The sequence below is a fragment of the Trichechus manatus genome, unplaced genomic scaffold, assembly GCF_000243295.1.
Source record: "Trichechus manatus latirostris isolate Lorelei unplaced genomic scaffold, TriManLat1.0 scaffold00088, whole genome shotgun sequence".
Taxonomy (NCBI): Eukaryota; Metazoa; Chordata; class Mammalia; order Sirenia; family Trichechidae; genus Trichechus; species Trichechus manatus.
In genome coordinates this window covers 2825790-2896227 of record NW_004444024.1, presented here as the reverse complement: position 1 = coordinate 2896227, position 70438 = coordinate 2825790, and the positions used below count along the sequence as shown (strand labels likewise).

Genomic DNA, 70438 nt, shown 5'->3' with positions numbered 1-70438 from the left:
TCATATAGTCCAGCTTCTTGGATTATTTGCTCAGCATACAGATTGAATAAGTATGGTGAAAGGATACAACCCTGACACACACCTTTCCTGATTTTAAACCATGCAGTATTCCCTTGTTCTGTTCAAATGACTGTCTGTTTGTCTACGTACAGGTTCTGCACGAGCACGATTAAGTGTTCTGAAATATCCATTCTCTGTAATGTTATCCATAACTTGTTATGATCTACACAGTTGAATGTCTTTGCAGAGCCAATAAAACACAGGTAAATATCTGTCTGGTAGATTCATCTGATATCAGCAATGTACTGATGGAAAGATCTTCAAGAAATCTTCAAAAGAAAGCTAGGTATAGAAATATGTGTATAGCATGCTGTCTTTTATGTATAAAGGAAATAAAAAAGAACACATAGCCTTTAGGGCTTGTTTATGCATACAATTATCTGTAAAGAGAAAGAAGAAACCACTAACAATGATTACTGTTATGGTCAATGGTTGGGCGACTCTTCATTGTTTATCTTTTAATATTTTTTTGTTTGAACTATGTGAGTGCATTATTTACTTGAAAATTAAATAAGAAGCACATTACTTCCTTAAATCAAGATGTCACATTTAATAAACTTAACCCCAATGCTGGGGGTTGATCCTGTCCCATTACCATTGACACAGGTGCTGGTACAAGAGACTTAGAGGACCAGCAGGCTGTCATACAGATAGTGGTTGATGACACTGGCATTGCAAAAGGCCAGCCTAAGCATGCACTCTGTGTAGGCAGTGGCTTCAGCAAATTCCATCATACACACACTCACACAGACACACACACACCAAACTTCGACACCAAACACACTGATGAGACACGGACTCAGTGGCCTTATACATTGATGGCTCACAGATAGCCATAAAGCAATCAGGGGCTGTCTCAGGCTGGGTTCTCTAGAGAAGCAAAACCAGTAAAGGGTATAAATATATATATATATAGAGAGACTTATATCAAGGAAGCAGCTCATGCATTGTAGAGGCTAGAATGTACCAAGTCCATGGATCAAGGTAGAGGCCTCTCCCAAGTCACGCAGCAGCAGGAGCTGGTGAGCCCAAGATCGGCAGGTCAGAAAGCAGGGCTTCTGCTCGTTGGCTCTGAAGGTTGACAAATTACAAGATCGGCAGGCAAGACCACAAGGTTTCTCCTGATTCATGTAGCTGCAGGGGCTGGCAAACCCAAGATCAGCAGGTCAGAGAGCAGGGCTCCGCTCACAGGCTGTGAAGATCAACAAATCCCAAGTTCGGCAGATAAGCTGACAGCTCAAGTCCCAAGAACTGGAGATGAGATGACAGGAGGCAGCTGCAGGATCCAGATCCAGAGAGAGCAAAAAACCAGAACATCTGCTTATATTCAGACGCAGGCCATACCCCCAAGGAAGCTCCCTTTCATCTGATTCGCTACTCACAGTATATTCAGTCATGGGAGTGATCACATTTAAACACTGAGAATCATGGCCCAGCCAAGCTGACACAGAATCTTAACCATCACAGGGGCCATTAATGTTAATTGACAGTAAAGAGAGAAAAACAGCTGAATCATGTATCAGACATTGGAGAGGATGTTCGTTGGTACAAAGGTTCTCAACATTTTGTGCATGAAAACAGAAGAGCAATAGAGATCCATGAAGGACTAGTTGAAAAGGTGTGAAGGTGAGAATTTAGGTCAATTAGAGTGATCAAGGCCAGGTTCCCCACTATGGTGACAACTTATTAACCCATCAAAGATAAATTCAGGCCCTGAGAGGACATTTCCACCAGGCCTTCTCATCTGGGGAGATGTGAACAAAGAAATGGAGTTTCCTTATCATCTATAGATCTGATGATTCTGCTGAGTGCCTGCTCCAGTGAGTGGCAGAAAAAACTAAGTGTGGCCCCGCCTCTTCTAACTCTGCTTCAGATTTCCTTCTTCTGCTTCCCTTCAAGATGACTTCTGAGTATTTTGGGAGTTGGGACCTTGTGCTTTGTAGCTGTGAGGAGAGATAGGGCCTTGGCTTCAACTTTAGTAGTGTCTATTCTCCCATCCCCCTTTTCTCCATTTATTTATTGAAAAAAACCAGGTCTTTTGTCCCATAAAAGTTCTCAAACTCTGAATCTGGCTAGTTGTGGCCACACGTTGTCATTTAACATGTTCCTCTGTACCTTGATTTCCTGAAAGCTGGAAATTAGATTGAGAGGTTTGATCAGATTCGGGTTCAATTTCTGGCAAGAATTCTTCATAAGGTGTGTTGTGTACTTCCTTTTCCATCACGTTGGCAAGACATAATATCTAGTTCTCTTTTTTGTGATGTTAATATTGGTCAGTGGGCACAGATGTTTTCAGCTCGATACACCCAGTAGCAGCCATTGATGATCACTGCCTAGACCAACACTGAGCAATAGAAATATAAAGCAAGACACATGTATAAGTTAAAATTTTCAAGTAATTGCATTAAAAAAGTAATAAGAAATGAATGAAATTAATTTTAACAATATGTTTTATTTAATACATTATTTCCAAAATTTTGGAGTCCTGGTGGCACAGTGGTTGAGAGCTTGGCTGATAACCAAAAGGTCAGCAGTTTGAATCTACCAGCTGCTCTTTGGAAACCCTATGGGGCCGTGCTACTCTGTCCTGTGGGGTTGCTGAGTCAGAATCGACTTGACAGCAATCGGTTTGTTGTTTTTGGTATCCAAAATATTATCATTTCAACATATAATCAATTAAAAAAAATCAATGAGATATTTTAAAATCTTTTTTTTTTTTTTACTAAGTCTTCAAAATCCAGTGTGTATTTCATACTTGCAGCACATCCCTGTTTGGACTAGCTGTATGTCAAGTGCTCAATAGCCACTTGTGGGTACCATATTGGCTAGCTCAGGCCTAGATGCATTACTTCATGAGGGCATAGGAAATGGTAATATTTCATTCTACCATTTCTTCTTCATGTATTGGCTAGGATTCTTCTATAAATAAGAACTTTTCTTATTAACTATTTGGTTACCTTGAAATACAGTTTGTACAGGAAAGACAGGATAAATGCTGGATTCTTTCCCTTTTAAATGAATTTTCAGAATAATACATTGATAAGCTAAAAAACCAAACCCATTGCTGTCAAGTCAATTTTAACTCATAGTGACCCTATAGGACAGAGTAGAACTTCCTCACAGGGTTTCTAAGGCTGTAAATCTTTATGGAAGCAGACTGCCACATCTTTCTCCCACGGAGTGGCTGGTGGGTTTGAACTGCCAGCCTTTCAGTTAGCTGCCGAGTGCTTAACTAACACTGCGCCACCAGGGATCCTACTGGTAAGCTACTGACCTATAAAAATGACTCGTGAGTTTGCCTTTAGTATCATTATAAACTCGTGGATTGAAACATGAGATTCAGATTTGTGTCTGTTTTAATTCATTGCAGGTATTATTCTTTTTGATAATCAAAGTACTCCTTGGGTCAGTTTTGCCCTTTCAGGTTGGTTCCTATACCCCATAGACACTACCTTAGTAGCATTAACAACCTGCTTTCCAGTATGAAAAATGTCCTGGACCCATCTTGTACATTTCCTGCCTTAGACCTGGAATCAGTCATTTTTCTGGGAAATGTATTTAGAGAACCTGAGTACTAGGGGTTCTCATCGCTACTGGGTTGTTTAGAGGTTAGAATAGAAAATACATTAAAAAAATTAATTTTGTTGTTGTTGTTGAGAATATACACAGCAAAACATACATCACTTCTACCATTTCTACATGTACGATTCAGTGACATTGATTACATTCTTCGAGTTGTGCAACAATTCTTACCCTCCGTTTCTGAGTCGTTCCACCCCCATTAGCATAAACTCAATGTCCACTAAGGTTCCTGTCTAATCTTTCAAGTTGCTGTTGTCAGTTTGAACCCATGTAGATAGTTCTTAAAAAAGCATAATGCTCAAGGCAGATATTTTTTTACCAGTTGAACTAGACTTATTGTTTGGTTTTAAGATGATGTCAGTGTATATTTTTGGTTTAAGATTTAAAGATTATCTCAGGGCAATAGTTTCAGGCGTTCATACAGTCTTAATGTCTCCAGAAAATCTGGACTCCTTGAGAATATGAAATCCTGTTCTGCATTTTTTCCCTTTAGATCAGGATTCTTCTATAGAATCTTTGATCAAAATGTTCAGTAATGATAGCCGGGCACCATCCAGTTCTTGTGGTCTCATGGCAAAGGAGGCAGTTGTTCATGGAGGCAATTAGCCACACACTCCATATCCTCCTCCTATTCTTGATTCTCCTTCTTCCTTTGTTGCTCCAGGCAAATAGAGACCAATCTTCGCGTCTTGGATGGCTGCTTGCAAGCTTTTAAGACCGCAGGCACTGTGCAACAAACTAGGAGGTAGAACAGAAGCACTAAACACTTTATTAGGCCAATTAACTGGGATGTCTCATGAAACCATGACCCTAAACTTCCAAACCAATGTTCACTGCAGCACTATTCATAATAACCCAGAGGTGGAAACAACTTAAATGCCCATCAACCGATGAATGGATAAACAAAATCTGGTGTATACATAGAATGAAATACTACTCAGCCAGTAGAAGAAACGAAGTCTTGATATGTGCTACAATTTGAATGGAGCTTGAAGACATTATGCTGAGTGAAATAAGTCAATCATAAAAGGACAAATATTGTATGACCTCACATATAAAAAGACAAGAAAAGACAAAGTTTTGGATAGAGACCAAAGTTTATTAGTGGTTACCAGGGGCAGGAAGGAGGGGGAAAAGGGGAGCTAATGGCAATGGAAAAAATCACATTGATTAAGGGTAGAGTTGCATAGTCAATTATCGTAATTGCTATCTGTCATGGATTGAATTGTGAACCCCTAAAAATATGTGTCAACTTGGCTAGACCATGATTCTCAGTGGTTTGGCAGTTATGTAATGATGTAATCATCCCGCATGATCTGATGTGATCAGCCAATCATTGTAAGGGGATTAGGGTGGGATGCAACACTTACTCAGGTCACAGCCCTGATCTGATGTAAAGTGAGTTTCCCTAGGGTGTGGCCTATATCACCTTTTATCTTACAAGAGATAAAAGGAGAGAGAAGCCAGCAGAGAGAGAGGGACCTACTGCCACCAAGAAAGAAGAGCCCAGAGTAGAGCATGTCTTTAGGGCCCAGGGTCTCTGCACTAAGAACTTCCTAGACCTAAGGGAAGACTGATACCAAGACACATGGAAATTTCTAAGGAAACCTGGACCCATAGATGTTGAAAGGAGACAAGGACCTTCCCCCAGAGCTGACAGAGAGAGAAAGCCTTGCCGTAGAGCTAGTGTCCTGAATTTGAACTTCTAGCCTCCTAGATCGTGAGAGAATAAATTTCTGTTTGTTAAAGATATCCATTTGTGGTATTTCTGTTATGGCAGCGCTAGGTAACTAAGACAAAATTGTCAATAAGTTGTATACCTGTAAAAAGTTGAATTGGCAAAAGTTGTGTGATAGATATATTTACAATGACAAAAAATAAAAAAAGAGTAGTGGCTGAGGCTGCTTATGTACAACCAAAAACCTCATAGGATTTGGTTCTTTAGTTTGGAGGTTTAGGGAAATACATTTTCTTTAAAGGAAAAAATGCATCATGAGTTCACACTGATGTTTCCTGTTCAAATTTAAGACCATAGTAGTTTTCCCTTAACTTCTTTGATTTTATATTTGTATCTTTTTTCTCTTACGCTGAAGATCTTGGTTTCCAATGACACTTACATAATTACAGTTTTGTTTTATCGTACTATATGTATAGTTTCAAACCACCAATACTCATATTATTGCTCACAGTATGAGTACAAACACTGCTTAAGATTTTTTTGCAATTCTCTTTAGCCGTATAATGTGTCCTTCTCAAGAATGTACATTGAGACAATGATTAATTCCAGCAAAAGCAAAGGGTTATGCAAGAAAGAAAATGTAACCATGGAATGCTATAAGATGTTGTTTTGAACAATACTTTCAACATCATAAAAAACATAAGCACCGAATATTGATTTAGCTGAAAGTTACAACGGGAGGATGAGGGAAGAGAACTGAAACCTCCTCATTTTTCATAGTAGGAATTCAGTAGATAATGTCTAAAATTTTTAATTTAAAATGTTAATGTCCAGTTTTTTTTAACAGTCTGAATTTGATATTGCCATGAAACAATTTTATTTTTCGCCAGTCTAGTTTAAGTTTCTGTTATATCAATTTAATTCTTATCCCTCTGCTCCTACCTCTGCCTTCCCCCTAACCCCTACTACCTGCCCTTCTGACTTCAGCTCCTCTGTGAGGAGGAACTGGGGGAAATCAAAAAGTCTTTTTTACTTAAGTGTGCTTGTGATTTAAATCACCTTGGGTGTCCCTCTTCCCTGGGTAACCCTGGCTTGGGCAATGTTGTCTTTGACAGGCCCTCCAACAGGGCCTCTTTCACGGGTGCATAGGTGTGTTCCCTATAGAGGGAGATCAACCAGGCCTAGGGCAGTGGTGGTGACCAGCAAGGCTTCACAAAGAAGGGAGGTTTTGAAGTAAGACTTGGAGGAGGAGGAGAAATGTAGTAGGTGAGCAAGGAATGGGAAGGGCACGCAGGCCAATGGGCATCCTGGGCAAAGCAAGGTGCCTGAGATGGCTTCTGCAATGCACTGAAGCTTGTGGTAAGTCCCCAGAGACACTGTTCAGCTGTTCGAACTTTTCCGGCAGCCCATGAGCATAGGGCCATTTCCTATTTTACTTAATGACTGGCAAATACTCTGGTGGCTGCTCAGCTCAGCCTATAGTCTTGGAACAAATGGACCAATTAAAAGCCATCATTAGGGAATTCAAGGGAAGAGGAAAAAGCCATTGATCAAATCAACGCCTAGCTGCCTTGGGGCTGGTTTGGGACCTGCTGCAGAAGAATTCATTCCTGACTCTGCCCTCTCCTCCCCCAGACACTGCTCTAGATCTGGGGACCGTCCCACCACTCCATCCTCTACCCGTACTCACTGACCGCTGTGCAACACCTCACTAGACTTTCTCTGGATCTCAGCTTCATTGTCTGCAACACCTTGCAGGCATCCCTCCACTCCTCCTTTTCTCTTATTCCCCGGCACCCCCACATACCATCAGGAATCCTGTTGGCTCTTCCTTCAAAATACTTCTGCCCTACAAGTAGATGGTGCCTGGCTACCACCACCGACTGCTCTGACAGGGATCACAATAGAGGGTCCCAGACAGAGCTGGAGAAAAATGTAGAACAAAATTCTAACTCACAAAAAAAGACCAAGCTTACTGGCCTGACAGAGACTGGAGAAACCTCTAGACTATGGCCCCTGGACATACTTTTAGCTCAGTAATGAAGTCACTCCTGAGATTCACCCTTCAGCCAAAGATTAGACAGGCCCATAAAACAAAACGCGACTACAGGGACACACCAGCCCAGGGGCAAGGACTAGAACGTAGGATGGGATAGGAAAGCTGGTAATAGGGAACCCAAGGTCGAGAAGGGAGAGTGTTGACATGTTGTGGGTTTGTTAACCAACATCATAAAATAATATGCGTAGTGTTTAATGAGAAGCTAGCTTGTTCTGTAAACCTTCATCCAAAGTACAATTAAAAAAAAAAGAAGGAAGAAAAAAAAGAACAACTTCTGCCTTCAGTCCATGTCTTACCACCTCCGTTGTCACCACCTGGTTCCAGCCCCCACAGTCTCTCTTCTGGATTCCTGCAGTAGCTCCTCCCTTGTCTCCCTGCCTCAGTCCTTGCCCCACTATGGTCTTTTCTCAACATAGCAGCCAGACTGAACCTTCTAAGTCAGATTGTATCTCCTGCTCAGAACCCCACTATGGCTTCCCAGTTCACTCAGTGTCCTACCAAATCTCCTTTCTCCTCTGACTGCACTCCTGGCCACTCCACCCCAGCAACAAGCCTTCTTCCATTAGGAGCTTTCATTCTAGTGGGAGGAGACAGGCAGCACAAATAAAGTATGAAATGAGTATAGTTATTATTTTTTTTTATGATGAGGAAACTGGGGTGCAGGGAGGCAGAAGACTTGCCCAAGGGCACCTGATTAATGAGTGGCAGAGCTGGGGTTCTCATGTAAGTCTGTCTGGACCAAGTTTTCTATGCTTCATGAATGAGGGCATCTGGGCTTAGGTGGAAGTAAAAGCTTGGATGAGAGGTGTGGATGACAGAGCATGTGAGGGGGTTGTAAAGGTGAGGTCTGGAGAGCCTGCTGAGACTTCCCCTCTCTCGCTTTGTGCTCCCCACTCCACCTCAGGGGTCCAGCTCTTGAGCCTCCGCATCCACTTGACCAGGAGTCAGACACATTTAACTACTGGTGTGCTGGTGGGATCCAAATTCCAGGCATCTTGTGGGTGGTGAGTGAAGCCTAACTTCTGCCCAGATGCCAGTGGCAGGGGGCACTGGGAGGACCAGCTGTGCTGGTCATGCCTCCCAGGGGAAGGAGTCCAGTTTTGGAGGCTGCCCTGTGAGGAAGCAAGGACTTCTAGGGGTATGCAGAGGGCAAGGGCCCTGGAGTGGGGTAGAGGGAGTCCAGGCTGAAGAAGAGCCAATCCAGGTCATGGCTGTCCTGGGCTGAGGGGCAGATATGCTCCGTGTCCCTAAGGCTTCTGTGAGGAGCTCTCTGCCACAAGGAAGAGGGTGCTCAGGAAAGCGTGCTCTCTCCATCCCTGGCAGGGTGGAGGAGGGGGCAAAAGATGTTGGGGTGGGCTATCAGGAAGGTACAGAGAGGTCTCTTCCCTGGGGTGGGGAGGCTAGCTAGACCTTTTCTGAGGCCCTATACTCTCTGATGGGTGAAGATTCTGGCTTCCCTTCAGAAGAGCTCCCAGACCTCAGGGCCACGAATCCAGCCCCAGATCTGCATGCCTTTGAGATGGCCTCTCCCCATCACTCAGCATCCATAGACCCGGGGCTTGGATGTCTACTGGGCAGCCAGTGAAAGTGGGGGTACCCCATGTGAGGCCTCTTGAAGGCAAGCAGGAGGTCAAAGGGACATTGGTCCCATTCAGTGCCTCCAAAACCCCAAGCTGGGGAGACTAGAATTTGTTTGCTTCTCCGTCTTGCCTTTAAAAGCCAGCAGCTGGACAGGAGGTGTGTTCCTCTATGGGAATCATAGACCACACAGTGCAGAGCTTTGTCTTGGTGACAGAGTGCACCATAACGGGTCAGCCAGGGGCTGTCTGGCTCTGGGCGCCAGTGGGGGCAACTAGGCTGCATGCTCCTTCTCCAGATGGCTGGGATGGACAGTTGAAGTGTCACACGCTGTTACTCTTTTAACCAGCAAGAGGCAGCAAGCCTGTCAATGCCGTCAGCCGGCACCACCAGGATCACACCGGTAGTCATCAAAGCCAGGCTTATTACTTGCTGCAGCAAACACTTCACTTTTCGGGATCTATGGGTGTCTCCAAATAGGGGAATTAGGGAAGGGTTTTGGGGGGCTGGTGTTAGTCAAAGGGCCGTCTTTGGAAGGGATTGTAAACCAGGAAGTTGCTGAAACAGTCAGGGATCCTATCTTGAGAATACAAGTGTCCTTCCGAAGCATTATTCTTAGATCATTTTGTCTGTGTGGTCTTCGCTTGGAATAAGTGGGTCTAAACACATGGATGTTTCTGAGTGTGAGTTTAGATAGTCTGAGATGAACATCATGGCTTGGTCCGGCATTGTTGACCTGTTTTGCAAGTCAGGGTGTGTTTTAAAAATTGTGGTCCCTGATTCAATTCGCGGTCACCCCTGCTCCCCAACAGCTTAACAGCCAGCAGGACCATTTTCATCTTATCCCTCCACAGGTGTAGTCCCCGATCCCACTTCTGCAGCTGGCTCTGGCCACCAGGGGACAGCAGTGCATCATCAACGAACCTGGGACAGTAGACTAAGGGTAGACAGAAGGGCACTGAGCCAGAACTCAAGAAGGAAGGAATGGGGCTGAAGCGTCTTAACGGCCCCATGTCTGCCTCTATTTGCTCCCAGGAATTCTGGGGTCAGGGAGAAAAGAGGGAGGGGAGGGAAGAGTAGAGAAGGGGAAAACAGAAAAGGAGTAGGGTGGGAGGAGGGAGGGGTGGGAGAAGGAGGAGAGGGAAGCGGGAGAGAGGGAAGGAGAGGGGGCGTCGCAGAGCTGGGATTGTGATCCTCTCTCCAACTCCCCATCTCTTCCTGCCATCCCCAAGCCCATCCATGTCCATCTCCTGGTTTTGGTCTGACCTCCTGGCAACCTCTTCTTGTCCCTCATTGATCTCCCACAGGCTGGCCGCCCATCTGTGGCCTTTCTCTCTCCAGGCACCCACCTGGTATCACCAGTCTCCCTCATACACAGATGTGATTACACACACACACACACAGACACAGACACAGACACAGACACAGACACACACTAGTGCAGACTGAATCTGCAGAAAACTTTTAAACCGTCCCCCTTCCCCCCCACACCTTGTGCAGTTGCTTTGGGCACAAAGGCTGGTCTAACAGCTTAGTCTCACAATGAGGTAGAACTTTTCATGTGGTTGCTGATTTGGAATTTGGCTCCAAGACTTAAATCTGGGGACACACAAGGCTAAAATGCCCTACTTTGTAAAGAAACCTGAAGACAATTAGGGTCAGATGCCTTCTCAGAGTTTATGACTCTAAATCTCTACAACCATGCACCCTGACTCTACAAGCTGAACACTGGATTCACACTAAGCTTGGGGGACTTTTTGCAGTTGTGAGTTCTCAGCCTTGTGTGTGTGTGTGTGTGTGTGTGTGTGTGTGCGTTGGGGAGGGGGAGTGAAAGCTTTACCACTCCCAAGCCAGGTGAGGGGGTACTCTAGGAAAACTACTCTGGGAGTCTGGGGGTATATCAGTTAGAGCCCCAGCAGGAAAGACCTGGCACACTCAAATGGAGTAACATGGGATAGTTTAATGAAGAGACTTTTTTTTTTTTTTTTTTTTTAATTACAAAGCTTTGGGCAGAGTGGAGAAAAACCACAAGAGTGCAATGCTCTGAGATTACGGGGCCCTGTTACCCACTCTAAGCCTGAAGGGGTGAAGACAGAGAGTGCTCTGGAAGCCAGAGGAAAAGAATCATACAAAGAGGGATCCTTACCTCCCCCCACCAAAGTTCAGTCAAGGGGTGAAGCCAGACAGTGGCAACCCCACAGGAGGGAACCCTGATCTCACTCTCCTTTCTCTCTCCCATCTTCAGACAGGGCTTCTGTTGGCTGAACCCACCCAGAAGCCAGAGGGCCCCGGAGTAATTTGATGCAGTCCATATAGTTCAGTCTCCTGGGCAGAGAGCAAGGTGGGGAAGGTGAAGAGCAAATAAGGAGGGGCCAACAGAAGACAGGCCACCAAGTCTTCACATCGAGGGATCTGTGGATGTCTCCAAAAGGGGGACAGCTGCTCAGGACTTACCGAGGTTTATCCCATCAGTCTTAGATACAGCAGGGCTGGACAGGGGGCAGTGGGGAGCCTGCGGTGGCAAGAAAAAAAGGATGAGTTCTTGTTGGGCTACAGGGATGCTGCAGATAGAGCTGGGCTTGAGCTAGAGATGAAAAGCCTTGGGATGGACCCCAGGTGTGGCAGCTAAAGAGGCATCATATAAGATGTCCACCTGCCCCAAAAGAATTGAAAACAGGTGTTCAAACAAAAGTTTGTATGTGAATGCTCCTAGCAGCACTGTTCACAATAGCCAAACGGTGGAAACAACCCACATGTCCATCAACTGATGAGTGGATAAACAAAATGTGGTATATACATACAATAAGATATTGTTGAGTCATAAAAAAGGAGTGGAGTACTGATGCATGCTACAACATGAATGTACCTTGAGAACATTATGCTTAGTGAAAGAGGCCAAACACAAAAGGACAAATATTCCACTTACATGAAATATCCAGAATAGGTCAATCATACAGGCAGAAAGTAGATTAGTGGTTGCCGGGGAGGGGAGAGGAGGGAATGGTGACTGCTTAGTGGTTATGGGATCTCCTTTGGGGGTGATGAAAATGTTTTGGAACTAGAGCGAGGTGATGGTCACACACCGTGAATGTACTAAGCAGCACTAAAGTGTGCACTTTAAAATGGTTAATTTTAATATTGTGTGAATTTCACTTCAAAAAAAAAAAAAAGGAAGTACCGCCAGAGTGACTCTTCTAGTCCCTGAAAAATCCACACAAGGGCCCCTGGGTAGAGGGCTGGAGTTTGGAAGGCTCTGCACAGAGGGGACCCGATGGCCAGGTTGTTGTGACCAGAGAAGCAGGCACAGCAGAGGGGCTAGAGCAGCACCAGGGTAGAGGCAGAGTCTCCTTTCTCTCCACTGGCCCCAACACCCAGACTAGAAAGGGATCCAGAAGAGGAGTGGAAGGGTGCTCCTGGCACTGGGGAGAGAGAAGGAACGAGCATTATATTAAGTAGGGGATTGAAACTTTAAAGTGGACTGACTTTATTTTTTACCCAAAAGTGACCCGAAGTTTTGGAATTTGCCAGATAGTTTGTTTATAGATGGGAAAAGGAAATTAGCCATCACCAAGCAGGGAGCGGTGATGGGAGAAAAATAAAGGCGGTGCATGTTTGTAGCTTACTGCAGTCTCACCGTTCAGTAAACTGGGAAAAACAGGTATTATCAGTTCCATTTTACAGATGAGGAAATGAATTTGCAGTCACAGAGCTGGTGATGGCTGAAGGCAGGCAGGTGGTTTCCGATCACACAGCAAAAACTGTCCACTCATTCCCTGCTCCTGCCTCAGCTTCTTTGTCTCCCCTCTCCCCCACCCTCCCGCCCCCAAAAAGCTTCTACTTGGCAACCCTGAATTCAGTGTAAGTTCAACCCGCACTTGGTAAAAACAGGACTGAATGGGGAGAATAGGCTTTACAGGCCAGTGTATTGAGCTTGGAGCCCTGGTACCACAGCGGTTAAGAGCTCGGCTGCTAACTAAAAAGTCAGCAGTTCAAATCCACCAGTTGCTCCTTGGAAACCCTATGAGGCAATTCTACTCTGTCCTATTAGAGTGTCACTATGAGTTGGAATTGACTTGAAGGTGATGGGCTTTTTTTTTTCTGGTTTGCACTGAGCTCAGGAGCGCTTGTAGCGCAGTGGTTAAGTGCTCGGCTGCTGACAGTTTGAACCCACCAGCCGCTCCACAGGAGAAAGATGCGGTAGTCTGTTTCTGTAAAGCTTTACAGCCTTGGAAACTCTATGGAGCAGTTCTACTCTGTTCTATAGGGTTGCTATGAGTTGGAATTAACTCGATGGCAACGGGTTTGGTCTGGTTTTGGCACTGAGTTCACTGCTCTGAGGCTAAAATTCAGAGATGCATCCCCTCTCTCCCGCACCACTCAGGCTTCTTTCTTCCAGGCCTTCCAAGTGAAGCTCTCACTCCCAGGAGGCACTGACTAGCACTAAGGAGGGCAGCCAAGGCAGCAGGAGCAGCCAGAGAGCCCCGGGCCCACATCTGGGCTCCATCCTGACCACTGTCTGACCTTGGGCAAGGCACAGCCCTCTCTGGGCCTCCAGTCCCACTGAGCAGCCACACAATCCCTGGGGCCCCTACCAGGAGGAAAAACTCTGGATCCCACTCTGGGTGTGTCTCCCAGTGGCTCATGTGCTCCCTTACAGAGGCCTTCAGGAGTTGACAGCCCCAGGAAGTTATGTCAGTGGCGAGGAGCAGGGCAGGGAGGCCCGAGGGTAGGACAGGGGAGTTATTTGGGTGCAGACAGATCCCACCCATCACTGCCAGACAATGGCCCAGGGCAGCTATTGTGCTGGGAGTGGAAAATCCTTTTCTGACTCCATCTCCAGGGGCTTAAAATAGTCCAGGGTAGAGGGTGGAGCCCCTGAGGACAGGATTTAGGGCTAAGGAATGACTGTGGCCCAATCTGGCTCTTTGTTCCTGGCTGGGACGGGAATGAGTCTGGACACCGGGCTGAGCTGGAGCTAAGACAGAAGCAACTCCAGGAAACCCCTGCTGGAGGAAGAATGACTGGGCAGAGCCGAGCCCCATCACTGAGGGGGAAACTGAGGCCCAGAGAGGGGAAGGGGCTTACCCATAGTCACACAATGCATCAGGGCAGAAGAAGGTGAGAATTTGACTTTTGGGGCTCAATTCTCCTCTCCCCCTCCCCTCCACACCGGAGAACATATGTATTGGGAAGGCAAGTTCACCCCTCACTCTGCAGCCTGGTCACCCCTGGCCGAGCTCCACCCTCCATGCCACAGGAGGCGGGAGCATCAGGTGTTGGACTGGCTGCACTCCAAAGCACTGGGTGGTGGCAGTGAAGTCGCTTCACCTCAATAGTCACTTGATGCTAGAGGAGACCCACTGCCCCTACACCAGTCCTCAGAGCAGATTGCCCAGAGGGGTTTGGGAATGCCTGGGGGATCAGCTGTAGTACCTTTGAGGAAAGTCTAGGCAGCTGATGTCCTCACTGAGGTATACAGAAGCAGAAAGTAGGAGGCAGGCTCTAGAGGGTGGCCCAGAGAGGGCAAGCAGGTGGCCTCAGGTCACACAACAAAGGTTGCCCATTCTTTCCTTGCTCTGGCCCAGCTCCAAGCCAGTCCCACCAGCCCAGGTCTCCAGGTTGAACCAAGGAGCAGGCGCAGTACACCACAGCAGGCACCACCAGTCAAGGAAAAATGGCTAAGCCTGCTGCCACGAGTGGGTGGGAGCTCTCTAGCCCCTAGGGACTGGTTCCTGAAGCTTGATATTAGGAGTCCCCTCCTCTTTCTCCTTCCACTCTCCCTGCTGCCCTTCCATAGCCAGGCACCTGGGTAAGTTTCTGTGAAAACACACGGAACTGTGTGCCTGAAAGCTACCCAGTGGCAGTCAGGGCAGAAGGTGGACCTTCTTCCCTCCTCCCACACCTTGGGGAAGCCTCAGCCACAGAGGGTCCCTGGGCACATCAGGCCCCCTGCTGCTCACTGACGAGCACACTAACCTCTCCTTCAAGGCACCTATCCCAGTGTGGTTACATATAAAATGATGTCAGCTCCGTGAGGGCAGGGCCCGGCTGGTTTGCCTAGGCAGCCTTCCAGCACAGGGTCTGGCATGTAAATGCTTACTATTTCCCAGCCACTGTTTTAAGTGCTTTGTGTTTATTATTGACTCAGTTAAGCCTCCCAGTGCCCTACGAGGGAGATAGTATGATTATCCCATTTTAGAAATGAGAAAACTGCGGCGCTGCAAGGTGAAGTAACATACCCAATGTTCCACAGCTGAAAGAAGTGGAGACAACATTCAAACCCAGGTGGTCTGTGTGTAGAACCTGTGCTCTTAACCCCAACCTCGAAACACTGCCTCTCTTTCTTGAATCAAGGGTTACTTATGGACTCTCCTGCCTCTGGGGGTTGTGAGTGGGGTAGGATACCAAAAAGGGAACTAATCTGGCATCAGCTGGAGCTGGACTCCATGATGACTAGCCCACTTACTGCCTGTATAACCCAGAGCAAGTCACTGCCTTCTCAGAGCCAAACAAGCTCCCCCATCTGCTAAATGGGCATAACCTTCATAGGTTGTAGTGAAGAATAAGTAATATAATGGTTGTGAGAGGGTCTTGCATGGTGTCTGTAAGATTGCGTGTCATCTTGGCTGGGCCATGATTCTCAGTGTTTATATGTGATCAGTCCCATGATGGGATCTGCTGTGAGTAGCTAATCAGTTGAAAGGGAGTTTCCTTGGGTGTGTGGCCTGCATCTGAATATAAGCGGACGTTCTGGCTTTTGCTCGCTCTGGATCCTGCAGCTGGCTCTTGTTCATCTGACCACTGGTTCTTGGGACTTGAGCTAGCAGTTTACCTGCTGAACTTGGGATTCATTGATCTTCACAGCCTGTGAGCAAGAGCCCTGCTCTCTGACCTGCTGATCTTGGGTTCGCCAGCCCCTGTGGCTACGTGAATCGGGAGAAGCCTCTGTCCTAATCCACAGACTTGGGACGTTCCAGCCTCTACAATCACGTGAGTTGTTTCCTTGATATAAATCTCTTTCTCTCTGTACATCTGTATGTGTTTCTGGTGTTGCTTCTCTAGATAACCCAGCCTAAGACACTCCCCATGTGCGTGACTTTAAACAGTGGTCAGCTCAGATCTGCCATGACAAGGGTGGTAGCAGAAGGATAGCCTTGGTGGCCCGACACAGGCCAAGACTGGAGCAACTGCTCCAGGCAGCATGTTGTCCAGAGTCCTCCCTGGCCTTCGAGGGTAAGGGTGGGAATGTCTTCAAGGATTCCCCCCTCCCTGGGCCCTGAGATACCTGCCACCCAGGGCAGAGACCCCTATATGTCAGGGCCCTGCCCTGGTGGCACAGAGCTTATTGAGAACAGCCGCTGCAGGCGAGTCAGCAGGCATTGACTCCCCTCTGCCCGTGCTCCCCCACCTGCCTTGTGTCTCTGGCCTTGGCTCCATGGTTCTGTCCACCCTGGTTGGGAAGAGCAGGGTTGTGCAGGGGACGGCAGGATTCGTACAAAGGCACCAACCTGCACTAATGAGGGTGGGCAGCAGAGCAGCAGGAGCAGCCTGAGGGCCCCTGGCTTACATCCTGGCGCCACGCTGAGCCGCTGAGTGACCTTGGGCAAGGCCCCACTGCCTTTGGCCATGAGCCTGCAGCTGGACTGGATAATCCCTGGGGTTCCTATTCGCAGCTGTGCCATCTGGGAGACTCATGTGCCCTTTCACAAAGGCCTTCAGGAGTCAACAGCCCCAGGAAGTGACATCAGGGTTGGGAGGTGAGGAGAAGGCAGGGAGGCCCAGAGAGTAAGAGGCGATATTTTGAGGGCAGGCAACTCCCCCCACCCACACACACACACACCCATCACTGCTAGACAATGGTCTGGGGCCCAGAGTGGAAAATCCTGCTCTTATTTAAGCTGAAAATAGCCCAAGGCAGCAGGGTCAGGAACCTCACCCACCAGGTGGGTAGCCCAGGCACTCAGCAGCAAGGTTAGATGTCCACACAGAGGGTCTGTCCACACAGGTGCAGTCTGACTGGGGTCCAGAGGTGGGACCCTGGGCCTGTCCCTGGTTCACTTAGTGCTTCCATTCCTCACCCCCACCAGTGTCTGTCACAGGATTAGATGGTAAGTGAGCTCCCCCTGTCACCCAGGGCCCATGTCCTTAGAAATCTGTAGGCCGTCAGTTCTTAGAAGATTCCTGGGGCTGGGGCTAAGTGCAGTCTCCATCCATCGTGGGGCCCTGGGTTCTTGGGTCTCCAAGGCAGCTGCTGGAGGAATAGGTGGGCAGGACATGAGGGCAATGGGGACTGGGGGAGCTTGAGCCTGTGGTGGCCACAGAGCCACCCTCAACTACAGATGCACATTCAGGGGCTCCAAAGTCAGAGTATAGCCCCTGTCTCTCAGTCCTGATGGGGGCAGAGCTCAGCATTCACACCTCAGGCCAGCAGAGCATTCTACCTGGGTAGGGACTCCCTATAAACTGGGATGGGGTTCAGCCTGAGCAGAAGCTGATAGGAAAGAGATTATTAGTCTCAGGCCTGCAGGAAAGGCTCAAGGACAGCTTGTGAGAGGTTGCCACCCAAGGGTGGATTAATCAGTAAGCAAGGTACACACAGGCTTACTTGTATTTACTTACTGATCTGTACTGAACAATTTTACCTGTTTTTCACCACATTTTTGATGTGGTGAAACCCATGTGAAATTGTTCACTACAGATGAGTAAGTATGCACAAGTAAGCCCACATGTACTTTGCTTATTGGGCCATCTGGCTCTGTGTTAACAGAAAGCTTAGAGGGATTCTGGTTATGTTAACAGAAGTATAGAACCCAGAATGTGGGAGGTGAATATCTCACAGTACTTTGGGTAGGTTACCCACATTGCACAATTGAGAGTAATCATTTGAGCCTAGGCCAGTGATGGATCTAAAAACCCCATCACATGAAGGAGCTGGGAAGCTAGGCTCTGAGTAGAGAAATCATAGGAGGCAGGTCTCGGGGGAAGAGGGACCTTCACTCAGGCAAAGTGGGTCCACAGGGAAAAGGCTTTCCCAGAGGGAGAGGGAGTGAGTCAACATCCTTGAGGTCAAGAGTAAGGCCTATCCACTTTGCCCTGTCCCTTCAGGCGGGGCCCTGTCCAGCTGAGCTCCCCAAATTGGGGAATTTTGCCAGGAGTTGACATCACGTTGGTAGCCTGAAATGGATCATGGTGGGAATATTTACACTATGGCAATTGGCAATGCTACAAATAAGAGGTACCCTGCACTAACTCCGCAGAGCCAATTAAATGGTTTAACATTTACCAGCACATGACTAGTCATCCCACTGAGTCCTAGACTGGGGGATCCCCAAGGCCTGGGACCTCACCTGATTCCTGTTTGTGCCAGGCAAAGAAGCCAGTTGACTTTAAAGTAGAGGATAACTTTGGGGCTGAAGAGGGGGGTCCCTTAAGTAAGCCTACTCCTGAGGCAGTTACTGGGAAGGCAGGTGGCAGAAGAGAACAGGTTAGAAAATGGACCTGGTGGGGGTGGTGAGAGCTTCCCAGGCTACATCCCCATTCCCAGGCCACTCACTGGCCACAGCTCAGCTCAGCAAGCAACAAAATCTTTAGTATAAGTTACAGCTTCAAACTGGCTCCCATCCAGGGGAGCCTATAGATGGGTTTATGGTACCAGTCCCCAGATGTTCATCTCTTGTGCTGGGGGATCTCCTCAGAGCTGAGTCCACTATGGTACCCAGCCTTCCCCTCGACTCCTGTAAGTGGCTCAGCTCTGGTCACTTACCAGGGTCCTCTGGTCACCTTGTGACTCTACCCCAGCCCAGGTACCTATGGCTCAGACTCTGCTACGTGACCTTGGTAAGTCACCTTCCTCTCCAAATGGGTCTCAGTTTCTCCATTTGATTTGATTAGGCTGGACTCTAGCCTAGGTACCTGGCAGGCATGGATGGCTGTTTATGTTGGAGTCAGGCCAGGAGTGGCATTGGCCCTGAACCCTTGCCTTTTTTGAAACCTTATTCCCCAACTCACACATACAAATGATGACTGGGGACTGTGTGGACTGCTGAACAATCTAGACCACAGAGACTGTATCCTGAGTCCCTGCCAAATGACAGAGTGTGGGCTCATGGCTCCCTTGGTCATCCAGCATGAGTCCATATCTGGGGAGACTGTTCCATTTGAACAAGTCTTGGTCCCCTTCAGCCACCCATACAGACTTGCACGTGCCCAGAGTGTACAGGTCCTACAGCTGGACATCCTTAGTGTTCTCGTCACCAGCTGGCATAGATGCTGTCTGTCTAGAGCCTTCCCTGCTGGCTGACAGGTTCTCTATCCTCTTAGCGTCACTTATGTCTGACCTGCGCATGCCCAGCCTGCGGCGAGCCTGGATGGTAGGAATGGGGTTTATGGCTGGTTTGTCATCACGGGCAAAGCGCACGAGCCTCTGCCCAGCCAGGAAGTAGAGCACAGGGTCAAGGCAACTGTTGGCACTGGCCAGTGGTCTGGTGATCTTGTAAGCCATGTTGATGGCATTGAGGGTGTGGCAGCTGAGGTCAAGCGAGCGAAAGGAGTAGTAGAGGGTGCGGGTGATGTGGAAAGGCAGGAAGCAGAGGGTGAAGACAGCCAGCACCACGGCAATGGTGCGCACCGACTTGCGCTTGGCCCGCGGCAGGTTTCCTGTGGCCCCGTAGGTTGGCTTTAGCAGCCTCTGCGCCATGAGCACATAACAGACCAGGATGATGGCAAAGGGTATGGCGAAGAGCAGGCCCAGGATGACGGAGCTGAAGGCCATGAAGTGGCTGAAGAGCTCGGGTGCCGAGGTGTCGTGGCAGGTAATGCGGGTGCCATGTGTGCTGGTGGTGACGAAGTAGAGAATGGGTGCCTGGCAGGCCAGCACCAGCACCCACACGGCAGCTGCCACCCGGCGGGCATAGTGGGCCTGGCCCCAGTGCAGTGAGCGCAGGGGGCGCAAGACACCCAGGCATCGGTGCACGCTGATGCAGGTGAGGAAAAGGATGCTGCAGTAAAGGTTGGTGTAGAAGAGGAAGCGCACCAGCTTGCAGAGCACCGTGCTGAAGGGCCAGTGGTCGCCGCGAGCATAGTAGTAGACCAGCAGCGGCAGGGAGGCCGCGTACAGTGCATCCGACACAGCCAGGTGGAACATGTACGTGGTGGAGGCGTTCCAGGTCTTGAGGCGGCACAGGAAGGCGTAGAGGGCCACAGTGTTCAGACACAGCCCGAGCACGCACACCACACCATAGGATACAGGCAGCAGCACATACTTGAAGTCCTCGTTGAAGCGGCACCTATAGCCCAGCTCATCCCCATCCCAGGTGTCATTGTCAGTGCCATTCCAGGGGTCCAGGCCTGCTGCCATCACCCTGCAGGGAAAGAGGGTGGGGGAACAGATATCAGGGTCATGGCCAGGGCTCAGTGGGGAGGCCTGACATGCCCACCCTGAATAGGGCCATGAGGCGCCCCAAGTGCCCACAGATTCCCTTGGTTAAGTTTGCCTAACCGCGTTCAGAGTCTTTGTTGCCATCTGACCTGGATCTCTCCCTTGACCCAGAAAATCTGGAGCCTTCAAATCACAGAGTTCTAGAGCCCTGGAACCTGGAGAATGCATGAGATCCATGACTATCAGAGTCATACAATTCTAAAACTTTAGAATAGGGGTAGGCAAACTATAATCTGAGGGCCAAATCCAGCCCACCAGTCTGTTTTTGTAAATAAAGCTTTATTGGAACACAGCCACGCCCATTTGTTTATGAAGAGTTGAGTAATTTTGACAAAGACCATATAGTGGCAAAGCCTAAAATATTTACTATCTGGCCATTTGCAAAAAGAGTTTGTTGACCTTGCTCTAGAATCTCCGGATCACAGAGTTCTAGATCTAGGATTCCAAGCTCTAGAATCTGAGGATCTGGTGGGCCCAGAGGGGTATAATTTCAGATTCATTGAAAGGGGCCTTTGAGGCTGACTGGCTCTGCTTCACACTCAGTGTCCATTGCCTGCTGGGATGTTCCTAAACAGTGGGCCACCCATTTCCTCCTGGAGGCATTAGGAAGTTCTTTGCTTTAGCTCATCTATCTACTGTCCAGGGAAACTCTGGCCCTATGCCTGGTATTTGACAGGGTATTTCCAACGTTCTCCCTCTTCAGTCATTCATTTACTCACTCAGCAAATATTTTTTAGGTACTCCTATATTCTGGCACTTTCTGCATCTGCAAACAACAGTCCTGCTGCTGGCCTGTGAAGCTGCCCAATGGGACAGTGACCCTCCTGGAGATTCCAGGGAAGTCTGCGGTGGATGTGGGGGTGAGGGGCAGAAGGGAACTTCTTCCGAGGAGCAAATTCAGCTTCTTCTAGGTCTTCCCAGCTTCTCTTCACACACCATCACTATCTTGACATTTCTCTACCTTATTCTTAGTGGCATATAACACACCCATGAGGTCTGACTGCTCAACAGACAGTGAGCTCCCAGAGAGCAGGACTTTGGCCTCTTTCCTCTCCCCATCCCACCAATGTGACCAACAGGAACTCTCTCAGCTGGAAGGCAGGCTGTAGGCATCCAGGGCTGAAGGGAGAAGACGTGCCCAACAGCCCCAGAAGGTTGGCTAGAAGTCATAGCGGGAGTCTCAGGCAGGCAGGTTTGGGACAAACACAAAGGATAACTTTCTAATAGTGTGAAGGGGTGAGGAGTAGGGAGAGCTGATGATATTCATACTTTACTACTAATGTGTTCTTTATAAATGTTACTTTATTTAATCCTTACAACATGTTTCTGGGAGCCAGGTCATCACCCCAGTTTTCCAATAAAGAGGCTGAGACATGGATTATTTAAGTAATTTGGCCAAGGTCACACAGCCAGTAAGTGGCTGGGCTGCAATTCCTACCACTGTGGAAGGGGCCATAGGAGGGAGGGAGTGAACTCCCTGCTCCTGAGGGTGTGCAAGCAGCTCTTAAGTGCAGGCTAGGCAAAAGGGGTGCCCCTGACTGGAGGCGGGTGGGAGAGGGAGGTGGCCAAGAGGAGGCCTGGCTTAGGGCTGGGTGACAGGGGGGGATTGGGAGGAGGAGCAGGGGCAGGGAAAGGAGATGAAGGTTGTGGGATGTGGGGATTGCGAAAGCTGGGACCATCGCTAGCTCACAGAAGCTGCAGGAGGAGCATGGAGGACGGAGTGTGAGACTGCGGACAAGTGGAGGGGCCACACTCTCACCTGGGGACAGAGACCCAGCCTGGGAGTCAGTCAGCCACAGAACCCTGGGTGACATCAGGCACTTCCTGCCCTCCTGAGTCTCAGAGCTCTCATGGGCCAAATTCCCCAGCCTTGGAGAACTGCAGCCCCCAAACTTCCCCTATGAGGTCCTTTCCCCCCTTGAGACAGGAGGGTGGCTTCCTCCATGGCGGGCACACACACAAAGGCCCACTCCACACTGCTGCCCTGGTCCTTTCCCAGGGTTGAGATCTCTCCTCAGAGTTGGCAGGAGAGCCCTCGTCTTCCCTGTGTAGTCCAGATCTCATCTCTCTGTACCAAGAGTTTCCTACTAATCATTAATGGTGGAATCTCTGACCCTGAGAAGATGGGTGGAGACTTCCTTAAGTCTCCCTGTGAATGGAGGGAGCTGCCCCTTCCACCTGTTTTGAGACATCCTAGCCTCCACGCTCCCAGATGAACTGGGGACTCGATCATTGGGGCCCCCATCCAGCCTGACCCTGCCTGCCCTCTCCCTCCACAGGCTGTCTCACTAACCTGTGAGAACTTCTTTCCTAGCTCCCCACCCCTTCTTTATGGAGATGGCCAAGTACAGAGCCTCTCCCTCAGACCTCCCCTTCTGCCTTTCCAGATGGTAGAAAAAACTAATGGGTTTCCTGACCCCGGATGCCACTTTGGGGCCTCACTCCAGGCACGCTAGAGATCAGCTCTCTCCTAATTTGTCCAACATCACTCACTAGCTCCTCTGTGCCCAGTTCTGGCTGGCCCTGTCCCTGAGGAGCTCCCCGTCTGGAGGGGAGATGTGAGCCGTTTAAATGCCCTTCCAGGCTTCCCAACTCGGCTCATGCTGTTCTTTCTGTCTGGAAAGTCTTTCCAGAACTTATCCAGCCTCCATTCCATTTTATTATTCCTCAAGGACCTTCTCAAATGTCACCTCACCTCTGAAGTTCTCCCCCTCTACCACCACACGGGGCGTTCCTCACACTATATTGGTGAATTGTCAGTCTCTACTCTACCCCTCTACCACCCGGTGCGTTCCAGGTGCTCTTGGAGGGGTGGGTCCGTCTGATTTTTCCCTCTGTCCCTATCATCCCGTAAGAGGCCTGACCCAGAGCAGGTATGACATGATGAATGCGTGATGCACAAGAGGCGATGGGAGCCCAGAGTAGGCTGAGCTTTAGGAAGGTGCTTCTCCTTTTCCTTGCTCTTTTGAGGGCCTCCTGGACGACAGTGATGCTCAAAGATTTCTCAGTTGCTGACTCTGGGTGGCCAGGGGTCAGCCCAGCCCTTGTGGGGCCCCAGCCCACCTGGAGGCTGCTCCCACCCCAAAAACGACCTGGGCTATGTTTCCTCCTCCAGACAGGCCAGGGAGCCACTAGGGGGAGGGGAATTGGACTCAGGCATTCTGGAGCTAGACCAGCTGTCCAAGGCCAGCCACATTCTTTTATCTCATCCATCCCTGGCCCAGGTAATGGGTCAGTCTGGGTCAGGAGCCCCCAGTCTGGGAGCACCACCCCCCCACGCTGTTGTGTATGGGCTAACCTTGGCTGAGCAGCCTCCATGCAGCTTCTTCACTTCATCCCCTGTCCTCCACCTTTGGTGGTTGTTGTTGGGTGCAGTTGATTCTGCCATAGACATTAAGCTACTTGCTCAAGGTCACACAGCCAGGAACTGGGAAAATATGCTTAACACCCAAGGCTGTCTGGCTTCAAAGCCTGAGTTCATCCCAGCCCTGGATGAGGGAACAGGGCACAGCCGAGGCTAGAGCTGGGCACCTGCCTTAGGACCCTTTTGCTCTAACCCCGGTTCAGCTTATACACATACACACACACACACCCAACCCCCAAAACACACACAACCTGGCCCTACTACCTACCAGCCATGTGACCTTGGGCAAGTTAATTAACCACCCTGGGCCTTTGCTTCCTCATCGAGGTAAGAGGACTACTATAAGGATGAAGTGCCTGTCCCTGAGCCTCCCAGCCGATGGGCCCCGCCTTCTGACACACTTACCTGACCAGCTTCTCTAGCTGTCAGGATGCTTACTGCCCACTTAGGCTCCTCACACATGAATGCACACACCTGGACCAGGCTGCAGGGAACTCTGCAGGAAACACGAAAAACAGGTCGCTTGGCCTGGGCTGCGCCCTTGTCTCAGTTCCTTCATCATTTCTCAGGGCAGGCGGCTGCTGCTGCCACTGGCTCCTGCAGACACAGTGAGGTGTTGGTGGCATGGGCTCCAGGTCGCAGGATGCCAGCCAGGCCAAGCCTTCTTGGGGCCACCCCCGCTGTTCTAACTTTGGCCTGCATAAGGCAGAAAGATGACCTGGTGTGCTTGCCCTGGCAGGAGTGCCCTCTATAACCTTGCCTCCCTCCACCACCGTTCACACCCCTCCAATGCTCTAGGGATGGGGTGTTCACAGCCTCTTTCCCCAGCCACCCCCTTTTGCAGGAGGATGGCTCTGCTGGGGGAAGGTCTCCCCCCATATCCTGCAGAGCCGAGAAGAGCTACCAGCACCCCCTCCCTCAGTCCTGGTTCTGTGCTTCTGCTCCACTAAAGCAACAATCAATACCCACTTTTTCCAGTAGTCACTCTACAGTAATTCTGCCAATATGCTTTTGCTCAAGCTAGGTCTCTATCTGGAACACTCCCCTTCCCCGCTCCTTCCTCTAACCATTTCTCCCTGGGTATTATAAACAGACACATGTACCACACACCCACACACACAGGCACAGACACACATACACAGAAGTATACATAATCACACTCAAACGTACACACAGTGCACACACATACTCTGTCCTAGACAGTCAGGACCTGGAACAGCCTTTAGAAATCACCTGCCCCTAATCCCCATTTGACAGATGAAGAAACTCTGAGTGGCTCAGAGAGGTTTAGTAACTTCTCCAGTGTCACAGAGCTAGCAAATGGCAGAAGCAGCCCTGATCTGTCTGACTTCAGAAGCTGTGGCCCTGACCCAAGGCCTCCCAATAAGATTAGAACCCAGGCCTTCTGAATTCCGGCCCTGGTTCTTGTCTCTTCAACCTGGGAGCCCCTCACATACGTCAGGCGCAGCAGAGCTTCAGTGAAGGGATGGTTACCTTGTGGATGGGCAGGTCCCCGCATGCACCAGAACCTCAAACACATCACAGGAGAAAGATAACTCGTGCACCCTGGGCCTCTGTGTACTTAGCGTACCTTGCCCTAGTAGTCTCAGGTTGACACGGGCCATTGGGTTGGTAACTACCTGCCAGTGTGCTCTAGTAATAACAAGGAAAAAGAACAACACCTTTTCACCCCATTCCGCCCAGGGATCACATCCTGTCTTCTCCCTAGGAGATGCTTTGCCTCCACACACTAAGGAGGAACACATCACTTTCACCGTCCTTCCAGGTTTCAAACCTCAGAGACATGGAGCCCATCACTCACTAAGTCCATCAGTTCAACCAATCAAGTGCCTCAGACATGCACCACGTGGTCCCCACCCCGCAGCCCCTACCTGAGGCCAATCCTGCGTTTCTCCTTCAGACCCTGTACCAGCTTCCTCACTGGTCTCCTTGCCTCCACCCCTGCCCCTGCCTGTCCATCTTTCACACTGCAGTCATGTGGTCTTCCTAAAACACAAATCTGATCACGTTACTGTCCAGCTAAAAATCCTTCCATGGCTCCCTGTTGTCCTCAGGCTAAAGTCCAAGCTCCTTAGCCTCGCATTCGAGGCCCTGGCTGATCTGGTCCTGTTGCCCCTCCAGCTGACTCTCCCTCTTTGTTCCACCCTCATCTTCCTGTCTCAAGCATAGCAAATGCACCCCATGGTCATAACTTTGCTCACAAAGTCCTCTCTTCTAGCGACACTCTCCCCTACCTTCTAATACCTATATCATAACAAGAGTTTCCACTACTTGAGTATTTTCTCTGTGCCAAGTTCTGTGTTAGGTGGCTCCGTTGATTCCGAGAGGCTCAGAGAGGCTCAATAACTTCTCTAGGGTCACAAAGCTAGCAAATGGCAGAAGCAGCTCTGATTTGTCTGATTTCAGAAGCTACGGACTGACTGCTACCTCCCACCCTCCAAGGCCTAGGTCCTCTCCTCCAGGAAGCTCCCTGGCCAGCCCCCTTTGAGTCCCACAGCTCTGCCAGTTCTGTGCCGGAGGGAGCACTCAACTGGCAAGATCCAAGAGCTATTCTTCCTGGCACGTCTCCAGTGTGAAGCAGCATGATGGTTATTGTACCCATCTCACAGATAAAGAAACTAAGGCTCAGAAAGGAATAGTGACTCATCCAAGGTCACCCAGTGAGTCAAGGGCAGAGCCAACTCTAGTATGCAGACCGCTTGCCTCCCCCTCCCAGCACCTCCCCCCCACCAACCCTCCCTCCTGCACTCCCCCCTCCCCCGGGCCTGGCTCCATTCCTATCCCAAACTGGGTCTTTCTTCCTTTGGCCCTAGGATAGAGCGCCCAAAGCCAAGACGAGGGGCTGAGGCAGTTCCCAGGCCAGAATTTCCACGGTTGTTGGACTACATTCCAGGTACTCCACTAGGGTGGCTCTGGAATGTGCCTGCCTACCCACCCACCTGGTTGGCCCTGTCCAGCCTGGCAGGAGAGTGTCCTGTTACCTTTGTGGAAAACCTTGCTACCTGTCTCCGCCAGGGGTGGGGTACTGTGACTGGGGACATAGGACCTAGGCCCAGAACATCATCGAGTAGACAGGGGAGGGCACTAGGAAGGTGGGAAATTCTGTTGGGGCTTTTCTGGAAAAGCCTAGATAGCTGAGTGCGGGGGCCAGACTCTGGTTCAAACCCCAGCTCTGTCATTCCCAGCTGTGGCACCTGGATAAATCTCTTAACTCCAAAACCTGAGCCTCAGTTTCCTCTCAATATAACAACAGCACTTGCCTTATAAGGAGCCCTGGTGGTGCAACGGTTAAGCACTAGGCTGCTAACCGCAAGGTTGGAGGTTCAAACTCACCCAGTGGCTCTGCAGGAGAAAGACCTGGCAGTTTGCTCCTCCTGTAAAGATTACAGCCAAGAAAACCCTAAGGGGCAGTTCTACTCTGTAACACATAGGGCTGCTATGATCAGAATCGACTCGATGGCAACCAACACCAATCTGCCTTGTAAGATTGTTGAGATGGTTAAATGAGATGCTTTAAACTCATTTTATGAGGTAATTAAAAGAGATAAGACTTCAGCAGGTGAAGGCAGGGAGGATGGGGTATTCCAGGAAGGCAAGAGGGGCAGGAAATCCCACAGAAATTGTGGGCAGTGGCTGCAGCTTGTGAGGTCACAGCCAGACTGACCACAGATCCAGTTTCCCACACCGAAGGCCACTCTTAGAGGGGAGGGCAGTCCAGGGACCACCAGCAGGGACCAGAGCCTCATCACACTTCCTCACTCACTCACTCTTTACAGAGGTTACCGTATCTATGCCTGTGCCTGTGCAGGACACCTGGGGACTCTGAGTTGGAAAAGACCCTTCCCTGCCCTCAGGGAATTCATTGCCAAGGTGTGAAGAATTAGACCCCAAAACAGGCAATGACAACTTAGGGTGATAGAGGCTGAGGGAGGCAGAGGTCCCAGGGCTGAAGGAGCCATAAGGCCACTAATAGGAATGGAGGGGTGGTCAGGGGAGGCTTTCTGGAGGAGAAGACACCTGAGCTGCATTTGGAAGGTAAGTAGGAATCAGGTGAAGGGAGAGAGGGGAGAAGCAGAGTAAGCAAAAACTGGGGCAAGAGATCACAGTTTGGGGAGCTATCAGGCATTCCTGTGGCTTGAGGGGAGTGGAGGGGGTGAGGCTGGGTTGGAGGACAGGCTTAGGATTTTGGAAGTTATCCTCTGCCTCCTCTCATGTCCTCCAAGGGACTGAAGGCCGGTAGGCTCCCCATCCTTGCCTTATGTGCTTTCTGGGCCACAAGCACCGGGGTGGGCTAGAGAAAGAGGTGTGTGTGTGTGTGTGTGTGGCTGGGGTGGGGGCGGTGGTAACCTCAGATGCTATCAGTAGGTGCCATTGCGGTGTGAGGCCTTTGCAGCCTCCTGGAGGCCCTACCTAGGGTTCTGTAGCCCCCTCTCAAAGGCTCTCTCCCTTTTGGGAGCCCTCAGGGTCCTGGCTGTGAGGGTCACCTGCTGGAGTTGAGCTCAGAGCATCTGAGAGGGTAGGTCTCAGATTATCCTGGCTGGTCCTCCCACCTTACTGATGAAGAAACTGACACCCCTCAAGACGAAGGGTCTTATTCAAGGTCTGGTGCTCTAATTATTTTCAGTGTGAAGCAGTCCCCAGGACAGGACTCCAAACCACCTCTGCCACCCCTGACCTGTAGTCCAGCCCAGCATAGCACAAAGCTATAGAGATGACTGCTGAACCAAATTGGTTCAGAACCACAATGTCTTGGGTATCACCCCAACCTATCACATCCAAATCTCTCCAGCCACACTCAGAGGCACCCTGGGTTCAGCCTCCAACTTGGAACCAACTTGTGCCATCTTGGTCAAGTCACTCTCCCTCTCTCAGCCTCAGGGTCTTAACTGATGAAATGGGGAGAATCTTTGCTACATGGGACAGGTCGTGAGAAACAAGTGAGACGGGGCAGGCGGGTGCTCCATGGTGCTAACAAATCATGCACTGCCCTGAGGTGGGGGCTACATCATGATTGAGCTACCTCAGCGGGGGGATTCTCCCAGGTGTCCTCAGCAGAGGGGCAGAGCTCATTAGCAGAGCAGCCAGGAAAGGCTCCTGGAAGAGAAGCTGTGCTCAGGCTTGAGGAGAAGCAGGAAGGACCCAGCTTGGGAGGAAAGAGTGAGACTGGGGAACGCAAGGTAGAAAACGGGACAAAAGAATGTAAGGTATTAAGAGTGAATCTGTGATTCTGATACTGTTTCACTCTGAGTGCTTCCAGGATTCTGAGTCCAGTGCTAAGAGTATGTAGTTCCAGGAGTGAATGCTAAACTTGTCTTCAGTTCTATTACTTGTTACTTCTGATAGCCTTTGGTTTTGAGAGTCCCAGAACCACAGGAGTCTGGACTCTCAGAGTGATACAATCCTAAATCACATTCCAGGGAGCCACACGGTCTTAGCAAACACTTGCCAGTACCCCTGAGTGCCTGGTCTGAGAGGGACCCTGCAAACCCAGACTAGGATCAGGCTCTATTGGGCCCGTTAGGAGCTCCCAGGCTGGATGGAAAGACATACACATGGACCAAGGCCACCTGGGTGATCCAGCCATGACCAACGGAAGCCCAGTAACCGTGGAGCCCAGAGCAAACCCTACCAGGCCTAGAGGAAGTGGTCAGGGAGGGCTTCCTAGAGGAGGGGTCTTTTGAGCTGGGATTTGACAGGTGATTAGGAGTTTGGTGAACTAAAGGGTAGAGAGGCATTGAAGACAGAAGGAGGGGCATGTGCAAACAGCCAGCAGTGTGAGAGTGTGGTCTGTTGGGAAGAAGGCCGGGGGTCTTATATGGCTGGCATGGAGGGTTAGGTGGCATAGAACGTCTGGGGCCTGAGGGGCTTAACATGAAAGGGATTGAATGCCAGGCTGAGGAGCTCAGCCTCTATCCTGAGGACAATGGGAAGCCATGGCAGGGTGTAAACAGGGAAGGACATGGTCAAAGTTGACCTTTACAAAGATGGTGCCACATGGCAGGTGGATAGGATTGGATGGGGCAGGGGGAGTCTGGAAGTAGGAGACCAGGGAGGAGACTATCCTCTCAGTGGTTCAGTAAGGGGATCTGATCCCTTGGCCTTGATTTCCTGTGACGTGGGAGCATCCCTTCCTTGCGCACAGCCCCCATGCAAGATCCCTCCTTCCACAAGCTAGAAGCCACATCAATACAAGGAGCTTCCTCCCTCCTCCCCCAGACAGGGGAAGGCCCTCTTCCCCTCTCCAGTGCCCAGACTTCCCTTTCTGGGAAGCTGCAATGGCAGTGACAAGGTACTAGGACGGATCTTTCTGAAATGCTTCTCTGACCATGAACTCCCCCTGCTCACAAACCCTCCATGGCTCACTACTGCCTTCCTCTGGACTAATTCTTCCCACAGCACCACCTGCCACATTAAAAGTCCCCTGACAAAGGCAACTGTCCTTCCACCGTCACAACCCCCTGCCGCCGTCCCCTCGCCCCCAAGGGGTACAGGTGCCCAGGCTTGGCCGGCCACTTGGAGAACCCCTGGAGGAGGGATGCCCAGCGGGTCTGGTCGGCGGCTCCCAGGTATCTGACCGTGGCTCCGCGCCACGGAAGCGCCGGTACCAGAGCACATACAGAGACAAGTTCTGCAAGTTCAGCTACCCGACCCCGCCGGGACGCACGCACTCATCCACTTACTAGCAGAAACTTTTCCAGAGACGCGGACACACTCTTCCTACCTGGGGTATCGGTCCACGCTCACCCAGATCGATGTTCCAGTGCAGACAAAAGTACCAACGCGGATCCCCAGCGGCACGCTCACACCGTCCAATTACTCACGTACATACTGGGTCGGAAACTCGCCGGGTTCAACTACAGTACACCCGTCCCAGCTCTTTCGTTGCCCAGGGCCGAGCCGGGACCCGCGCAAGTCTGACCCTCCGCGTCCCGGAGGCCGCCCCCGCGGACCTCTCCCCATCCCCTGTCCCCTTTATGCCGCCAGCCCCTCACCTCCGCGCTGCGCTTGTCCGCCAGCGGTGCCACGACCGCCGCCGCCCGGACCCACGTGCTGGGAGACCTTGAGGGCCCCTCCCCGCGCGCCGCCCCGCTTCACTCTCCACCCAGGCGACCAGGCTACGCCCGGGGCGGGGCGGACTGTGGACAACTTCTGGCACCCCCCCTCCCCCCCGCCCCAACAGACACCCCGCCACCTGTTCTGGGGCGCCGCCCGCCGATATGGCTGCTGGGTCAGCGCGCTCGCGCTGGGCGCTGCGCCAGGAGGGGCCGGTGGCGACAGTCATATGGCCTGGCTGGACTGACGCATCTCACCTCCCTCACCCGGGATGGGGAGCACTAAACACTCTCAAGTTTTACAAGGTTTGCCCGGTGCCTGCGTCTCTCCTGTCGCTGCCCACCACAGGACTTTTGTGCTGACCCCCGGCTGCCCCCCCCTTCCCCCCCACCGCCCCAGGCCAGGCCCCTCTGGTCAGGTTTTGGAGAGACCTGCCCCGGAGAACCTGTTCATAGCACTTGCTAACAACCTTGAAAACGCTCTTGAAACTCTAGAAGTGTGCTCCCCATCGCCCTAGGGGATATCCAGGCACTCAGGGTCCTGCCTCCTCTCTAGCTCTGGGGGGAAGGCCCCAGCCTGGGGCAGGACAGCTTCTGCTTTGATCTCCCTCCTTAATCTCTGCCAGAAAGAGTCACAAGCAGTTCCCTGAGCACCCTGCTCTTTTCCTTCCTCATTCTGAGCAACTTCCTTTGAGAAGCCTTCTCATACTGCTCTAGCCACAAGCATCACTCCTTTCTCTGCTCTCAACCTCACCCTGAAGTTTTCTGATCATGTGTCCTGTGTCTGTCCCTTTCCTAGAGTGTGAGCTTCAGGAGGGCACGTACCAGGTCTGCCTTGTTCCTGCCGTCTTGCCAGAGCCTAGTGCAGTGCCTGGACCCAGGAGGTGCTCAATATTTGCTGTATATGTGGATAGGTGGGTGAATGAATGACCCTATCTTTCCCATTTCTGGTCTAGGAGTCAGACTTGCAGGTTCTGGCCCAGTTTCAGCACTGATTCTGGAAGACCTTGACCCAGTTACAGTTGCTCTTTTGTGAAGGAGAGCCAATCACACTTACCCTCCCACCCTCTAGTGTCCTTCCATCCGGTGCTTCGGACAGTCCATTGGCTGGACAAGTGCAGAGGAGGCCTCTCTTCCTGTAATCAAGGAGCTTGCCCAGGGCTCTGGGGCCTTGGGCACTGCTGGGCTCCACGTGAGCTGACTGGGGCCTGGCTGCCTGTCCCAGAAGGGGCCCAGGAAGGGTGCCTGCTGCAGCCCTGCCAGGAGCAGGATCAGAGTGGACACACAACCTTGTGTGGCCGAGCTGCCTCTGCAGTTCCCCTGGGCCTCCACCCAGAAGACACAAAGGCCCCTTGTCTATCCTCTACCATTCATTGTTCAAGCTGGTTCATGAAGATTTCAGGGGATAGGAATCCCTATGGCTTCAAATTGTGGGGCCCAGGCCTTGGGGTCCAGATGTAGGGAAGTCCCCTTGAGCACTTGAGTCCCCAGCCAGGCCCCTCTCCCTTCCAAGCCTTCAAACCTCCTAGTGTCGCTGCCGTTTAACCCAGGGGGAAAAATTCCTTTGATACCAAGAAGCCTGTCCCTGTTCTGGTCCAACCCCTTTACTTTATAGCCAAAGAAACTGCATCCCTGAGATGGGTAGTGTTTGCGCTCTCCTAAAAGGTGACTTTTGTGAGACCTGAGGAGCACAGGAAAAGGCCTGGTCCTTGAACCTCACAACCTTGGTTTCAGGTTCTGGTCTTGCCTCACCTCTCTGTAACTCCTTTCTGAGACTCAGTTTCTTGATCTGCAAAATAAGGTAATAATAACTCCTTACTTACTGGCCTGTCTGAGGCTCTTTTTTAGGGGTTTGCCCGTCATCCTGAGCTACTCAGGTTTAAGGGGTTAGTATCTCCTCTAATGAGGGGCTAAAAGTCTCGATCTCTTGACATCTTCTCCTGACACTCTTATCACTGGGTTTTAGAGATCATCAAGCCCAGCAAGCTTCACATCCCCCAGCTGAGTCTTCCTTACCTGGCACTGCCTAGGAGTTCCCATCCCACTACAAGCTGAGCACCTTTGCTTTTATGTTTATTTATATTCTCTGGTAAGAGTTTGTTGGGAAAGTATAGTGATTTCCATGGCTAAAACAGCTTAGAACCATTGATCCAGCCAGGAAATTGAGGTCCAATGAGTCACACAGCAAGCCCCATACAACAAGGCCCCATATGAAAGAGTAGAATAGCAACAAGGAAGTCTCTGTGGAATCCAGCCATCAAGGAAGGCTAATGGTGAAGGCCCAGGCAGTGTAATGGTCCCCAGGAGGTAGGTAATGGAGCCATGGGAGGAGAGAGTGATGGAGTGCCATTAGCAGTAGCAGTCGGGATGGGGAATGGCAAAGCCCCAGCAGCAGCTCCCCTCGATGCATCAGAAGGCTTCCTGTCTCTCCAACCCTAAAGAGGTATTTGGCTTGCTCAGGCCTTCTCGTCTTTCCTCATCTTCTCTCATCTCTCCTGAGAAAATCTGCTCTGAGAATTCATGCTGGGGATGGATCCCCTGCCCCTGCTCAGACCTCCTCACTCAGCTGAAATTCAACACCTCCAGCCACTCCCTCCAAGGTGCTATCACCTCCTTCAGACCCTCTGGTGGCCCACCATCCTCAAGATACAGCCTGCCATTGTAGGCCGTCCCTCCTCTCCCGGTTCATCTTGTGTCTCTGAACTGGTCATGCTGAAGTGCTGGGCACTTGCTGTTTCTCTGCCTTAATGCTTCTCTGTCCTTGACCCTCTACTTCTGGCTCCCCATCACTGATTCTCTAAGACCCAGGCTACATGTCCCATCAGTACCTTCCTTTTGTCACATCCCTTACTATACTGTTATCACTGTTGATGTCAACCTACCCCTCTAACTGGGGATCTCTTTGAGGGCCAGGGTCCATCTTGTTCACAATTATGTGCCCAGCACCCAGCACTGCCCCTGTCACCTGGTCAGCCTCCATGAATATTTATTGTGTGAGTGAATGAGCAAATAGAACTTTATTTAGCCATCACCTTCTCTGTGCTAGTCATTGTGCTAAGGTATCTCATTTAATCTTCACCAGAATCCTGTGAGGTAGGTACTATTATTCCCATTTTACATATAGGGAGACTGAGGTTCAGAACAGGGAAGTAAACGTTCAAAGTCATGCAGTGAGTCTGCAGTGAGTCTCCTTGCCCTGGAACTGCAACCTACTGGAAAGGAAGGGCCTGCTGAGTTCCTGGAGGCATGGCTGGGCCATAGTGTTGGGACCCACACAGGAACCTTCAGTTTCACAGGGCTGGGCTAACTCCAGTGTCTTGTCTCGCTTGCTCCCTGAGCTGCTGCGTTGGTGTGCACCGTTCTCCCTCCCTCACTGATGGGGAACTGTGCCTCTCAGGTTTCCCAGGCAGGGGCCAGGGCTCTGATGCCAAGTGCAGCCTGGAAGCACTGGCTCTCAGCATGGCAGGATGCAAGGACCCAGGCGAGGCTGCCCTGGGAGGCAGGGCTCCGAGCAAGCCTCTGCTCCACCTCCCCATAAGCGGGATCAACCGCATAACAGTGGAGCCCAGGGCAAAATGAAAACATGGGGCCCTTTGTTCAAAAATTATTGAGAATTTCAAGATAGGACAGCAGAGCATTAAATCTAATGGAAGGTCTTTCTAAGTGTGGGGCCCTGTATGACTGTACAAGCCCATGAAGCTGGTCCTGTTCTCAGGCCTCGGTTTCCTCATCTGTCAAATGGGAGAACGATAGCCACCTGGAGAGGTAGCAAGGATAAGCTAGGCCATATAAGTTGAAGGCTCAGTGAACAGCATGAGGGTTGGGTAGGGCATACAACATCATTTGTTGTTTGAATCTCAGCACTGGGAAGCAGACCAATTCTTGCCGGGGGTTTGGTTCCTCACAACAGCTCCTTTTTAATGACCCCAAAACTGAGGCTCAGAGAAGCAAAGTAACTTGTCCAGGGTCACACAGTGACTCAGTGGCAGAAACCAAGATCAGAGCCCTAGTCTGTCTCTCTGCAAAGCTAGTGCTTTTTGTAATACAGGCAAGAGAGACAGAAGGGTAGAGGGAGGGGGTTGCCGCTCAGGACAAAGAGGGCTACTGTGCAAACACAAAGACCTGATCACAGAGGGCCCTGCGGGGGCTGGGCCAGATGGGCACATGGAAAAGCCCCATGGTGAGTGGGGGAGCTGCCAGGAGCTGTCTCACAGCCCCTCCCTGGTTGTGATGGGGACTGGGCGGGGGGGTGGTGGATGGTTGGTGGCTAGTGTCCAGGAGCCAGGAAATGGGTCCAGGAAGAGAAATTGACTCCAGGGCTGGGCCTCTTATCCCCTGCCCCAGGCCTCCAGAGCCAGAGCTGCCCACTCTGCCTCCCCACAGTTCCTTCCAGGCAGCCTGCCGGCTGTCCCTCTCTCCCTTCACACCACCTACCACCCCACTGTCCACACCTCAGTGAGGGTGGGACTCAGGCAACCTCCCTGCAATCCTGTTCAGAAACTTCCTGCCACTTCCCATCACCCACAGGAGGAAGAAGCATAAGTTCCTCAATGTGTCATTTAACGCCCTTTGTGACCTGCCTCATTGACGTTTCCACCCTCACTTGTCCCCACTCCCCATCAGCCTCCCACACCTCAGTCATATGTGATGTCTCACAGTTCTCGAAACCACTCTGTTCTTTTATATACTCCCTCCCCGCCCCTCTTTGGCCTGTGCTTTTTCTTCTTCGTGAAATGCTCTTTCTCCTGCTCTGTTTGCAGGCTGAAATCCCATTGCTCCTTCATGAATCTGCCACCTTCACCAGGCAGCTTTTCTCCACCCGTACAGTAGGGTTTAACTTCACCCATTAATTAATCTTTTCTGCCATGAATGTTGGGGTCCCTGTGGTGGTGCAAAAGGTTAATGCCCTTGGATGCTAACTGAAAGGTTAGAGGTTGGAGCCCACCAGAGATGTCTGAAGGGTCTGTCAATCTACTTCCAGAAAAATCAGTGTTTGAAAACCCTATGGATCACAGTACCATTCTGACACACAAGGTGTCGCCATGAATCAGAGTCGACTGAACGGTAACTGGTGGAGGTATGGTGGCCACAGATGTTGGATTTACTCACTGTCTTACAGTTGTTCCATTCTGGTTGTGTTGTAGTTATTTGGATCCACAAAGACTGCCTGGAAGAGGGAGCATTTGAGCTGAGTCTTAAAGGGCAGGTGGATGATGGGGTAAGCAAGGAACAAGAGCTCAGAGATTGAGGGATACCAGTCCTATCTCAAAATATTTATCTGAATTAATCCATTTGATTCCTGAATTCAGACAGCAAGGGGTATCATACTTCCGTATGGCAGAGTTGACTGTGTGGGGACAGTGTCAACTGATAAATTTATGAGGTTCACAAGTGTTATGGATTGGATTGTGACCCTCCCAAAATGTGTGTCAACTTGGCTAGGCCATGATTCCCAGTATTGTGTGGTTGTTGTCCATTTCGTGACATGATGTGATTATCCTATGTGTTGTAAATCTTAATCTCTATGATGTTAATGAGGCAGGATTAGAGGCAGTAATGTTAATGAGACAGGACGCAATCTACAGGATTAGGTTGTATGTTGAGTCAACCTTTTTTGAGATATAAAAGAGAGAAGCGAGCAGAGAGGAGAGGGACCTGATACCACCAAGAAAGAAGAACCAGGAGCAGAGTGTGTCCTTTGGACCCAGGGTCCCTGCTCTGAGAAACTCCTAGATCAGGGGAAGATTGATAACAAAGATGTTCGTCCAGAGCCAACAGAGGGAGAAAGACTTCCTGTGGAGCTGGCGCCCTGAATTTGGTCTTCTAGCCTCCTAAACTATGAGAGAATAAATTTCTATTTGTTAAAGCCATCCACTTGTAGTATTTCTGTTATAGCAGCACTAGATAACTAAAATCACAGGCAATAAGTTATAAAGGGTTTTATATTCCATACTAAGGAGATTTTTTTGTTTGCCTGTTTGGAAAGCACCTGGATTTATTTCTCAGTTCTGTAGTTTACTAAGTAATTAATTTTTGCTTTTATCTTTGCTATTTTCATCCTTTTAATTACTTTGGGGTAAATTTTCTACAAAATTTATTGAAGTGAATGTCTATTTTGTTTATTTTCATTTTTTTAAAATAATGTAAGGATTTAAGGTTATGATTTCTCTCTGGATTTAGTTTTGGATGCATCTCATACATTTTGATATGTAAAGTTTCCTTTATCATTATTTCATAAATGATTTGTCATTGAATTTTTAATTCTTCTTTGACCCAATTAAAGGTCTTTTTAGGGAAATACTTAGGTTTTTGGGTTGTTTCTTTTTATTGTTTAAACTTGGGTTATGAATTTCTAATTTTATTGCAGATGTGTGAGAGAAAAAGGGGAGATTGTTTTAATTAAAATCTGTAGCCTGTGTATATTTTATTTTTAGAATTTACTTTTTATGTGTCCCATGAATATTTTAGAAGGAAATGTGCTCTCTTTTTATAGGATCCACTTTTCATATTTTATTAGTCTAGTTATACTATATACATATAAACATAAATACATACATATGTAATATTTTAAAGCAATGCAATTCATATTTGTTTTTAGCCTTTATGACTTATCAGGCTGATAATGGTATGTCTCCCACTACTTTTTTGTTTCTATCAACTTCTCCTTCTATTTCTATTTCATCTATTTTGATGTTCTTTTCTTCAATATATAAAAATTCTTCTTCTCTATGAATTATATATATATGTATATGACAATAAATAAAATATTCCCTTTTGTTCCATTTAATGCTTTTGGCCTCAATTTTTATTATTTTTTATACCACTGTTACTATCGCATACTTAATTTTGTTTCCATTTACCTAACATAGTTTTGTCTGTGCTTATTTATGTAAACTTTCTATGTCATTTAAATTTTTAATTTAATTTTTTGAATGGGTAATACATTTACATGGTTCAAAAATTTAAAATATAGGGGAAAAAACATAGAGAAAGTTTCCTTCCATCTCCCATCATTCATCTTTCTAGTTCCCACCTCCCCTCCTCCTTAACCTGGAGAGTAATTTTATTAGTCTTTTGTGTATCCTTCAGTTTCTTCGTGCAAATACAAATACGTCTCCTTATTTATTTATTACACACACAGTAGCATGAGATACACACTGACCTTGCATTTTGTCACTCAGCAGTGTATCTTGGGGATTTTTCCAAATCAATACACTGGCAGCTTCCTCATTCTTCTTAGGGGCCGCATACTATCCTGTTGTATGGGTGTACCAAAATGTATTTAACTAAGAGTTCAGGCTGCTAACCAAAAGACTGGCAGTTCGAATCCACCAACTGCTCCTTGGAAACCCTATGGAGCAGTTCTACTCTGTCCAATAGGCTTGCTATGAGTCAGAGTTGACTTGACGTGACGGCAAGGGCTTTGGTTTTTGGTTTTTCTGTTGGTGAACATTTGGGCTGTTTCTATTGTAAGTTTTTTTAATTTAATTTTTTTTGCTAGTACAAACAATGCTGCAATGAATATGTTTGTACATACTTTTTGCTTGGATGCAAATGTGTGTAGGAAAATTTCACCGAAGTGTTGTTACCAGAACAAAAGGATTGTTCATTTGTAAATTTGATAGCTTGCCAAATTGCTGCTAACCAAAATGTTGGCAGTTCAAATCCAGCAGCTGCTCCTTGGAAACCCTGTGGGGCAGTTCCACTCTGTCCTAGAGGGTTGCTATGAGTTGGAATTGACTGGATGGCAACGGGTTTGGTTTCGGGTTTGGAGGTTGTACCAATTTATCATTGCACCAGTGATGTGTGAGACCACCTGTTTCCTCATAGCTTAGCCAACAACTGTGATATCAAACTTTCGGGTTTTATTTTTTTTTGGTAAAAAGTTAGGTTTATTCGTTAGTTATTCACCTTATCTCAGTTATGGCATTTTGGCATCCACAGTGACAGTCTCCTGAAAGTCAGAGTCAGCCCCTACCCACCCTGATCATCAATCACAGAAGTGTGAGCTAAAGACACACAGGGCCCAGCTGGACAACTGCTAGTGCCAGTAGCCCACTGGTTACAGGCTGAGGGGGAACTGCAGGCTGCCCCCACGAGGCCTGGCAACCCGCAGCTCATGGCCTTGGCTGAGCTGGATCACTGCAGCGGTGTCTGTCCCAGGCCGCAGCAGCCCATGTGGTGGGGCTGGTGGGAGGCCTGGCTGCTCTGTAGCAGGGCTGAGTGGACCAGGGCCGGGAGGTGTGGGGCAGGGAGCTAACCACATGGGGTGGGAAGGGCGTCAGGGTCTCAGAGCCTCCCCTCTGCTCAGGACTGGGTCTAGAGAAGGCCACGTGTGATAGGTGGTAAGCCCTGGACTGAGGTTTCGGACCGGGGCCTGTTCTGGTTCTGCTGCTGACTTGCTGGTGGCTTCAGGCAAGTTGCTCCTCCTCTCTGGTTGGCTCAGTTTCCCAGTCAGCACTGCAGTGAGGCGGCCACGGAGCCCTGCTCAGGCAGGCCCAGTCTGCCACCTCTGCTGCCAAAAGAACACTGAGCCACAGCCCTGGCTCTGGCCTTCGGAGCCACTGGGTGCCTGCTGCTGGAGGCTTCTCTCCCACACGACTGCAGCCACCTGAGGGGCTCCCTTCATAGAACTGAGCCCCTCCACCAGCACCCCGCAGCCATTCAGAGTCTCTAGGTCCCTGAAGATTGCAGTGCCTGCAGCCCTGCTGCCCTTGCTGACACTACACTGCTGGGCTAGCACCCATCCTCTAAGGGGATCTCGCAGAAGGTCACCTGCCAGCCACAGACCTGACTCTAGACATCATCCTGAGCCCTTTCATACCGAGCACTGGGGCCTGCCCTCCTCTCTGTGGACAGAACCGACCAGGTGGAGAGGGTGGCAGTGGCAGTTGGTCATTTACATTACTTGTGTTTGGTCCAAAGCACAATTAAAAAAAAAAAAAACTTTTGGATTTTTGCCAATCTGATAGGTGAAAAATCATGCCCCAGTATATAGTTTTAATTTGCATTTTTCTTGTTTTAAGTGTATCTTTTCATAACAAAAGAGCCATTTAAGATCCATTTACATTTTCTGTCCTATTATACCCTTTACTCACCAAAATAAACCCACTGCTATGGAGTCGATTCCCACTCATAGTGACACTATCGGACAAGTTGAACTGCCTCATAGGGCTTCCAAGGTTGTAAATCTTTACAGAAGCAGATTGCCACATCTTTCTCCCTCGCAGTGGCTGGTTGGTTCAAACTGCCGACCTTTCGATTAGCAGCTGAGCGCTTTAACCACTGCCACCAGGGCTTTGTTGTTGTTTGTTGTTAGGTGCTGTTGAGTCAGTTCCGACTGATAGTGACCCTATGTACAACAGAACGAAACACTGCCCGGTCCTGTGCCATGCCCACCATCACTGTTATGCTTGAGTCCATTGTTGCAGCCACTGTGTCAATCCATCTTGTTGAGGGTCTTCCTCTTTTTCACTGCCCCTGTACTTTACCAAACATGGATGTCCTTCTCCAGGGACTGATTCCTCCCGACAACATGTCCAAAGTATGCAAGATGTAGTCTCACCATCCTTACATCTAAGGAGCATTCTGGTTGTACTTCTTCCAAGACAGATTTGTTCGTTCTTTTGGTAGTCCATGGTGTATTCAATAATCTTTGTCAGCACCACAATTCAGGGGTGTCAGTTCTTCTTTGGTCTTCCTTATTCATTGTCCAGCTTTTGCATGCATATGAGGCAATTGAAAATACCACGGCTTGGGTCAGTCCCACCTTAGTCTTCAAGGCGATATCTTTGCTTTTCAACACTTTAAAGAAGTCTTTTGCAGCAGATTTGCCCAATGCAATGCGTCTTTTGATTTCTTGACTGCTGCTTCCATGGGTGTTGATTGTGGATCCAAGTAAAATGAAATCCTTGACAACTTCAGTCTTTGCTCTGTTTACATACGTTGAGGTGTAATACATACTAAAGGCTGTCATCTTTGATCTTCATCAGTAAGTGCTTCATGTCCTCTTCACTTTCAGCAAGCAAGGTTGTGTCAGCTGCATAACGCAGATTGTTATGAGTCTTCCTCTAATCCTGAGACCCGTTCTTCTTCATATAGTCCAGCTTCTTGGATTATTTGCTCAGCATACAGAATGAATAGGTATGGTGAAAGGATACAACCCTGACGCACACCTTTCCTGATTTTAAACCATGAAGTATCCCCTTGTTCTGTCCGAACAACTGCCTCTTGATCTACGTACCGGTTCTTTATTAGGTTGTGGGTCTTATATTCAAATGCAAATAACAATAACTAGTTTTTGTGTTTTAGGGAGATTAACTCTTTGTTTTCTGAATTGAAAATTTTTTTCCCCAGTTTGTCATTTGTCTTTTGATTTTATTTAATTTTTTTTTAATGTAGAAGTTTTTGTTTTTTTGTGGCTGAAAATTTATCAGTCTTTTCTCTTACGGCTTCTGGATTTTGAATCATAACTGGAAAGCCCTTTCCTATGCCAACATTTTTTCCCATGTTTTCTTTTAGTACTCTTATATCTCATTTTTTACATTCATAGCTTTACATTTGGAAATTTTGTTATTTTAAATATTTGTTATGAGCAGTATATTGTCTAGTTGAATTTTAGTTTTAAACCAATGTTAGAATCTTTGCCTTTAATAGCATAGCTTAATTTATTTATATCTTTTTCATAACTGATACAGTTTTGTTTTACTTCTTTATTTTTGTGCTTCCATCTTGCTTTTATATTTTGTTCCTGGCTATATATTCTAGAGTTCTCTTGCTTTTATCTTCCATAGTGATTTAGAAAGTAGACCTCTTGTTTGCAATTCGATAAGCTTTTAGATTAGTTAAAAGCATGTATTTAAATTCATATGTATCAAATTACCAAAGTCAATAAAAGGTGTCACTTGTTGAGTACGTGCTAGACACTGTGTTGCTGTTTTTCACCAGTCTTTACTATTATTGTCTGCCTTTCACAGATAAGGAAACTTAAGTTCAGAGTGCTTTAGTAGTTTGCCCAAGGTCACCTAATAATTTTTGATGATCTGTTACAGATGATGAGAAATTTAGCAAGCTTAAACCAGAAATTTAGCAGGCCACCTCTGGAGTTCTAGGGAAGTAAATCTCAGCTAAGCAACATTGCTGAAAGTGAGGGAGGAGTGAATTCCTCAAAGTGAAATTCCCAAGGCCTCACCAACACTGTGTGATCCCAAACTCTTGGATTTTTGCCTTGGAGAGGCGAAAAATCATGTCTCACAGTAGTTTTGGTTTGCATTCCTCTTATTATAAGTCAGACTAAACATCTTTTCATATGTTTGAGAGCAATTTCCATTTTCATTTATGTAAACTGCATATTCATAGCATTTGCCCATTTGAGAAGTACCCAGCAAGTAACTGCTACATTAAAGCTTCTTGGAGTATGTACTTGTTTGTTTTGAGAATACCAACCAGATGATTTTTAGAATTTATTCTTCTTTCTTATAGAAAATCATCTTGGAGATAAGCTCTTCATCTGAGTCTTCAGACAATCTTCCTCCTTGTGCTGTAGGATCTTTTTACAAGTCCCGTGTTGATTATTTTTGTTCACTCTCTCAATCAGGTAGAAATAAAGCCAGGCCAAGCACCACCTTCTGACCCTCTCAACTTTATGCTGCATTGCTTAATAATGGTGGAATTCTGAATTACACCATTAGACAGATGGTGTAGACATAGAAAAAGAGGAGCTGATGGGGATGGATTAGAGGAATCATCATCATCATCATCGATAATAATAGCTGGCACTTAAACAGCATTTACTAGGATATGACACATATATCATAGATATATCTATGTGTATATATACACGATGTATACACATATATTGGGGTCCTGGTGGTGCAGTGGTTAAGAGCTCAGCTGCTAACCAAAAGGTCGGCAGTTCAAATCCACCAGCAGCTCCTTGGAAACCCTATGGGGCAGTTCTACTCTGTCCTATAGGGTCCCTATCAGTTGAAATTGACTTGATGGCAATGGGTTTGGTTTGTTTGGATCATATATATGGTGTATATATTTACATACATAAATTTCATCCTCACAATAACCCTGTAAGATAACTACTATTATTATCCCTGCTTTACAAATGATAAAGGTGAGGCACAGTGAGGTGAAGTTATATAACTTGCCCAAGCTCACATAACTAATAAGTGGTGAATCTAGGACTCTACCTAGGCTGTCTGGCCCCAGAATTATGTCCTCAACCATTCTGATTGGCTTGGAAGATACTTTCTCTGTTGTTGGGGTATGTATGGTCAAAGTCTAGTCGATCAGTGTTGTCCCAGGATCCTGAGAAAGGAGTAGGAAGTGTCTTACCTACTTTGGAACCATTGGTTCTTCATTCATTTAATCCTTTGAGTCATTCATTCTACAAATGTTTACTGAGTGCCTACGATGTGCCAAGTCTTGTGGTAGGTAGCAGAGATACCAAGATAATTGGACATGGTCCTTGGCCTTAAGGGGGGATGGGGCACGGTTGGTTAATGACACAGTATGACATGCTGTTATGTTTCAGAGGGAGGAACAGGTGGCATGTCATCCAAGAATGTTTCCCAATCCATCCCCATCTACCATCTAGTTAGTACAAATTCTCTCTTGAACTTTGCCCTGTGATCTTCTCTTATCTTTGGTTTATGTAGTATCACTGCCAGTCTTTGTATTTTTGAATATCTTCCCGAGTATTTTCCCAGGGTATAGAGAGTGGGCTTATCAGTCATGTCTGCTGTCATTTTTTAAATTATCTTAGACACATAGCCTTGTTCCTGTGAGTTATAGGGAACCAGGAAAACGTTCTCAGCAGGGCAGCGACACGATTAGATGGGCATTTGAAAATGACCACTCTATCTATAGTGTGGAAAATGAATTGAATGGGGAGATGAAGCAAGAAACCCAGTCCAGAGGCTTGTCCAGGTAGAAGATGAGATCTGAGCAAGGGCTGTGGCCAGAGCAGGTGAGGAGAAAGCCAAAGAATCCAAAGAATATTAAGGAAATGGAATCCAAGGGAGTTATTGATTGATTCAACAATGTTTAATGAACGTCTACTAGGTGCCAGGCACTGCTAGGTGCCAGGAACACAGCAGGGAATAGACTGACATAGTTCCTGCCTTCATTGAGTCTAAAGGGGAAAAATGGACAATTGAAGCCTTTATGATGAAAGATGGTAAATGATGTGGCAGGAAAAGTACAGACCACTACCAGAAAACAGAAGGGGGTTTTTAGGACGAGTAAGGGAGGAGTCTAGGCTGATGCCTGGGTTCTTTGTTGTGGGGGTAGATGGTGGTGCCAGGGAACATAGGGGTGCAGAACCTCATGGGTGTTTCTCTGGATCTCCCAAGCCCAGCACAGGGCAGGGGAGGAGGGGATCAAGGGACCTTTGAATGAATAAATAAATGAATGTTGGTCTGTGGACACTCCCTAGCCTCCAGTCTCACCCTGAAAGAGGAAGACAGGGAACAGTCAAGAATAAAACCTGAAGTTTCAGGAAGCCTAGCTATTGCTCAATGCCCACAAATCTTCAGCCTCTTTGCAGTTACCCGACAGGCTACATTAGGCAGCAGTGAACTTCTCCTGATATCTAGCGACCAGAGCGGGGCTGCCATGACTCAGTAGGAAGACTTAAGTGTATTTGGGGCCTGAGCTGTGGGCCTTCCTGGAACTGGCAACAAGGGAAGAACTGGCACTGCAAAGTCCCTGGGCACATGTCCCCAGGTTTAGGGATGCTTCTTCTGGACCCTATGTGTCCCTGTGCCTCAGCATTGAGCCCCTGGGTTGTCATAGTCCATCTGCCTTCATCCCAAGGGTAGGGACTAGGTGATTACCCTGTGTCCCCCACACCTAGCCCAGACCCCATGCCCCCAGCACATGATAGAAAACATTTCTTGAGTTAATTCAGAGAGAGCTATACACTGATCCCCAGGGGACAGTCTCCTCAATTTGCAGTAGAAAAAAGCCCAAACCATTGCTGTCAAGTGGATTCCAACTCATGGCATCTCCATGTGTGTCAGACTAGAATGGTGCTCTATATGGTTTTCAACGACTGATTTATTAATAGTAGATTACAGGACTGACTTCCTTCTGAGGTGCCTTTGGGTGGACTTGAATTTCCATCCTTTCAGTTAGTAGCCAAGCACTTAACCATTTGTGCTACCCAGGTTCTCCTCATCTACAAGCCACGCAAATACGAGCCCCATTCTTAGCACATGGCAGGGAGTGCGTGGGCCAGAGGCTATGAAAGCACCCTGGCATGTAACCCAAGGTCCAAGAACTGCCTCTCTATTGAGCCCTCTTCCTCTGTCAGTATCCTACAGTCTTGGAATTGTACTATGGTCGGAATTGACTTGACAGCAACGAGTTTTTTGGTTTTGGTTTTTGAAGGATAGAAAGGACCTCTGGGGTCATGCTGTCCAACTCCCCCTTTGAAGAGTCCCAACTGTCCTGTCTAGCCCCTGATCACAATGCCCTCCACAACACGAACTCACCCCCAATCTGGGACCTGAGACTTGCCTTTGTGACTTCCCTGAGGGTCCCCTGTTTAGCCCCACGTGCCCACCAGAGCCAGGTCTGAGGAGGGAATGGGTCTCTGAAGCTGCTGCATCTGCCACCCTCCTATGCCTGAGAGAAGAGGAAGTGCTCTGGAGGTCCTTTCTCCAAGGCCACAGTTAAAGTATCATCATATGCAAAAACCAGACCATCAGTGGGGTCACATGAAGGCCAAGGAGGACAAGAGAGAGAGGCCATTCCACCAAGCAGGAAGCTGAAGTGTTTCCGACTGAGGCAGTGTGGAATAGTCGTTAAAAGCACCTGTTTACTAGCTGTGTCACATGGCGCTTAACTTTTCTGAGCCTCAGTTTTGTTGTAGGTAAAAATTCAGTAAGGATGCTGACCTCCTGGGAGGTCAGTGTGTGGATTAAATGAGAGAATGTGTGTAAAGCGGCAGCCCAGTGCTGCTCTAGGGAAATGCTCAGTGAACCTGGGCTCTCCCCTGGTGGTGTCTGGAGGTAGTGTGAGCTGCACACACCACCCAGCTCCTCAGGACCCCTCCACCCAGCGTGCTCTCTGCCAGTTTGGGGTCCACGCTGGCTAACGCTCAACAGCAACCTCACAGGGTGAGGAGGGGCCCTGCCTCACCCTGTAGATTGCCCAATACTGTCAGCTGCACCCGTCTTGTGGTCTCCCCACCCCTTGGGTTTTTTCTACCTGAGGCTGAGCTAGGCTCCGCTTCCTGCTCTCAAATCCCTTGTTTGTATGGCTCTTCAAGCAAGATGTCGTATGTTTACCAGGATTTCCCAAGTGCCTGCGTGGACCGTGCCCTGGGAGGTGAGGTCCAGGGGACCAGAAGAATCACTGCGAGTGGGGAAGGGGAGGTGCAGGGAGGGGGTGAGCCACATGCTAGTCAGCGTTGGGCAGAAAGTGGACAGGAAGAAAAACTGTGAACACTGCTTCTGCAGCACCCTTGCTTCTATTCCTGTTAAATTAGCTCTCAAGTTATTAAGCAACATTTTTTTTTTGACTATAAAAGTGATGCCTCTCCTTAGCAGAACATTTGAAAGATACAGAAAAACATAAAACAGAAAATAAAAAATTCTAATGGTCTTGATTTACTCAGGTTGATGTTAAGATTTTGGTGTTTTTTATATCACTGTTTTCTATGCATTTTAACCTAGTCATATGTATGTATAATTTTGTATCCCACTTTTTTCGTTTGCCAGAATGGCACAAGTAGAATTTTTTACAAGCTAAACCCATTGCTGTCAAGTTAATTCTGACTCATAGCTACCCTATAAGACAGAGTAGAGTTGACCCACAGGGTTTCCAAGGCTGTGATCTTCATGGAAGCAGACTGCCACATCTTTTTTGTGAGGAGCGGCTGGTGGGTTCCAACAGCTGTCCTTTCAGTTAGCAGCCAAGCGCTTAATCACTGCACCACCAGGGCTCCTCCTTTTACAAGCTAGATAGTTGAATTCTACCCTGTTGATTTCAGCCCATCATTCTAACAAAGATCCGTAGTTTGTGTTGGTATTTAGCTGCTTCTTCCCAAGAGAGAATGGTGCTGAGCGCCAGCCTGGAGGAAGAGGAGAAGGAAGAGCAAGGATGAGGAAGGTAGAAAGAGAAGAAGGAGGGAGGAAGAGGAGGAGAAGGGAGGAAGAGGAAAGGAAAAGAGAAGGAGGAGACAAAACCAGCATCAAAGATAATCGTTCTCACTGTCCCTGTCTCCCCCTCAGGCTTAAAATCAGTTGTTCAGTATTGGAAAAACCCCAGGGCTCCCAGAGTCACCTGGGCTCACCGGATGTCCTTCTGAATCTTGCCATATGAGGAACCACTACTCACCCACGCACCCCACCCTAAAGGGCTGAGAGCTTACTCCCTGGTAGGAAAAAATTCTTTCTCATGAGGGGAGAGGGTAGGCGTGGCCCCCAGCCCTGCAGACCTTGGGTGATAAGGACCCTGCCCAAGCCACCCTGCCTCCACTTCGGCCCTCTGCCCACCTGTCACATGACCTGGTTTCCAGGCTCCTGTAGTTCAGTCACTTTCTCCTGACTCAGAGCACACCCCAGGGTATCAGAGAGGTCTGGGAGCTCCAGGTGGGTCTGACTGAGTGTGGAGCAGAGTAGGGCAGTCACCTACTCCGTTCTGGATGCTATGCCTCTGTTAATGCAGCCTACCTTTGCGTTTGCTTATTTGGCAGCCACAGTCTTCGCTCCTGGAGAGCTTGTGGTTAGCTCAGACTCCCCAGCTCTTTTTTGTATCATTGTCGGTAAACCAGTTCTCCCACATCCTGTGCTTGGGCAATCACGTAAACAAACCAAATGGAAGACTTGATACTTTGCCCTTTTTATATATTTCATTTGTGATTTTTAGCTTTCCCTTCAGGCTTCCTTTGTGGATGAATTTGATACATGTACACCATCTCTTTATCTAACCTGTTGATAACATGGTAATCTGAACCTGGCCCAAGACAGAAACCCTTTTGCAATGGGCACTAGTCTGTAAGTTTGATTAACATCCTAAAAGCCTGTGAAGAAACATCATCTTCTTTAAAAATCCAATCATGCATAAGTATACACCCAAAAGAATTGAAAACAGATATTAAACAAATACTTGTACATGAATGTCCATAGCACCATTCACAATAGCTAAAAGGTAGACACAACTCCAATGCCCGTTGACAGATGAATGGATAAACAAACCGTGGTGTAAACATCCAATGGACTATTACTCAGCCATAAAAAGGAATGAAGTGCTGATTCATCCTGCAATGTGATGAGCCCTCTGAGATTCACCTTTCTTGTGGGCTCTCTCACTGGTTACTGCTTTCCCCACCATGCAGACTTCCACGGGGTGCTGTTCCTCTCCATCTGAGTGATCTAGGTTAGTATGACACAGAATGCATTCTTTTAGTAACTTCACAGTGGAGAAACCTGACAAGCATTCCTACCTCAAGCCACATGATCAAGCTTAACAACAGTGATGAGTCATGCTGATAGCATGTACCCTTGAAATGATGTGAGGAGAATGGCACTTAACCTCTTTGATCTTCCTCCCAAGAATGCATAACCTCAGTCTAATCATGAGAAAAACCCAAGCTGAGGGATAGTTTACAAAATACCTGAGCAGTACTCCTCAAAACTGTCAAGATCATCAAAAACAAGGAAAATCTGAGAAACTGCTACAGACCAGAAGCCGGTGAGGAGACATGATGACTAAATGTAATATGGTATCCCAGATGGGATCCTGGGACATTAGGTAAGAACTCAGGGAACGCAAATAACATACGGACTTCAGTTAATAACTGTGAATATTGATATTGATCAGTTCATTAATTATAACAAATGTATCATATTAGTATAAGATATTAGCAATAGGGGAAATTGGGTGCAGGGTACATGAGAGCCCTCTGTACTACCTTTGCAACTTTTCTATAAATCTAAACTATTCTAAAGTAAAAAAAGAAGTTTATTAAAAGAATATTACATATATATATATATATATATGCCCTGAGATCATCTTTAAACCTTAAACCAAAAATATCTCCTGAAGTCTTCTTTAAAGCAAACAATAGGTCAGCTTAATCGGTAAAGAATGACTGCCTGGAGCTTTGTGCTCTATTAAGAACTATCAAATTGACAAAACAACTTGAAAAATTAGATAGGATCTTCATGGGACAGTGAGTTTATATTAATGAAGGAGGAACAAAGCAGAAAAGGAGCTTGAGAATGGTTGCACAATTTGAAGAACGTAATCAATGTCACTGAATTGTCATGCAGAAACTGTTGAATTGGTGTATATTCTGAACAACAACAGAATAAATTAAAAAATATTATGTACATCTAGTCCTCACTTATCAGCTATCTCATCTGACATTTTGCATTTACAATAATAGTAAAAAATCTACTATCCGACTATTTTGTGCATTAATAATGTACATTTGGCAATAAACCTTTCATGACCAGTGGAACATATAAGTGCCCACTTACATTTTCTGTCTTTTGCATCCATATATTATGAGTCTAGTATTATACGTCCCCCTTAATATTTTGTGATCTGATGTGGTCATCCTCCATTTTTACATAATGCTGATTTCCACAAAATGACCTGGACTTTGGAACCTAACCATGTCAATAAGTGAGGAGTGGGTGTATATAAAAAAAGAAATATATCCTTTAAAAATCCTTAAAACGACTGTAACACGGCTGTTTAGACAGAGATGACATCGGGAAAATAAACTGGAGTGTGACCTACTAAATAGTTTGGTGTATAAGGTATTGTTCTCTAGGCACTAATGGACCCCAGGAAGAAAAGTAAGGCCTAGCCTGACTGCGACCCTCCCCCTTCCACGTTCCTGACCTGGCTCTTTTTGACAGACTGCTGAACTGGGAACACCCTCGTAGACACCGATACCTTTAAAAGTGCAGACTAAGAGAGCCAGGGTCTCTCTTCCATAGCCATAGGACTCCGGTTCTACTTTCCAGGCTCCAGATGAAACCAGGAAGAACTTCAGGTGAGACCTTACTGCCTTCATACAGGGGTGTAGCCGGGAGGTATGATAGTCATATTCTAAGTCAACAGTAGAATGATATCTTAATGCAGCATAATATCCATTCATGCTCCTGCCCAATAACCAGGGTGGTCATTTCCTCCTCTAGTGAGCAAATATTCCTTCATTTGGTACACAAAGATATCATGAATGTCTTTGAATAGGGTCTTCCTCAAACACAAATGTGGAACAGAGCACATAGTGGTTAATCTGTCAAATAGTGACCCACAAACCTGATGTGAACTGCCCCAGAGAAAGAGATCACTTCCTGTTTATGGAAAACCATTGTTGCTATTATCAGTGATAACTCCATAATCGCTACCACCTTTCCTTCACCATACTATCAACCACCATAACAATCCCAGTCTCCTCACAATGCCTCTATAATGATAATTGTAATTTATTGAGCACCTAGTACATGCCAGATACTGAAGTACTTTCCACCCATAAGATCATTAATCCTCTAAAGTTCATGCTCTTAATATACAGCTGTGCCCTAGCCCTGGTTTGCAAGTGGAAAACCTTCCTCCTTTCTCCTGGGAAGCATTTGTCTGTTTTTGCCATGTGAGCACTGTAAGGACAGGTTCTGGAACACCATCTCTGAGACTTATGAGGGTCCCTGGGAAGGGGGTAGATCTGGGAAACTGAACTGGGCACCAGACATGACAAAGGTCTCTGCTCTGCCCAAGAACTGAGAGTCAACAGTCAACTTAGACCATAACCAGGAGCTCAGTGAGGGCTTCACCAGGGGGCAGAGGCTTTAGACAGGTCCAGGGATCCTACCAAGGTTCTTGGATGGAGCTTGCACAAAGTCCATGGTCTCCAGGGAAGTGGCACATACCACCAAAGTTAGAAGTCCATTAGTGATACAGAAGTCAAAAGAGATTGAGAGAGAGAGAGAGAGAGAGAGAGGACTGGCTGGAGTCCTGGAGCCAGTGGGAGAAAAGGAAGGCATGACAAGACATTTACCCTCAGCCAGTACTTGACTCTAGGGGGTAACCAGTGAGAAGATTGTTGCAGAGTGGCTCTCAAGGTCTCGTGCATGTCTGCATCCAACAGGACTTTATATTCTCCAGGGTCATCATTAAGTGAAATGTCATTAAAACAGCCCCACATCCACCCCACTAAGGACCTGCCCTGCACCAGGCACACACCTGTAGATGCCAGGCAAGTCCAGGAGGTTCAAGACATGGGTCAATGTGGCCTGAGCTCCAAGAGCCCTCCTTGTGTATCAGATATTAGCCCTTCAGTGGAAAGATGGTGAAGAGGCCCAGGTGGTACTGGGATAGCCAGGGTGGTAGAGAACTTGGAAGTCTCAGGGCACTGGTTATTTAACAACTGCTACAGCTGTACCAGTGTGTGCTGACTGCATCTCAGCCACAATTGTTCCCTGGTGCTCAGCATTGCACCTGGCACACAATAGGTGCTGTTGAGTACACAAATGAAAGAATGAAAGGTCCCTGCTCTAGAGGTATTTACAATCTAGTGGAAGTGACATAACACCCTACAAACCCAAGAAGAATCTTGCCCAGTGGTAGCCCCAGAATTTTGCTGTTGAATACCTTGAGGTGTCGAAGCACTTTCAGGACCAGGTGGAGGGTGATGTGTGGGAGGAGACTGTGAACCTGGGCCTCAGAACACTGCTTGCATACACAGGATCCAGCTGTTCCAAGAGCAATGGGAAGCCGCATGACTCAGGGCAGGGTGGAGGGCTGGAGGAAGGGTGGCGCAACTGGGGAAAGTGTCAGTGAACCCCAGGAGGAGTTAGCCTCATCTCTGTCTTCCTGCCTCCTTCACTCCTGCACTTTACTGCTTCCGGTCAAAGGCCACTGCAGAAACTCAGACAAGCTTTGACAGCCTCTGCAACACACGTAGCAAAGACCAACATGGGATAAAGCTGGAGTGAGTTTCTGAGTGCAAAAAATAAATAACATCTCAGAGATTACTTCAAAAAATAGGGGCAGCTAAGTGTAACAGAAGGAACTTGAGCCTCAGCGTTAGATAAATCTGGGTTAAAATCCTGGTTTAGCCACTTACTTGCACCAGAATCTCGGACAAATTCACCTAAACTCCCTGAGTCTCAGTTTCTTCTTTAATCTGGGGGCTGGAGATGGTGTCTGTGGAGGGACTGGCTCATTCAGTTGGGGCTTGGGAAGGGTAGGTAGACATCACCTGTTCATTGTCACTGTCCCAGATTATAGCCATGAAGGGACCTGGGCAAACAGACTTTGCTAAAAGCCACAGGGACATCCACAGGGACAACGTCACTTCCTTTTCTAATATTGCTGAGTAATTACCTACTAAAACTGCCTGGGAGCAACATCTACTGCAGAGAAGAGAAAACAACATGGTGTGACTGGTCCTCTCAGCACCATTCAAAAACAAAACCAAACTCATTGCCATCAAGTCGATTCTGACTCACTGGGTTTCCAAGGCTGTAATCTTTATGGAACCAGACTGCCACATCTTTCTCTCGTGGAGCGGCTGGTGGGTTCGAACCACTGACTTTTGGGTTAGCAGCTGAGTGCTTAACTACTGCACCACCAGAGCTTCTTTTCCCATTCATCAGCTCTCAGAGTTCTCAGCCCAGAGCTGGAGGGGATGGGAGGAGAGAAAGACCCAGCCCCTGCCCTCCGGAAATGTGATCTCAAACAGTGGATCAGACTCACAACAGCAACGGCATGCAGTGATGGCAAGCCTGGGGAGGGCACAAGTCCACAGTTCAAGCTTGAGCTGCCAGCACAGACCCTTCGCATGATGACCTCTTGGCCTCATCCCCGGAGATCTTCCTCACCTATAGGCACTCCCTCTACCAGCCACATGTTCTTGCATGTTCTTTCACAGCACATTACACGCCTTGCCTCTGCCGCAACCTCTATCTGGAATGCCCTTATTCCAACTCATGTGGCCTCCCCTTTGGGAAGGTTTCCTGGACGCCCTCCCTCCTCTTTTCTCCTTCAGCACTTTCATTTATTCCACTAATACTAATTGAAGCCTTCTTTGTGGTAGGCAGGGACTGAATAAAATAGAATGTAGTCCCTGCCTTCAAGAAGCTCCCTGTCTCATGGACTTTGTCCGTCTCTGTGAAAGAGCCATTGGGTGGCACATTTGGTTCGTGGTTCGAACCCATCCAGAGGTGTCTTGGAAGAAAGTCCTGGTGATCTGCTTCTGAAAGGTCACACAACCTTGAAAATCCTATGGAGCACAGTTCTACTCTGCACACATGGGGTCGTTATTAGTTGGAATTGACTTGAGGGCAACTGGTTTGGTTTTTGGTTTTGGTGAAAGAGCAATCATCTTTCTTTTTTGCAATTATGTGTGTTAAATGGAATGAAAATGGAGTCCTGTGGTTGACAAAATGGCGTCAGTGGTCGAGTTGGCAATACCCCTAAGACTTGTCTTCACTGAAACTTAAGCCTAGCTTTCCTGTAAGACAGGCCACCCTCCCTGACCAATGAAATCCTGACAGCGCTTCCACCCTTCTTGACAGTGTGAACATGACAACGCTTCAGTAGTAAATTGTATAAGCCAATCAGAAATAAGCTTCTTTTGCTTCCATGTTTTGCCAGTATAAGCCAGTCGCTCTGATGCTTGGAGCAGTACCTTTCCACATGTGGTTTGGTGCTACCTGATTTGCAAATCTTCTGCCCGAATACACCCTATTTAATAGATTAATATTATTGACCCAGTTTCTTTTGACAAGTGTTTGTGTGTTTGTCTCCCCCACTAGACCATGAAGGAGCTCTGTCATGTGTGTCTTGATCACTGTTGTGTGTTTAGCACCTACTACAGAGCCTGGCACATAGCAGGTGAACAGTTGATTGAATGGCTCTGTGACCATGAGTGGGGCTGACAGCACTCTGGGAACTCAGGGAGGGAGGTCATGATGGTGAAGAATAACAAAGGAAGGATTCCTGGAGGAAGCAGTGGTAAAATTTGTATAGGAGGGAAGAGGGCAGGACTACAGCAAAGGTATGGAGGTAGGAATGAGTTGGGTCTGTGCAGGAGAGAGTAGGGAGACCTACCTGCCTTACTGGGGAGAAGGTGGGGAGGTTAGTTGGATACAGGGCAGGAAGAGGTCAGGTGCTGCCTCCTGGGTCTTCAGGGTCTCTCTGCATCTCTATATAGCCTTGGCTTCTCCCAGCCCCTGGTTCTATCACCCTCATATTTCCGCCTTCCAAAAGAACACCGGGAAGTCCATGGATAAGGGACTCCGATGGCAGCAATGTAAGTGCAAGAACTCTGATCTTCTGGGAATTTAGGAATTTCCTCAGTGGAAGTCTCAGCTCCAAATCACTGACCCCACCTAGGGTTGCCAGAGAAAATACAAGACACTCAGTTAAATTTGAATTTCCAATAAGCAATGAATGATCGTTTTAGCATAAGTAGTATTTGGGACATGCTTATATTTACAAAATTAGTTAAACCAAAAATATCTCCTGAAGTCTTCTTAAAACTAAACAATAGTTTAGCTTAACTAGTAAAGCATGTCTGCCTTGAGCATTGTGCTCTTTTAAGAATTATCCATATGGGATCAAATTGACGACAACAATAACTTGAAAGATTGGATAGGAAACTTATGGGGCAGTGAATTTATGTTAATGAGGGAGGAACAGCTTGAAAAAAGAAGGTGAGAATGGTTACACAACTTGAAGAATGTAGTCAATGCCACTGAATTGTATACGTAGAAATTGAATTGGTGTATGTTCTGCTATGTATATTCTCAACAACAAAAAATAAAATAAATTATTAAACAAATTATTTGTTGTTTATCTGAAATTCAAATTTAACTGAACATCCTGTATTTTCATTTGCTAAATCTGGCAACCCTTGCCCTACACCCCATTCAGAATCTGCCACTCACCCCTGCCCGGAGCCCCCAGGGGCATGGCATCAAGAGGCCATGCACCTTCTACAGCATGCTCAACAAAACAGGAGTTCAAAGCCGGAAGGAAACTTGCAGAGTACCTAGACCCATCCCTTTCCCCAAGTACGGACTAGGAATCTGAGGCCCATTAGGGGTAAACCCTGGCAAGACTGTGGGTACTCTGCCTTCTTGGCTACAGCTTCCTGGAGAGCAGAAAGATCTTCAGGTGGGGGCTGCTTAGAAAAGGACAGGGCCCACCTGCCCATCTTTCTTGGGAGAGGCAGGACATGGAGTCTTCAGGCTCTCACCCCAACCCTGGGCTGTTTCCTGGATACTGACACCTCCAGGTGAGTCACCTCCACCTGCCAGGCCAGCCCTGGCAGCTTCTGCTGGGGTGGGCACGGAAAGCTGGGTGGGTGGGGCTGGGTCTCAAGGACAAGACCACTCCTTCAGAAGGCTTATCACCCCACCATTCCCCCTCTCAGACCCCTCTAATGGCTGGGCCGGCTTGGCCCCTCAAAGATAACCCAGCTCAACTCTCATTTTAGGATGGGGAAACTGAGGTCAGAGGGGAACAGGGGCTCAAATCACCAGCCAGTCAGGTTGGGGCACAGGGCACTTTCTGTCAAGTGGCCATTCCGTGGTTTCTGCTGAAATACCCCACCTCCACCCTGTTTTGTGTTTCTTCATCTCACTTATCACTCCTTAATCGTATGTTTTGTATTTGTTTATTGTCAGCCTCCAGCTAGAATGTAAATCCTGTAAAGAGATCCTAGAGCAGTGCCTGGCACTGTTTAATAAACATTTGTTAAAGGAAATTGCCCTTATTAGATTTCTCCTTCTGTGGAGCATGTTACATGATGCCACGGTCCCCCCACCCTCAGACATGCACCACGGCACCTACCAGGAGCCCGGCTCTGTTCTAGGCTGTGTGGTCCCTCAGGTCAGGGTCTGTGGCTCCTTCCTCTTATTGTGGCTCCACATGGGTTCTGGGATGGAGAAAGTAGCAGTACAGCATTGGGACGGACTGACAGACCGTGGGTTTAGGGGTGCTGCTTGATGAGGGGTTGGGCTTTCAACTGTTCACCCCAGTGCCCCCACCTGAACACCTGGGCATGGAACCCAGTCCCAGAGCCACATTGGGGTTGGCCTGTCCCAGTCAGTCTGGCACAGGGTATGGTCCGGAGCCGGGAGCTCATGATGTCCCCACCCCTTGCTAGGCATCTTTCTACCTGTCTGTATAATTATGGCTTTGGGTTGACTGATCTCTAAGTCCCACCAGCCTTCTTCCTACTCCCTCGCCACCCCCTGACCTCTGTGCCAGCCACTCCTGCCCTCTAACCCTTAGGTCCCAGACCTTCCCTCTGCCCTGGTCAGAACCCCTGCTGACATTTTCCTCTGTCCTCCCCTGGAGCCCAAGTCCAGGCCCTGTCTGTCCTGAAGACCATGGGTGGCGGGGACCTAGGGGATTGTCCTGGGCGCACTTGTTGTTGTTAGGTGCTATGGAGTCAGTTCAGACTCATAGTGACCCTATGTACAACAGAATGCAACACTGCCTGGTCCTGCACCATCCTCACAACGTTGCTATGTTTGAGCCCACTGTTGCAGCCACTGTGTCAATCCATCTTGTTAAAGGTCTTCCTCTTTTTCGCTGACTCTCTACCTTACCAGGCATGATGTCCTTCTCCAGGGATAATACGTCCAAAGTACGTGAGACAAAGTCTTGCCATTCTTGCTTCTAAGGAGTATTCTGGTTGTACTTCTTCCAAGACAGATTTGTTCGTGCTTTGGGCAGTCCATGGTGTATTCAATATTCTTCGCCAGCACCATAATTCAAAAGCATCAATTCTTCGGTCTTCCTTCCTGTGAAAGTCCAGCTTTCACACGCATATGAGGTCACTGAAAATACCATGGCTTGGGTCAGGCGCACCTTAGTCCTTAAAGTGACATCTTTGCTTTTTAACACTTGAAAGAGGTCTTTTGCAGCAGATTTGCCCAATGCAATGTGTCATTTGATTTCTTGACTTCTGCTTCCGTGAGTGTTGATTGTGGATCCAAGTAAAATGAAAACCTTGACAACTTCAATCTTTTCTCTGTTTCTCATGATGTTGCTTACTTATTGGTCCAGCATGAGGATTTTTGTTTTCTTTATGTTGAGGTGTAATCCATACTGAAGGCTGTAGTTTTTGATCTTCATCAGTAAGTGCTTCAAGTCCTCTTCACTTTCAGCAAGCAAGGTTGTTTCATCTGCATAATGCAGGTTGTTAATGAGTCTTCCTCCAATCCTGATGCTCCATTCTTCTTCATATAGTCCAGCTTCTCAGATAATTTGCACAGCATACAGACCGAATAAGTATGGTGAAAGTATACAACCCTGATGCTCACCTTTTCTCATTTTAAACCACTCAGTATCCCCTTGTTCTGTTCGAACAACTGCCTCTTGGCTTATGTACAGGTTCTTCATGAGCACAATTAAGTGTTCTGGAATTCCCATTCTTTGCACTTGGGTCACTTGGAACACTTTCAATCCACCCAGAGAATTTTACTCATAGAGAATCTGCCCAGATTAGCCTTGCCCCACCCTTCTGACCAGTGCAGACATTTCGTTTTGGATCCCTCCTCCCCTGGTATGTCCAAAACTGAACTCTTCATTTTCCCCTAGACCTGCTCCTCTCACAGTCTTAGGGACAACACCTCCAGCCAGCTAGTCATCAGACAGGAACCCAGGAATCACAGTTGTCCTCCCACTCTCTCCTGCCCTCATCCAATCCTTCACTAAGTCCTGACTGTTCCTCTGTGAGATCTTGGGGATTGTCCAGTTCTCCCCTTCCACAGACCCACAATTATCCATGCTTCATCTTTTCTCACCTGAACTTCAGAAACAGAGGGCTCCTTGACACAACCCTCTCTGGAGGCCTTCAATCTATACTCCATGTAGCAGCCAGAGAGGGATCCTACTGGTAGCAAATCCAATGGTCACTCCCCTGCTCAAAACCCTTTGCCCCACCATTGCCCTCAGGATAAAGTCCAGCACCTTGGCCTGGCATTTGAAGCCCTTCATAATCTAGACTCTACCAGCTTCACTAGCTCATCTCACACTACTGTTCCACTGACTGCTGAACATTCTTCAGCTCCCAGCCTGGGCTCAAGTTGTCCCCTCCACCTGGAATGCCTTTCTTCTTCTTAATCCTTAGATTCCTCCAGCTTCAATTATATGAAGAGCCCACTGTGAGAGTCAACTCGTTATCCAGGGAGACTGGATAAACAAAGATTTTCTCAGGGTGCTCGTGTTTGTTTTTACAGTCAGTCAACGTTTACCTATTTATTCATATATACATCAAAAAGGATTTGAGATGGGTCATTAAATATTGAGTGCCAGCCATGTGCAGCAAAGCCCTGTGTGCACACACACACACTCATCTCACTTGCAGACACAAGACCAAGAGTACTTAGAGGAGCAGGGGACCGGAAGAAAGGCATAGAGCTCCTCAGTGGGCTGGGAGCCTAAGGCCAGGGTGAGTTAGGATGAGGCATCTGGGTTCAGAGACAGGCAGAAGTGGACTTGGGGTTCAAATCCAGGGCTTTCTGAGCCTAGAGCTCGTGGGGCTGCCCCTGGATGTTTAAAGCCTAGCCCTGCCCTCAGGGAGCTCCTTTGCTATTGGGAGAAGGGGATTCTCTCCAGAAAAGTGAACAACACTGTCTGGAAGTTTCATCTCTGAGTTCACCCCTTAGTGCCCAATGGAACTGAGTCCCCAAGGGTAAGAGAGCTCAGAGGACAGCTGTGGTAGGGAGGAAGGGAGGGTATGGAGCAGGTGGGGCTTGGAAGAGTTAGAACAGTGAGAAGGGCATGACAGGAGTCAGGAACAGTGGAAGCAAAAGCTGGAGGTGGGGAAGGTAAGAACAGCAGCTGCCCCCTGTGACCTCAGTTTGCATTTCCCTTCCCTCTTGTCCAGCTCAGCTTCAAGATCTGTTTCTCTTTCCTCCTGTAGCATTGCTAGGTGGGGAGCAGAGTGGGAATGGAGGCAGTGGGGTGAAGACTGTGGGATGCTCAGGCCCTCCCTGAGCAACAGGTTCTCCACAGGAGGAAGCCTCAGCCCCCAGCAACTAGCCAGGTGCAGCCCCTACTGCTGAAAGACACACCAGAGTTCCCAACACTCTTTCTGTTACCGAACCCAAGAAGATGGGTCCTTGTCTAATGCACTCAGACTTGCCAATTATCTGGACACCAATCTTTGAGAAAGAGAAAGTAAATTTATTGCAATGCGCAGAGCAATGAGCTGGGAGGAAGTTCCTAAGATCCGACTCCCTGAGCTACAGGGAAGCAGGGCTTATATATGATTTAGGCAGCAAGATGGTGGCCATGCAGGCGTACTGGGGAGGGAAAAATTCTAGAAGGTGGCCAGGAACAGGAGGAGATGTGGTTCTTGTCGGACCTCTTGCTTTGGAATAGGGTCCGGGTGCTGATTTTTCCTTCTGATTCATTCCACCTGTTGCTGTGTCCGGTGTTGAAGTCAATTAGTGGTCACAGCTGGTCCTTCTGTGCATGTGGGCCGGGCTAGCGTGGGCTAGTTTAAGAACTAATGGAAATTTACTGGCACTCGTAGGGTCAGGTTACATTTCCAGTCACACTCATCTCCTCTGTCCCTCTCAACCAGTGTGTGTGTATCACTACGCCCATTTCATAGGCGAGGAAACCAAGGACCAGAATATCGTGGCAGAGCAAGGACCCCATCCCTTTGTCCTCAGAGGCTAAAATCCTGCCTCTACCAACAATCCCAGATGCCATCTGCTCCTGACCCTCAACAATGGGGCACAAGCAAGGGTGTTCAAAAATATATGTTGGGTTGGCATCAGGGAGGACCCTGAGAAGGGGCCACCGTCTGCAACCTCCTGGCAGGAAGTTGATGCCCAGCCTTGCTTTCTATGGCTGGCTCCCTCTGCATCTTCACATAGCCCTGGGCACGCGGTACAGAGCCCAGCTGGGCACTAGGATATCACCAGCTCTGCTATCACTTGCTATGTGACTCTAGGCCAAGACCTTGTCCTCTTTGGCCTTTACCTTTTGCAGGTGCTGAGCTAGAAGGTCTTCAAGGGCCCTTTCTGTCCTAAGCTCTCTGATCTCTGACTTTCATGTTTCCACATGGTTTGGTTTCCCTGTCTGCAGAAAGTGTGCCGGTCTAAGGCAAGAGCAGTTCCTATGCCATCCAGCTGTTCAGCACTGAGGTGGGACTCTCCAGGCAGGGGGATAAGGAAGTCTAGGGGTAAAGATTCTAGTCTCTTCTCCTGTAGCCAAAGCTGGGGCTGGCCTGGCCCTCTCCCCAGTGACCCCAACTGACCCCAGTGCTGAGCAGCTGGGAACTGACCCAAGATGAGCTGGGGCAGCTGTCAGGGCAGCCCTAAAATTAGCCCCAACAGGGATAGGGATGAGGAGCTGGCCCAGGCTTCAGCTCCCATGGCCCCAAGGGACTGAGCCTGTATCCTACCCAAGGTAGGAGAGGTCAGACAGTTCTGGCAGTGGCCCTACCATGGCGTTGGGTGGGGACAGTCACAGATGTGTATGGACACATTTCAGGAAGAGGATTGAAGGGCAGGTGCCCTCTGCCAGTTGCTTTGTTCCTGATGTGGCTCCCAGCCTGCAGCCCTTCAGAGCCCTGGGAAGGACCACTCAGGAGTCTTGTTATTTATTCTCTTCTAGGCCTGGTTGAAGGGGCTTATCTGTCCTCCCAAGGCTGAGTTGGACACCTTAGCATGAACTCTCAAGTGCAGAGGAGAGCCAGGAAGTAGATATAGCAGCCTGATGTAGGAGCAGGTTGGAGCCCCTAAAGCCAACGCCTCCCACCCAGGGATAGCAGCTCTACCCACTTCCCTCCTTTTTGGCATGGTGCTTTGAACATCTCATTCAAAAGCAGATTCTGATTCAGAAAGCCTTGTGTGGGGAGGTGAGATCTTCAAGATTCTAACAAGGTCCCACATCGTTCTACAGATTCATACTGAGCACGAATCTCACACCCCAGCCAGCCTGAGTGGGCTCCAAGGGCAGGCTCCCTGTTTTCTGCTGTTCTACAGGTATCCCACCTCCCACCCCTAGTGGAGCCTAGCGCAGGACCAGGCACACAGGAACATGATATGCCAGGTTGTTGTTAGTTGCTATACAGTTGCCCCTGACTCATGGTGACCCTGTGTACAACTGAACATAGTGCCTCCCAGTCCTGCACCATCCCCATGATTGGTTGCAGATCAGACCATTGTGGTCCATAGAGTTTTCACTGGCTGAGTTTTGGAAGCTTCCATCGACAGATGAGTAGTGGCTGCACATGAGGTACATTGACCGGGAATAGGACCTGGGTGTCACACATGGAAGATGAGAATTCTACCACTGAACCACCACTGCCCCCATATACCAGGTTGCTGATGTATTTGTGGGCTGCTGTGTGGGTGTGTAGGTGTGCATGTATAGAGACTGCACAAAGATGCATGTGTACAATAATAATGAAATAAAACTAGCTAAAATTAAAAAAATAGGTAACTTTTATTGACCACTTATGCCCAGGCAACGTACAAAGAATGTTAACACACAGCTTCTTATTTAATTCTCACAATGACTCTGATGAGATGAAAAAATTGAGGCATAGAGAGGTTAAGTGACCGACTCAAGGTCACACAGCTAGTAAGTGGCAGTCAGGGCTGGGATATGTGTGTGCACATGAGGCTATTGGTGTGTTCACCATGGTGCATATGTGCAATGAGATGGGCACATGTGATTGCAGGAGTAAATCAGCAGCAAGGATGGAGTGAGTGAGGTAAGAGTTAAGTGCACAGTGATCAGAGTATGAGCTTTCTACAGCATGGGGAGCAGAAAGAGGTACAGGCAGGAGTTAGACCAGACTGGGCTTGAGTCCTCAGACTGTGCCAGGCTGAGCTTTGACTTCCTTCTCTGTGAAATGAGTGTGATAATACTTGCCTCCTGAGGCTTTGTGAGAAAGAAATGTGGTAACACAAACAAACTGCCCCACCTAGCACTTGCCAGGCACATAGTAGGGGCTCAGGGTGTGTGAGCTGGCTGGCCCTTACTTCCCATATGACCTAACTGCATGTCCATCCAGGAAGTGGCTTGTGCCCTGGCTGGTTATGGGCAGCTTGCTGGAGTAAGAGGAGGAGACAGCCTAAGGGAGGGCCCAGGGAGAATGGGGCAAGGTCTAGAGGGTGATATTGGAGTCACATCTGAGAGATCACCCCAGGAAGAGAAAGATATCTGAGCAGACCTCATACCCAGGCCCACTGCCCCTTGCCTTGGCCAAGACAGGAAGGCCAAGGCTGGAGACTCCCCCCTCCCCCCCCACACCAACTCAGTAGAAGCCTTCTCAGGAAACCAAACACCTCATCAGTGACTCACTCCTTAGCTATGTCAGACACGTCAGCCCCCATGGTCCTGCAGGCAATGCCCACTGGGGACCAAATCTCCTCGAGGCTGGCCGGATATAAATTGGGTTAGGTCTGCGGAAGCCACTGGTGACTCATTTTCTTTTCCTCCACCCACAATTTTGGCCATGCCCTTAGAGCTGGGGTCTCCGAGGCTGCTCATACCTGGAAGGCTTTCTGAGTGGGCCACTGTGAGGCATCACCAGGCGGATCTCTGACCTACCAGCCACATAATACCAACAAGGAAACTGCCAGAGTCACTCCTGGAGGGTCATGAGCTCTCTCCTGCAGGCGACATAGGAAGAGACATAGGAAAACACAGAAAGTTATTTGGGTGGGTGTTACACTTTCCTAGGATCCAAAGCAGAAAGAAGTGCTCAGATGGGTCCCTTGGCTGGCCGAGAAGCAGGTGCTGGGGGATTAAGCTGAGGGCACACTGCAGATAAGAGCTGGCTGATGGTAGGAGACCAGATTGTAGCACTGGGGTCCAGAAGGCTCATTGCATCTACCACCTTCATTTGTCATGTGAGGAGCCCCAGGCCCCAAGAGGGTCAGCAGGCTAGGGTCACCAAAAGAAGTGGCACAGACCTGACTCCAGCTACCCACCCACATTGCTGATAGCAGAGCTTCTGGGAGGCTATGGAAAACTGGCTTTGGCACCCCCATGTGGAAGCAGAAAAGGCAGGGCTGGGCAGAGATTTGGGGAGCAGATACCCTGGAAAGTGGGTGATTCCAGGCTGTGGAGGTGCCTTTCTTTGGTAATAGGATAAGGGCTTGCTCTAGTTACACGGCTCCTGACCCTGCTGGTCACTCCAATCCAATGTCTACCTCCTCTACCAGACTGGGAGCTCCCCAAGGGTAAGGTAGGGTGTGATCTGTCATGTCTCTAGGGTATGCTGGGTAGGCACTGAGAGAGTTTGAGGAAGGGGATTGAATGAATGTTATTCAGTATAAATGGAAAAAAATAGTGTGGAATGTGAACAAAGACTTCTACACAAGTGTAATGGTTAAGGTTGTGTGTCAACTTGGCTGGGCCATGATTCTCAGTGGTTTGGCAGTTATGTAATGATGTAGTTTGACAGTTATGTAATGATGTAGCTTGGCCGTTATATAATGATGTAGTTCAGCAGTTATGTAATGATGTAATTTGGCAGTTACATAATGATGTAATCATCCTCCTTGATGTGACCTGATGTTATCAGCCAATCAGTTGTAAGGGGTATTTCCTTGGAGGTGTGGCCTGCATCCAATATATATGGGCTTTCTGACAAAGCTCACTCACTTGCTCTGGATCCTGCATCTGGCTCATCATCACCTGACCTTGGTTCTTGGGATTCATCAGCCTGCACAGCTTGTGACCCAGCAATCTGCTGTCTGACCTGAAGATCTTGGATTCGCCAACCCCTGCAGTTTTATGTGTCAGAAGAAACCTCCAACCTGGTGCCTGACCCATAGACTTGGGACTTGCCAGCTTTTACAGTGGCATGAACCATTTCCTTGTGATAAATCTCTCTGTTTCTCTCTCTCTATATGTATACACTTTACTGGTTTTGCTTCTCTAGAGAACCCAGCCTGAGACATTTGGTAATGAGAGTGGTTCTAGAGAAACAAAATTGTAAGGATGAGTTTTCTAAATTGGTTCTCAAGTCTGACTAACCTTAAAGGCACTGATGACTCTGCCTCCATTAGTAAAGAAGGCACCACAAATCCATGGCATAAGGTGGCAATGTTAGTATGCAAAATATCACCACCAATAGATCAAGTATTGGTGACAAGTGAGGCTCTGGGTGACTGCATGTTAGATACTTTTCTATAATTTTTTCAGAGTGAGAAGTATAGGAAAGCCGGTTGGTTGATCCTACTTTTGCTAGACAAAATGGTGAAAGAAAGAGATGAGCTAGGGCTTCAGAGTTACAGCTCAAGCACCATATAAAAGACTTGAAAGTTACCACTTGTTCCTTGAAAGAAAGCCTTATTTTTTGTGGTAACAGAGCTGATATTGCTGAAAACCAACCCAGAGTCTTATTGTAAGAGTTGCTGTATTCAAATGCCAACTGAATTCTCAACCAAGAATGGTGTCTGAAGTTAAAGTGAGAGCACTGATTGGGAAGAAATGGGATCCTGACACTTGGGATGGGGACATATGGGCAGATAATCAGGAAGCTGGGGACACTGAGCCCCTAAATTCCATTGAATCACTCCTGCCAACAGAACCAGCCCTCTCACCCCCATCTGAAGAGATTACTTCATCTTTGTCTGCTAAGCCACCCTCCCCAGAAGGCTAAGTAGCACCTCCACCCTATCTGATGAGATTAACCCAGATGTGCCTGAAGAATCTTTGTCCGAGATATCACCTGGGGTGGTGCCAAGGGCATTGCCTGGGGCATTGCCTGAGGCAGATACCTTACAAAACTTTACTGAATGTTCTCAGACCCATTGCCACCACCCATTTTTTGCTTCTAGACCAATAACTAGACTTAAGTCCCAGTGAGTCCCAAAAGGTGAAGTACAAAGTGTGAACCAGAAGGAGGTACGCTACACTCCAAAGGAACTACTTGGCTTTTGTAATATGAACAAATGGAAACCTGGGGAATGTGAAGGAATTGTTATTAAGGGTGTGGGATAATGGTGCAAGGAACATAAAGTTGGATCAGTCTGAGGTTATTGATATGAGCCCACTAAGCACAGATTCTTCATTCAGTGTTTCAGCTTGAGAGGTTAGGAAAGGATACAATAGTTTATCTGGTTGGTTTGCTAAAGCATGTATTATGTGGTGGCTTATACTAAAGCAAGCTGAAGTACCAGACCTGCCTTGGTTTGTTGTAGAAGGTATCCAAAGGCTTAGGGAAATTGGCATGTTAGAGTGGATTTATCAGGTTAGACCCACCGACCCATCTATGGAGTGCTCAGAGGACACGTTTTTTACCACAACAGTGAAGAACAAATTTGCGAAGGGAGCCCCAGCATTCTTGAAGACTACTGTGATTACTATTTTATCTAAGTCAGATTTGATAGTCGGACCTGCCCTAACTGAGTTAAGACACCTAACTACAAGGGTGCTGATTGGACCCTGTGGTGGTCAGGGCCAAGTGATGGCACTTAATTGACAAAGACAAGGTGGGTGTGGTTACCATAATGGACAACAGAGTCAAAGCAATAATCAGAATAGTCTGACTTGCATGGACTTTTGGCTTTGGCTACTTAGTCATGGTGTCCCTAGGAGTAAAATAGATGGGAAATCTAAATATTTACTTGAACTGTACAAGCAGAAGAATTCTAGGTCAAACAAATGGCAGTCTAACTCAAATTGCCAGAATAGAGAGTCACAGCCCCTCAATTAATTCCCAGACTTGAGCCAGTTTATGGACCCACAACCTCTTGAATGAAGGGGTGGCTGGGTCCCCTTGAGGAAGGACGCCACTACACTGCCAAACATTTATACTGTTTTCTTTCTCCAGCCTTCCCCAAAGGAATCTATGGCCTTTTACAAGAGTGACTGTTCATTAGGGAAAAGGACATAATCAGACTTTGGGGGGATGACTGGTGTCATGGATTGAATCGTGTCCCCCAAAAATATGTGTCAACTTGGCTAGGCCATGATTCCCAGTACTGTGTGATTGTCTACCATTTTGTTATCTGATGTGATTTTGCTATGTGTTGTAAATTTTGCTTCTCAGGGGTTAATGAGGAGGATTAGCAGAAGTTATGTTAATGAGGCAGGACTGAATCTACAAGATTTGGTTGTGTCTTAAGCCAATCTCTTCCAGGGGAAGACTGATGACAAGAACCTTCACTCAGAGCCATCTGAGAGAGTAAGACTTCCCCTGAATCTGGTTCCCTGAAGTCAGACTTCTAGCCTCCTAGACTGTGAGAGAATAAAATTCTCTTTGTTAAAGCCATCCACTCGGGGTATTTCTGTTATAGCAGCACTAGAAAACTAAGACAGAATTTGGTACCAGGAGTGGGGTGCTGCTCTAACAGATACCTAAAATGTGGAAGTGGTTGCCTTGAAGAGACTGTTGGTGGAATTATGGATCTCAGGCAATTCTGGTGAGGACTCAGAAGGAAGTGAGGAGAAAAACGGCAGCAGAAGAGAAACAGCAGCAGCAGAGAAATAGCAGTGACAGAGAAACAGCAGCAGCAGAACCAGGAGACCAGTGCGAGACAGTGCTGGAGCTGACCCACAGAGCGAGATAGCTGAGTGCCTTTGGGCTAGAGGCTTCCTGGCACAGTGGGGTACCTCCAGGCATTATCGGTAGAGCTAGGCTTGCTGACCCATGGAACCAGGAAGCAGAAGTGGAAGAGACAAGGAACACAGGAAGCTGAGCTGCCTCAGTCTCGAAGGGTATAGCCACCACCTCTGGGGTCTCAAAGGGTGGAGCCATGGTCTCTGGAGTTTCTAAGGGTGGAGTCGCCACTCAGATGGACTAGGAGAATGGTGTGCCTAAAGCTGGGGGAGCAGAATTACAGTTCCAGTGGGCCTGGAAGGTAGAGCTGAAGCCCAGGACCGAGCGGCCTCCACTCAGACCCAGAGAGTGTGGCCAATACCTAGAGTTTGGAGAGCAGGGTCATTATGTAAATGGTCTCAGAGAACAGGATTATTTTCAAGCCTTGAGGGCTAATATAATATGTTCTGCTGACTTGCTTGGTGCCTATTATCCCTTCTTTTCCTCCATTTTCTCCCATTTGTAATGGAAATGTCTAGCTTGTGCCTGTTCCACCATTGTACTTTGGAAGCAGATGACTTGTATTCCAGGTTTCACAGATGAAGAGGAATTTTTGGATTTTGGACTTGGAGTTGGTTTAAGACTTTTGCTATGATATGAAGGGGTAAATATGTTTTACATGTGGCAAGGACATGAATTTTTTGGGGCCAAATGGTAGAATGTCATGGATTGAATTTTGTCCCCTCAAAATGTCTGTCAACTTGGTTAGGCCATGATTCCCAGTACTGAGTGATTGTCTACCATTTTGTCATCTGATGTGATTTTCTTATATGTTGTAAATCCTACCTCTCTGATGTTAATGAGGTGGGATTAGTGACAGTTATGTTAATGAGGCAAGACTCAATCTATAAGATTATGTTGTATCTTAAGCCATTTTCTTTTGAGATATAAGAAAGAAGCAAGCAGAGAGACATGGGGACCTCATACCACCAAGAAAGAAGCACTGGGAGCATAGTTCGTCCTCTGGACCCAGAGTCCCTGTGCTGAGAAGCTCCTTGACCAGGGGAATATTGATGACAAGGACCTTCACCCAGAGCCAACTGAGAGAGAGAGCCTTCCCCTGGAGCTGGTGCCCTGAATTTGAACTTCTAGCCTCCCAGACTGTGAGAGAATAAATTTCTCTTTGTTAAAGCCATCCACTTGTAGTATTTCTGTTATGCAGAACTAGATGACTAGGACAAATGGATACTAGCTCTGAAATGACACTAATTCCAGGAGACCAGAAATGTCATTGTGACCAACCAGTCAGAGTGGGGACATATGGAGGTCAGGTGTTTAATGGAGCCTTAGCTCAGGTTTGTCTCACCGTGAGTCTAGTGTGTCATGAACCCATCTTGTAGTGATTTCCCCAGTTCCAGAATTCATAATTAGAATAGATATACTCAGCAACTGGTAGAAGCCCCACATTGGATCCCTGACAAGTAGGCTATTATGATAGGAAAAGCCAATTAGAAACCATTAGAACTGCCCTTACCTAGGAAAATAGTACATCAAAAGCAAAACTGCATTCCTGGAAGGATTGCACAGATTAGTGCCACCATTAAGGACTTGAAAGATGCAGTGGTGGTGATTCCCACCATATCCCTATTCAACTCACCTATTTGACCTGTGCAAAAAAAAAAAAAAAAGAAACAACAACAACAACAAAAAGATGGATCTTGGAAAATAACAGTGAATTATTGTAAACTGAACCAGGTGGTGACTAATTGTAGCTGCTGTTCCAGATGTGGTTTCATTGATGGAACAAATTAATACATCTCCTGGTAAGTGGTATGTAGCTATTGATCTGGACCAATGTCTTATTCTCAATTCCAGTTTTGAAGGATCACCAGAAGCAGTTTGCCTTCAGTTGGCAAGGCGAGCAATACACCTTCACTGTTCTACCTCAGTGATATATCAACTCTTCAGCCCTAGGTCATAATTTAGTCTGCAGGAAACTTGGTTGCATTTCCCTTCCACAAGACCTCACCCTCGTCCATTACATTGATGAGATTATGTTGATTGGACCTAGTAAGGAAGAAGTATCAATGACTCTATACTGATTGGTAAGATATTTGTGTGCAAGAGAGTGGCTAATGAACCCAGCAAAAATTCAGGTGCCTTCCAACTCAGTGAAATTTCTAGGGGTCCTCTTGTGTGGAGCACGTTGAGATATTCCTTCTAAAATGAAGGATAAAGTATTGCATCTGGCCTCTCCTACAACTAAAAAGGAGGCACAATGCCTGGTGGTTGGAGGACTCTGATTGGGGTGCCTCCAGGCACTTATCGGTGGAGATACAGAGCTTTGGAACACTTGCCCCTATGGGGCAGTTCTACTTGTCCTATAGGATCACTATGAGTCAGAATTGACTCAGTGGCAATGGGTATATATGTATCCATCTATCTGTGTATGTAATATATATATGTACATGTGTATGTATATTTTAAGCGGGCTTTTTTTGAGCACAGCATATAGTTGGTCCTGGTTTTTTATACAATTTGACAATCTTTGTCTTTTAAAAGACAATCTCTGTCTTTTAACTGGTGTGTTATACCATTTACTTTTAATGTAATGATTAATATGGTTATATTAAAATTAACATCTTGCTAGTTGTTTTCCATTTTTCCCATAGGAAAGTATAGGCACTTTTTGTGTCTTCTTTTGAATTGTGTACTTTTTGTTATTTAATTTTACCTTTATTATTGACTTATTAGTTATACTTCTTTTCTAAAATGTTTCAGTGGTTTCTAAGGCCTATGATAGACTTGCTACGTATCACAATTTGCCTTAATATATAATGTTATACCACTGCACGTAAAGTGAAGAATCTTACAAAATTATACTTCCAGTTTCTTCTGTCCTTTCTTTGTGTTTTTCTTGTCATATATTTCACTTTTATATGTGCTGTACATCCCACAATACTTCGTTACTATTTTTTACATTAGATAGTCAATTACTTTTGGAGCATTTAAAAATAAGTAAAACAATGTCTTTTACATTTACTTTATTTCTGCAATTTCTGTTGCACTTCACATCTTTGCGTAGACCGAAGTTACTATTTGCTATCATATTCCTTCTACCTGAAGAACTTCCTTAATACTTCTTCTAATATGCTGCTGGCAATGAATCTTCTCTTTTTCTTTATTTCAGTATTTATGTTTATTTACCCTTAAGTTTTGGACGTATTTTTTGCTGGGTGTAGAAATCTGGCCTGGAGCATTTTCTATAATCATTTCAAAGCAGTCACTCCATCTTGTACTGCATTGCATAGTTTCTGATGCGCATTCTGGCATAGTTTCCATTTTTGTTTCTCAGTAGGTAAAGAAATTTTTGCTCATGGTGTCCTCAAGATTTTCTCTTTATCTTTGATTTTCAGAAGTTTGATGGTAGTGTTGATATTTTTTCAGTATTTATGTTGTTTGGGATTCTCTGGATCTGTTTCTTGGATCTGTGTTTTAATGGTTTTTGTTATTTTGAAAAACCTTGGCCATTGTTTCTTGAAGTATAAATTATGCTCCATTCTGTCTTTCTTCTCCTTTTGAGAAACAAATCCCATATGTTAGACTGTTTTATATTCTCCCACAGCTCTTGAATACTCTGTGCTTTTTTGTTCAAATTTATTCTTTTATCTTTTTGTGTTTCAGTCTATTGTACTCTCTTCAAATTCTTTGAATCATTCCTCACTGTGGTGAGTCTACTGATGAGCTCATCATAGGAATTATTTACCTCTGATAATGTGTTGTTTTATTTTTAACATCTTCATCTGAATCTTCCTTAGAGATTCCGTTTTTCTTTTCAAATTCTTCATCTGTTCATGCATGTTATCTAAATTTTCCACTCAATCTTTTAATATACTAATGTAGTTATTTTAATGTCCTTTTTTGATAGTTCTAAAATCTAAGCCACTGCTCAGTCTAGTGATTCATCTCTTGAAAATGGCTTGGATCCTCTTGCTTTTTTGTGTGTCTTATCATTTTTTACCTAATATTGGGCATTGTGTGTAGAAGAGTAGAGGCTGAGGTAAATGGTATTTATGCCTAGAAATGGGCATA

General features: G+C 47.7%; 1 protein-coding gene across 6 annotated transcripts; it reads right to left on the bottom strand.

The window, feature by feature from the left end:
* Positions 1 to 11364: 11364 nt before the first annotated feature.
* On the bottom strand, positions 11365 to 31733 carry P2RY2 (purinergic receptor P2Y2). 6 transcript variants are annotated; one of them, XM_004381945.2, is made up of 4 exons: positions 30772 to 30784; positions 24233 to 24454; positions 19295 to 20317; positions 11365 to 11469 (listed from the first exon to the last, which is right to left on the bottom strand). In XM_004381945.2, the coding sequence occupies exons 2-4, from the start codon at positions 24382 to 24384 to the stop codon at positions 11418 to 11420; spliced, it is 1227 nt and encodes a 408-aa protein (XP_004382002.2). In that variant the 5' UTR covers positions 24385 to 24454; positions 30772 to 30784; the 3' UTR covers positions 11365 to 11417. The 6 variants fall into 6 exon arrangements, with proteins under 6 accessions (XP_004382002.2, XP_023592318.1, XP_023592317.1 ...); XM_023736550.1 differs by lacking the exons at positions 11365 to 11469; positions 30772 to 30784 and adding an exon at positions 31302 to 31733 and having other exon boundaries at positions 17715 to 20317; positions 24164 to 24254; XM_023736549.1 differs by lacking the exon at positions 11365 to 11469 and having other exon boundaries at positions 17715 to 20317; positions 24164 to 24355; positions 30772 to 30855.
* Between the last annotated feature and the right edge of the window lie 38705 nt (positions 31734 to 70438).

What these genes read in the sequence shown, in the direction of transcription:
- P2RY2 (XM_023736548.1), bottom strand. Translation starts at nt 24,384, where the DNA reads ATGCCACCAACACCTCACTGTGTCTGCAGGAGCCAGTGGCAGCAGCAG. An exon ending in TTCCCTGCAGCCTGGTCCAG is followed by an intron (nt 20,318 to 24,232) that starts GTGTGTGCATTC and finishes CTTTCCCTGCAG; the next exon opens with GGTGATGGCAGCAGGCCTGG.